Source organism: Agelaius phoeniceus, chromosome Z (assembly GCF_051311805.1).
Source record: "Agelaius phoeniceus isolate bAgePho1 chromosome Z, bAgePho1.hap1, whole genome shotgun sequence".
NCBI lineage: Eukaryota > Metazoa > Chordata > Aves > Passeriformes > Icteridae > Agelaius > Agelaius phoeniceus.
This window is the reverse complement of record NC_135303.1, coordinates 42,096,139-42,168,227: the sequence shown is the minus strand read 5'-3', so window position 1 is coordinate 42,168,227 and position 72,089 is coordinate 42,096,139. Positions and strand designations below refer to the sequence as shown.

At 38.7% G+C, this 72,089-nt stretch overlaps 1 protein-coding gene and 1 long non-coding RNA gene across 9 annotated transcripts; one reads left to right on the top strand and one right to left on the bottom strand.

The window, feature by feature from the left end:
- Window positions 1–20,534: 20,534 nt before the first annotated feature.
- SUSD1 (sushi domain containing 1) lies at window positions 20,535–64,007 on the bottom strand. Of its 8 annotated transcripts, XR_013179845.1 has the most exons (17): window positions 63,503–63,692; window positions 61,784–61,915; window positions 60,102–60,257; window positions 59,314–59,466; window positions 57,799–57,975; window positions 55,725–55,904; window positions 53,571–53,750; window positions 48,137–48,231; window positions 46,369–46,558; window positions 45,283–45,377; window positions 44,020–44,206; window positions 33,139–33,232; window positions 31,866–32,121; window positions 28,269–28,308; window positions 27,364–27,422; window positions 26,114–26,207; window positions 23,261–23,398 (listed from the first exon to the last, which is right to left on the bottom strand). XR_013179845.1 is itself a non-coding variant. In XM_054652929.2 (16 exons), exons 1-16 carry the CDS (start codon window positions 63,808–63,810, stop codon window positions 23,260–23,262), a joined length of 2,250 nt encoding a protein of 749 aa, XP_054508904.2. In that variant the 5' UTR covers window positions 63,811–64,006; the 3' UTR covers window positions 20,535–23,259. The 8 variants fall into 8 exon arrangements, 7 of the variants coding, with proteins under 7 accessions (XP_054508904.2, XP_054508905.2, XP_054508907.2 ...); XM_054652929.2 differs by lacking the exons at window positions 27,364–27,422; window positions 63,503–63,692 and adding an exon at window positions 63,729–64,006 and having other exon boundaries at window positions 20,535–23,398; XM_054652930.2 differs by lacking the exon at window positions 27,364–27,422 and having other exon boundaries at window positions 20,535–23,398.
- A 170-nt stretch (window positions 64,008–64,177) lies between these two features.
- Window positions 64,178–66,710, top strand: LOC129132695 (uncharacterized). The gene is made up of 2 exons (XR_013180070.1): window positions 64,178–64,444; window positions 65,902–66,710. It is a non-coding gene; the product is annotated as an uncharacterized LOC129132695 (long non-coding RNA).
- Window positions 66,711–72,089: the final 5,379 nt, after the last annotated feature.

Below are 72,089 nucleotides of genomic sequence, written 5' to 3'. Positions count from 1 at the left end.
GTTCAATGAAATCAGACACCATGGACATTTTCCAGCTATTTACAGACCTAAAGCCTTCAGAGGTGCTCCACAAGGTAAATTAGATACTTCACACCTTCATACTAATGCTTGGTCTGCTGACAGCTATCAGGTGGTAATTTGTTAGCCTTTTTATAGAAACAACACTAAAAAACCATCATGTCGAATGTTATAGCTGAATCAGTGAATATTTTTGCTTTAAACTTCCATTATTTCTGCAAAGGAGACGTATTTGTTTTACTCTCATTACTCAGTGGGTACTTAAAGGTTTTCCTGATCCCCCTATTAATCTTGATTCTTGTAAGAGAGGATGTAGATTTTTAGTTTCTAAATCTAACAGAGGGAGAGCAGCTCTGAGAATTGGAATAGGCTCTTTGATTTTTATTGGGAGTTTTGATTCTCTACATGAGACAGCATGAGCTTGGTTATCTGGTTTGAGATGAATTTTTTAATGGGGCTCTTAACAGCACAGTGTAAGGAGTTACTTTCTGGTTAGCAGCCACACACTGCAGACTGACCTGAACATAAGAGGTTTTTGTTTTTCCTGGGCATATTTCTCTCCTTATCCTCACAAGACATGTGGTTGAATCAGTTGACTGTTTGGAGACAGAAAAAGCTGTCCAAAATACAGTGTGATGAATTGCAAGGATGTCCCTCGAGGGAACAAACTGCTGACCCACAGACCAATCTGTGCTGGATGCTGTTTGGAAACCTGCTAGCAAAGGCAGGCTAGTAGTGGGACTGAAAGAAACAAATCCAGTTTGACATTCTTACAGTAAGGAAAAAAATATCCATGATCTGGTAAATATTAATTTAGAATCACAGAAAAATTTTAACTTCAGCTATTAAACTCTAGAAAAATAAAATATGGTGTTTTTGTTGGAAATGCTTATTTCCAGGATTAGTTGTCATATGTCTTCATTTGGTAACTCTTTTATTTAATTTGAGCCTTTAAAAAAATGGAAGTAGGATTTGATGCAAGTTTCACTTATCTCTGTAATTAATAATCAAAAATAATAAAATTATAATAAACACTATCAAATGTATAAGAGAGATTTTTTATTATGACAGAATTGTTCTAAGAAATAAAATTACTTAAATGAACACTTTTTTCATATGAGTTTTGTATATTTCTATTAACAGAATAACATTAATTTTTTGCTACTTTGTAATATAATGTTTTAATAATTAATATATCATTTCAGTAAGAAACAATACAAAATAATGTTTTCTACTACCCCTCCAGGAACTAATAAATTTTATGTTTGTGCTCCATTTATTTCCTTAAGGTTAAGCCTTTCCACTCTAAACAAGAATAGGTCTAACAAAAAATGTAGGTAAATTACAATGCTGATCCTAAAAGAAACAGTAATTCACTATTACCATTTGCCTGAAGAATTATTAGAATTATTTCTGGTTTAAAGTCTTTGGTAAATATTGCTTATAAATTTATCTGGAAAGAGCAGTAACCATAGAACTAGACTAGCTGATAACTGATGTTCCACCTGTAGACTTTCTACCTTTCTGCTTGTATTAGTTCATCATGATGTTGAAATACAGCTGGAATATTTAATCCTGTTCATGACAAACATTCTCAAGGAATTTTTATGTTCAAAATTTTTGAAGTCATCACAGGAATGTGGAACACTAGTGAAACCACATTTAGCACAGATTTGAACACTACAAACTGTCTCATGTTGTATAAGAAAATGTAAAAGATGATTTCCAGGGATCAAAGCTCTTTCAGATGTTCCTCTCACTAGTACAGACAGCTGTTACAGCACCCTGTTAAATAAAAGCATTTTTTTGGGTATCGCTGGGAACAATTTGTGCAATAAACCTTATTTCTCTTCCTTCACAGAATATTCCAAGTTGGAAGCAACCCACAAGGATCACCAAGTCCCACACTTAAGTGAATGGCAGTACAGGCTCATATCCATCTATTTGATAAGTAAGACAGTGGTTTTATGATGCACTCATTAATGAATTAATGGGGGGAAAATACTAAATAAAAACCATACCCCGCCTCTCCCTTCAGAAAAAAACAAAACCCAAGAATTTAATACTTAACATGGGTTTCCTTTTAAAACCAGTCCAGCAAAATGCCACTAAGTAGAAATAAAACCATGTCTTTCTGAGAGGTCCTTTACTGCAAAAGAGTAGGCAAGTAGACATATAAAATTTTTTGACAGAATTACACAGTTCATCCACAGTATTATAGAGGAAGGCAACCTGGACTGGGAAGTGGCTTTATCAGGTAAACATTTTTAAAGTCTTTTTTCTTTCAATACTTTTCAAATAATGATTTTGCTTTGTGAATGCCTCTCTTTGGTCTTTCCACTACCAGATTTCTAAGAGATGGATAATTACCATAGAAAGATATTAACCCTTTTGATTTCACTGCTGGTTAAAATACTCTAGTCCTGAATAAACAGCACAATCCAGAAGTAGCAGCTGAGGTTCAGTAAGGACCTAAAATGCAATTTATCCTAGGACTCAGTCTGCTAACAAGACATCCCAATTCTCACTACAGTTTTCTAAAATCTTTTTTAAGGATAAAATTTGTTATTTTTATTTTTGAAGTTATTGTTATTTTTGAAGTCAGTAAAGAAAAGCTTTATTTTAGTGTCCAGCAGTTGTTCATGAGCTTCACAGGAAACTTACGATCTTTCATTAAGAATAATTTTAAGGTAAAGGGCAATTTTGCTTTAGGATAACTCTAGCAATGACTTCTGAAGAAGTATTTTTTAAGACTGAAAGTTTCATCAATATTTCAAAACTGTTGTGGAAGCTACTAGTACTGCAACTAGGATAAGAACAACTGGTTCCCTCAGGTGGTTGTGGAAGTGACCCCAGAGGTTTGATCTGGCCTTCAGCAGGAAACTGGAAAATGCTTCAGACAGTATTTTACACTTAATTTTGTAATAGGTAACTATTACAAAATTTTCAGTAGCAGTTAAATTTGGAATTCACATGCTTGGTGCATTTCTGCAGCTTACTGCCTACTAGAAGTCCTTCTATGACCTTTTTGCTTCTTTTTATCTGAAATTCTTTTTAAGTGTCACCTTCTCCCCAAGGGTTTTCAAGTTTCCTTTCTGTGGCTATAAGGCACATGATGTCTATCACAGGAATTAACTGTAAAGCACTGCTTACTTCCTGTCTAGACACAAAATGTTTTCAGGAATTGAGATAGTGGGAGAATTCATCCAGGAATTTATTTTGCCTGATTTAACTGGAACTGAAGAAAGCAGAAATGGGGGTTTTGTTTTGTTTTCTTTTTTAATAGTATTTCTTCTTTTGATTTGAAAATATGACCTGCATATTTAATGAACTTCTGTCATGTTGGATCTCCAGTGGTCTAGCCAGCTGCCTCTGCAGCAGCAGGAACAACATAAATCCTTGCAGATATGAGCTGGCTGGCACCTCCTGCATGGTGGTCTCTGACCCATGATCCTTGCCACCCTCCAGGGCAATACAGTGGGTCAGAACTATTTGCATATACCCCTCTCTGCACTGTTTGAGACCTGTGCAGATCTGAACTGGAGAGCAACTAATCAGGAACAGCCTCACAGGGATCTGATCCACCTCATCTACCAGAGACAAAAGAAGGATACTTTCTTTTTTCTGTTGATTCTAAGTAATAGAATTTAAGGAATTAAACCAATTCCTGTCCTTTTAAAACACATAATTGGTTTGTTGTTATCTTTCATTTAACATTTTTATTTCTATCAGAATCAAAAGCCTTGATACAGCTGGAGCCTGTTCATTCTGTTCACCTGAATACCTTCAGGACAAAGGAAGCCTTCCACTGCAGCAGGGTACTCCTGTTTCTCTGTATGCTCTCCTATAAATGAGGACAGAATCATGGTCATCAACTAAACATAACACAGTGTTATAGGATGGAATTTGCTCAATCTCTCCAAGGCATTTCCAGATTATAGTATTAACCTTTCTAAAGCACTCAATGGATTGATACTCAAAAGTGTTTAGACATTTTAAAATACACCATGTTTCAAAAGTTTACAGTTTTCTGTTTTTCTTTTCAGCATATTTTCCCAAAACAATGCAAAATAAAACTAAAAAGTTCATGACTCTGCATCTTTTTAGTCCTTCATCAAATTTAAAAAACAATTGTTGACAAACCTTTGGACTGTAAAATTTTTTCTGCAGGTATTATCTTGGTTTCCTTAACTGAAACACCCTGAGCCAACAGCACCGAGCTCCCATTCTGCTGCCAGACCCTGAACGCCTCCCCCTGCGTCTGCAGAACAGCAGATGTCAGCACTCAACACACCTCGGTTTGTTCCTAGAGATCACAGGGGAAAGGTGCCACAGGAAGAACTGCAGCAGAAGACAAACCATAGAAACGTGCAGGCAGGGATGAGCCAGGAGATGGGGATCAGCCTGGCTCACACATACATGGCAGCAGAGTCAGGCAATCCGATCCATACAAGAAGCAGAGAGATGTGGTTGAATTTACTTGTAAAGGTGCAGTTCCTGGCCCAGGGGTGCTCTGCAGCTGGAATCGGGGCCCAGCTGGAATCGGCCCTGCTCCGACACAGGAGTCACCCGACGGGGCACGGCGGGCTCTGTGGTTGTGTGGCCGTGAGCTGTCACTCGCAGCTGAGGGCAGGTGGCAGGTCACGGCTGCATGAGAGGTGCCAGCCGCGGTCCCCTGGAGCACGTCTCCCTGCTTTCCCCCCTTTTCCTCGCCCAGGACCGTTTAACTTTGAGGGTGTGCTGGCCCCGGGCGCTGCTGTCGCCCAGAGGAAGAAAGGCCCCTTTGTGCAGCAGAGCTCAGGCCCAGCGCGGAGCCGGGCCCGGGCGCGCGGCTGCAGCAGGGCCGTGCTGGCCAGGCCGCGCCCCGGCTCCCGCTGCACGGCTGCTCGCTGCGCTCGTACCTTCCTCATCATCAACAGCCTGGCGTGACATTCACCGCACAGCAGGGGAACGAACAAAGCCACAGTCAGCAAAGGGAATCACATGAGTGGCATTTCCAGAAATGACCAGTTCTGTTGCCAGACACTAGTGAATGTGGGTTGAGTTCCAAGGAAATGAAACAGAAGGCCCAAAAAACTCCAAACCCATACTGCAGTTTGTTTTCAGATTACTTAAAAAGAGTTAACAGTATCTATTTGATGCTGGATGAACTGATGGAGATAGAATGTGCTTTCAGTCTTGATGCTGTAGGAAGCTTAGTAGCAAAGATTAGTTTGAAGAAGACAAAGCCTACTCCTCTCCTGATCACTTTAGAAGAAACAGGATTAAGTAGTATGTCAAATCAAGAGAATCCATTCTTTGGATCGTCTTGATTTGTTCACCCAGTGATATTTGCTGAACTAAATTAAAACAGATTTATAATAACAATAAAAAACAAAACAAAACAAAACAAAAAAACCAAAAACCAGAAGGCAGGATAGACTCAAATAATAGACATCTTAAATACAAGGATTTAAAGTTTAGGAAGTATTTCATAGTGGTGGGATAAAAGTAATGGAACCCTAAGGAAGAATGGGAATTCCACTGTTCCACTCAATATGGCTTCAAAACTGATTGGAACATGTTTGTTGGAGAACTGCTGCTGTTAGACCAAACCACAAAATTTTGCCTGGTCAGGAGGAGCAGATGCAGGGGGAAGGAGAGGAGAACCCACAGAGGAGAAACAGAGACAGAGAGGGCATAACACTCACCCCAGGGAGGTGAAAGCTGGAGACGTGTAGAGCAGCTCTATAGTGACTTTTCTGCTGGCACTGTACTCACATGCATGAGGTGTAAGGGTTATGTGGAAGAACTTGCCCTCTTACAGTAGAGCTACTTTGCTGGTGGGGGTGATCTGGCTCTACTGGCCTACACTAGTTTTTCCAGGCATTCTTACCATGTGAAGAAAATATAAGGCTTTCCTATGAGACAGCAGGCATGCATTTTTTGGACATGAGCTTTCACGGGACAGTGCCTCTGAAGGGAAAAAAAAAATATTTTTGGCCAAGGGGCTGGCCAAAGGTCTGTCTTAGAAGAATTGTTTCAGGAGTATTAATGTCTGCACAAGATAGCTTGTGGCTACAAATGGGCTTTTCCTAAAAAATTTGTCTTTTCTGGATGCAGGAAACTCAGTGATCTCTCTGTGTTTCTAAATGCCTGAACATGTATCTATGTAATGAACCTGCATATCCTAAATGAGAAGGTCAGCAGTGATGTTTTTGACCACATACCCTACCTCAAGTTTGCTTCCCCTTTTAGAGCTTGTCCACTGCAGCCAGGGGGCTCACCCGCTGCTTATTGTTGCCAGACCCCCAGCACCGAAAAAATAAAGATGATGCTAGCATCCCCAGGCTGGTATTTGCACTGTGAAAAAACTGTATAGAAGGGAATGCCTTGCCCTTGCCAAGGTCTCAGTGGAAGAATAGTCATTACCACCCACAGAGGAGAAACAGAGACAGAGAGGGCATAACACTCACCCCAGGGAGTTGAAAGCTGGAGACATATAGTGCAGCTCTATAGTGACTTTTCTGCTGGCACTGTACTCACAAATTCCTCCTTCTACCGTGTGCTTTAACAGTACCTGGCCAATTCACATCTTTCAAAGGAGACTTGTAATCTCCCTCTAGCAAAAGAACTTTATTAAGTGAACTTCCACATCCTATAGAGATGCTGCAGTGAAAAATATAGTGTAATACTGTGTGGTCAAACGCATGGCAATGGAAGCTGCATAAATATTGCATGCAGAGCTAGAGCAGGACACAGACCTGTGATTGTATCCACCATGCAACCCCTCTACATGTATCAAAGGGATGCTGGAGAGCTAATAATAAAGAAATAAATTTTTAAAATCACTACTAAGCAAACATTACTATGCTTAGGCATTATCCACCCTATTGGGCATTGCTCTTTTTATGGATGTGAGTTGGCTTACACATGTTGGACTGCTCTTTGAACCTTTCCTGCTGGAGAGTAAGTAAAAAGTCATTCTTCACTTTTAATGTCAGAGCTCTAGGCCTTCCGTTTTCTGTGGGGTGGATTAGCTGTACCTGTTACTTTGTTTTCAGTTCTGTAAAAGTTACTCACAGTAAACAAGACCTGCTGCCCTTGACTCTCCTGTCCATCCAAAACATCTTCAGTCACCTCTGTCCTCAGGAAACCTAGTTTGTAAATGTGTAGGTACCCAGATGTTTCTGGTTGTTTGCTTACCCCCAGAAGAACTACTTGCACTTAAATGCCTTAGAGAACATCTATTAAAATCCCAATGGAACAGACCAGGCAGAGGGCCTGCCTTTGGATGTGGAGTTAATGCTCAGAGGCAGTGCTATGAGATTATAAAGCAATACCTTCCTATTTCTCCAGCTCTTCCCTTACATGGGGGAACTGTGAAAAAAAAAAAGGTGGCTTAAATCACTGGACTTTCATAGTTTGTACCTGAAAAAAATGACTATTTATGTACGTTTCAGCAATCCTTTTGTAAAATTTTGTTCCTCAATAGCAAAAGGAGTGGTTTTGTTACAAAATTATCATTGTTCTTGTCAAAAAATTCCAAAGCTAGTAGGAGTCCTTAGATATATAAATAGCAACAATTATTTATCATCTGTGGAAAATAGTATGAGGCTTTGAAACCCAGCTGTACCAGATTTTAACAATCAAATTTCATACTTCTCCAAGTCACAGTCTCACAGAGACCTTGTGTGTAGGGAACAAGGCTGCTAACAGGTCAGCAGGGCCAAAGCAGGAGCTGGTTTTTTGGTTCACATATATCTCCCAAACAAAACAAAATAAGAAAAGAGGAGGCACTTTATTTCAACTTACCAATTTTTAAAGCCCTTTTTTTACTAAAAGAAATGCGAGTTGTCAAAGCAGAGGACAGACTTCTGTGCCAGACAAAGAAATGGGTGAGGTGTGGTGGAATTCTACATGGCAAGATAGCAAGACAGCAGTCCCATGAGCATCAGAGACTGCAGCTGGTCTTCCCATGCTGTGCAGCCCAGACACAACCCAGCAGCTGGCGGGTGTGCAGCTCCTGCTCAAGCTCACATCATGGCTCTGGCTACACCTGCACTCTGCTGGAGCACATGCACTGCCTTTGTGCTTAAGTATAAAAATGGTGCAAACACCCTGCTTGTCGGAAAAAATAAATAAAAAAGAAGAGGAGCAAAACCAGCAGAAAGCTTTTCTTTCCTTAAGCAGATCACAGGGAGCTTAGCATTATTAACATTTGAGTATGATTGGCTGGGTGGATGGGGATGTGCTTTCTATAGTTACTAAGAAAGTGTCTACGATTGCAGATCAGGGTGTTCTGCATGAGGAGAGATTCAAATTGAAGCTCCTGCTTTCAGTCACAAAGAGAAAATCTGCCTTTTGAAAGATGCTGAACAACCAGGTTAGAAAGGTGTGCACAAATGCCTTCTTCCTCCTCAGCTTTGCCAAATTTAAGTCAGGGGCAATTTTTTTTTTTTTAATTTTCTTTTTTTTTTTTTTTTATTTCTGGAAGAGGAAAAAAACCCAGTTATATTTACAGGGAAAATTATGGTCTCAGCTTTAACTTCAGGCTGCTTCAGCTATCCCCACTTTTCCCTGCACCATTTTTTCTCTGTCGGTAAATATTTTTCTGGAGAAATACAATTTCTCCTGCTCCCCACATGAGCGCATCTAGAGTGACCATGACACTGCAGTCACTACACCTGTGTTGCTGACCTGCAAATGACCTGTCTGGCTGGACTCTCAAACTGACAGCTAAACATGGCTGGCTATGAGGAACTGCAACAAAGAAGACATAGGAAAAAAACAGCATGAAAAGCAGAAGTGGTGCATTCATCTCTTTCCAAATTCTGTCTGCTTGCTTTTGCTTTATCTCTTGAGCAACTCATTCCCCTCCTTAATCATGTTCTTGTGACAGAGTTTCTTATCAGTAGTCTCTCTCCAAAGTGATAATGGCCCTTTCCCCTCAAGAATGTCTGTATTTTCCGCAAGTCACTTGACTGTGGACTAAAAATATGATTGTCAGCCACAGTTTAGCACTGTTTTCCAGTTGTCAATGAGGTGTTTCCCACAAAGCAGAAGAAATAAAAAAACATAATTTCACTAAACATGGTTGCTTTTTATTTTCCTGACTGCTCCTCAGGCCCAAAGGAATTTCAGATGTTTGCCATGCCATAGCCACAGTATTCAGATCACAACTGTATGCTAGAGTTTCTGATATTTCTAGTCCCCTCATCTGTTTCCTTGTATCACACACTTGCAGATAGAGATTATCAGAGGAAGCAGATAGCTCCACTGAAATCCCACAGGAAGTGCTCTCCTGCTCTGCCTCCCAATACTGTTTTGGAGTTGTGGAAAACAGGCCACTGCTGGTGGCCAGTTTAAAGCAATAAAAAATGCAAAGCTTACACCAAGATTGAGGGGAGCTGTGCAGGTAACTGCCTGCTGCAATGACACCACATGTACAGGATGCAGACAGGGTGCTCTACTCATAGTTTCTTCAGATGAGTAGCTAAGAGATATAGTAGAGACCTATAACCTCTTCCTCTTGCTGAGAACCAGTGTCAGGCATGCAGCTACAGAGTATATATAGATATAATATCCTTCAAATAACATTCACATTGATAATTTTCAATGTGTTAAAAAATAAAAACACATTAATTCCTACAATGGAATATTTCTATTTTCTACCTACTCTCAAAATGTATCACTCTAATCACACGCACAGTGGTGGATAAAAATACATGGGAAACAAGCACTTTATGTAACCTTCTCATTCAGCAATGTAATGTAAAATCAGCCTGTAGTATGAAAACCAGGCCTTGATCACAGACAGGTATGTGTAGTAGAAGCAGCTTTTAAAACATAAAAAATAGTTATCAGAAAAGAAAGGAATAGCAATGTCGCTGTTGAGCCAGACACACGACATACACACATTCTCGTGTAGACACAACAATGGCTTTTTCTTTATTACAAGTTGTTCTCAAGTTTTATACTCTTAACAAAGTGTGATCTTACATCATTAGTTAAAACAGTTTATTATATTCATTGGATAAAGCAATAGCTTATTGTATTTTATTGGTATAAAGCAATTAATGTCAATAATTAATTGGTAAGAGTTTATAACAAATCATTACTAAGGCACGTACGCTGCTCACTAAGGCACGTATCCTCTAAATGTAAATATCTTTTGTGTCTATCCATTTTTATGCTAACGGCCTTATTTTTTCCTTGCTACGGATAAACTTGTATTTTATCAATTTCTTCTGCTGAGTCAGTCATGTGGCCTGTAGACCAGCTGCTAAGCTGGTCCATACTTCTGTACTTCCCCCTTTTTGTATTTGAGCTACAAACACAGTTGTTAAGGATTTTTGTAGGGCTCTTTGTAAAAATCTAAGTAGGTAAGGGAAACCAGTAATTGCAATCACTAACAAAATTAACAACCTAGTCTTCAACAATGACCTAAGCCATCTAGTGATGGTCTAATGACTATGTGTTAATAACAAAAAAATTAATAGTTGTTTTATTTTGTAAAGTGGTATGTCTAATGATGTCTATATCTAATAGTAACCTATTTTAAGTTACAGATGTGTTATTGCTTTGTTTGTTTAGTTAACAACTAAATTTATTAAATGTGGTTAAAGTGTGAGCTGTAGCTACTCTAGGTGTTAAAACAGATGTAGAAATAATAGAACTAGGTATTTAAAAGGTTACATCATCATGACACTGAGAAGTAAATTTGGGTCAGAGTGATCATGTATTTCTTTTTATTTTTTGATGTATTATTGTTATGTTGGGGGCTAGCAGAGTTAATCACTCTAAACTTTAGGGACCTGCTGTTATTTTACTTCAAATAGTAACTTAAGTACAATCACTACAGGTCAAAGCACACCTTTTGGCAGCTGTAAAGGTATATTAAAAAAGAAGAAGTTTTTTGCCTATAAAATACAAAATTTAACACACAAACTACTTTATCTAATCCTACTTAATCTTGCTGTCTAAATCAGTACTCACGATACAAAATTGACAGTCAATGATAACAGCTTCAGTTTAATGTTTTTTACCAATTCTGTGGCAGTCAGGACAACACCTAATCTCTCTGTCTCTCATACTTTCTTGTGGCAAAGTGTTTTGGGTTCTCTGGGAAAGAAGATAAGCATATCTATATATGATATAAAGAAATCATAAGGACTGACAGGCATGGGTGTAAGATGATTCTATATTCAGAACCAGACACAAGGTTTTTCATCCCAGTGAGGGGGAATTGAAGATAAAAAACTCCAGATAAGCAGCAGAGGAAACATTATAGGAATTTTGTTGTGCAAAGGGAAGAAAGCGCATTGGGCACTGACATGGTTTTCCCAAAGTACAAAGGCGAAGCAGCAGTTCAAAACAAATAAAGAAGTGAATACAGGAATGCCTAAAAATGCAATTTGTCCATAAAAATCCACATTTATTTTTCTGAAAAGCAAAATCAGTTTTACTAATGTTTTTTTTAAACAAAGCTTTATATTTGTTTTTTAAAACCTCTGATGGTGTTTATCAATATTTTACAAAAAGTAAAGGAAAAAGGAATCTATAAATGATTCAAAGGGGTACCAGTGTCTCTGTTGCACAAAGGCAAGCATGCATACCCTGACCACCAACATGTATACGAGTCCCATATCCAGTACACTCTTTTCCTTCCCTAAAGGCACATACCCCAGATCAACCTTCCAGGAAAAATGTACCAGCATTGCCTTGGTGCAAATCCTTATGTACTTCCACAACATCTTGAGATCTATTTACCTATACTTTTCCTTCTTAATCAGATTTTATGGTTTTGGTTTTGCTGCATTTTTTTTCCCAAGGGAAGCGTACACTTCCAAAAAGAAATCTAAAGGATTTAGGGACACTGTCTCTCCCTGAACCTGACACATCATTTTTAGAAACTGCAACTTCAAAATAACAGCGGGCATTCAGCCTTCCCTCAGAAGGAGACCTATTTGCATGGAAATGGTCAGTCGTGACATCATCAGTCTTTTTTTTTAAAAGCTTAGCAATTACACAAAAGGATGCCTCTAATCAGTCTCAAGTCACTTCCTCATTATCCAGTTGCGTTTTTAATTGGAACTGTGGTAATGCTTCCCTACTGACACATATAAAAATTGCAGACTTTTAGAGCCTGAAGTTGCAGAGGTTCTGTCACTTGCTTTCAGTTGCTGACCCCTTGATTGAAAATCTATTGGTGAAGATCATCTCACAAACAAGTATTGAATGACTCTTCCTGTCAGACCCACTAGAAAGACTGACTGCCATGAGTGCTGGTCTTGAGTCACAGGCAGTCTGTTAAAAATGCTGTGGATAAATGTGAAGGCTAGACAAGCAATGAATTCTGTGATTCCAAAATACATGTTCTTACATGTGATGTCAAGTGTTTTAAGAGCCTGTAGGGAACCATGACAAAAGGCAGATTTAATGACTAGCAGCAGAAGAAGCAGTTACCTCTCAAAATTCTGATAGCAAAAGAGCCAGTCACATTTGGGATGATGTTCTGAAGCAGTTTGGGAAAATATGACTCCTCACCGCATTTTTTAGAATATGAACTCTCACTAGAATTTTTTTAGATCAATAATTTATTGTGAAGAATCAGCAAAGTTTTGTTGTTGTCAGATTGCAAGACAGGGATTGAAGTTGCATTAAGAGGCACTTCTTTATCTCTCTCTGATTTTCCTCCTGCTGAAGAAAATTCCAAATTTAAAATATATCCATGCACTTTTCCTGTTTTGATTTGAAATGTAAGTGGAACAGTGCGAAAGAGCAAATGTCTCAGCAAGCACATTTGACATCGTCAGGCTGGAAGACCTTCTAATTGGAATATATTTCCTAAGGGTCTAACTGATTTTATTTTTTCTCCCACAAAAGAAAGAGTAATTACTCTCCCTCCTTACTCCAAAGAGGAAAAAACAGGCAATCCTATATTCCCACAGGATGTTGACTCCATTGGGAAAAAGACAAAAGGAAATTAATATAACTTACAATGGAGCAGAAAATTAGTACAAGATAAAAAAGGTAACAAAGCAAAAGTCAAAAAATTGTAGGCTTGCTCAGGGGTGTCAAAGGTAGGAATGAGAACCATTTCTATTGGTTTTGAGAGCTCCTTTTATACTTTGAAAAACAAGGACTGATTATAGTGATTTGCATTTGGGGATGGCAGGAAAGGAAAGTGCTGCTTCTGCAGTTTCAAGACCTATATCTGTTGTCTGTGATTTTCCAACAGCTGGTAGCCAGGTTTCTACAGCTGTGAGAAGGCTAAGGTTGAAGTGAAGACTTCCCCTAGATAATTAAAAATCAGCACATTTTTGCTAAAGACAGGCAACAGCAAATTTAGCATATAACATACAAGCTGCAAAAAACAGTAATAGATTCCTGCTAACACACACAAGGACCTTTAATCTGCAGCCTCTTATACAGAGCGTTACAGACATAGGTTCAGACATTCATTCTCAACACAGTTTCTTGAAAGAACAAGAATGGGTAAGAGCATGAATGGGGTGTGAAGAGAATGGTTTTAGTGGACATCTTGGAAAGCCCACTGTAAATAAATATCTGAGACTCAAAGGCTTTTTTATCTGAAAGAATCTAAATGCCTTCTTGATTCACTCTTAAAAATCTCCTGTCCAGTTATGTAGAGCTCATAAACCTGTTTCCTCTATTCATATGGACACCAGGATTTAGATTCTCCATGCATTACATATTCCCTAGATATTGTTTGTGCTGTGTCCATGTTTCCCAGAAGACCAGAGTTGTGGAAAACCACATTCCTCACGGAAGCCTGAGTCCTTTTGTTTATGTGTCATCATTCTGGACCAGCAACTATCAGAGATGACCTGTTTATAGAAAGATTGCACTTAATATTATTTTTTTTCTCTTAAATATGGATAGATGAGTTCAGAGAATTTCACTGTTCTTATCTAGTAAGAAACACTCCTTTGATTCTCTATGGCAGCCACCTCCAGCTCCACTGATTTTCTGATTCTCATAACAGGTTTTAAGAATTAACAGACTGCAAATGAATAATGAAAAAAAACATTGCTCTGTAATACTTTAAATCTGTCTGCAGAGAACAGTCTGCAGGCATGCTGAAAGAGTTTAGATAACAAGCAGATCTATGAACACTGGGTTCAATCAAGCTTAGTTTTCTTTGGATTTGTATCTTGTTACTGACCTGAATTCTTAACATAACTTGAGTAGTGTTATTAAATGAACTCAGCTCTTAGGAGGCACGGGAGACTAATCACATACTAAGCAGCAAAAGTTTTTCATTACTGTTTGCATGCAGGAGACAGAGAGAATTGACTGTGCAATGGATTCTACTGTATTCCACACTTTATAAGGCTTGGGCAGAACATCAGTTACTAGTGCAGTAGATTCTCTGGGGTCTGACAAGTAGAGGCTGGATTCTTGCCCTTCTCAATTGCATGCTTTCACCAAACTCAAAACACAACTCTCTTAATATTCCTGTTGCTCATGAATGTGCCTTAACACAGACAGGAGGCAAAGATATTATTGTGGGGAGACAGAGTTCGTAGCATGGTCATTTCTTTAGAAAACCTAAAACTGTGAGACAGCTACTTACAATGAGTAGTGCAAAAGCCACATTTGGACACACCAATCCCAAGCTTATGAATGAGAGCAGTGGGGGTCAGCAGAGGGAGATATGCTGACCTTTCTCTCTGATGACCAGCAATGGAAATGGATAAAGAAATGAAATGAAGATGCATCGGGGGAAGTTTCAGCTGAACATTAGGCAAAAGGTTCTTCAGTGAGACAACAGTAGGCACTGGAATAGGCCCCTGGAGGAGTGGTCACAGCACTGAACCTGTCCAAGAAGCTCTTAAACATTGTAATATGAATTAGTTTTAGGTAGTCCTGTGAAAAGCAAGGAGTTGGACTTAACAGTCTGTATGGGTCTCTTCCAAGTCTTCTAAGTCTTGACTCATATGCCACTCACAAGAATATATACCTTAAAAATGGAAAGGGATATAGAAGTGAAGTACATTGTAAGAGTTTCAGGTTCTTAATGGCTGCTGAGGTAAGATTTTTAAGAGGAAGTCTTAAAAAATTTAAAATCAGCACCTGATATTTAGAGTGTTGAGAAATAGTATCTCTTTTAAATATTGTAGTATCCAGACACTGTATCAAAGTATTTGAAACCATTTTCACCATGCCTTTACTCCTATACTGAAGCATATCCTGACTGCAGCAGTTTTACCCATACAGAGAAAGCTTATAACTAAAAGAAAAAGATATGACTAAACACAGAAAGCAATTAGTCAATACTTAAAGCAGACTTGCAAGGAAAATATCTGGGAAGGGAAAGTCCAAGGACCACATAAAATGCCTGGAGGCAAAAGTATTTTACTATCATACTGCTTTACTCTTGTCTGCTGTGACACGTTTGCACAAAACCAAGTGGCATCTAAATGGCATTAAACTGGATTCCTTCTCGTATTAGCTTACTATTCTGACTTGCTGATATTCTACTAAGTGTTTTAGGTTCATCACTCCTGTGATTATAAAATCATTGTAATTTAAGTCTTACTCTGTCACCTTAAATGCAGTCCCTTTTCAATGCATGAACTCTGCTTTTTGCTTTGGAGGATGAAGCTGGGCAAAGGTAGAGCTGCTGCTTGCAATAAGTCAAATAACTGATGAAGGAATACTTGTTGCACCTTGTCAAAGATGGCATGGCTTTTCATTGCTAAATGCCCAAAGCCAATACATGAAAAATGTGTTTAAAAATTTTGGTTTATTTGAAAAATATTAAACATCCTTGTGGTAAGGTTGTGCAATGAAAAAAACCCCAGGAGTCCCAGCAGAAAGCAGAGCAGATCAACAGGATCCTAAACTACCTCCTGCAATCTTATTTCATCTCATATGTTGTTGATGAACAAATTAAAAAAAGAAATCTTTCAAGAAGGAACACACACACATAAAGTATGGAATTGTATCTTCGAACAATAGAAGGAATTGCACAAAGACAATGTGCAGCTGGAAATTCCTATCCACCTTGCTTCACATTGACCTCCTGTGTAGACAACAATGGATAAATAATAGTACTGCTGAAGATTCTGTGGATACTGCTGTGGCTATACCAGGAAACATTCTTACATCTATTGTTTCAATCTTCTTGAAAAAATACACAATACATTCACCTCTCTGGTCTCCTTTCTGCCTTGAGTTAAAGCATAACAGTAGATTCTTTACTAATGTAAATATATGTCTCATTGTGCTAAATTTAGAAATAACAATGTTATTTGGCACAGGGTGAGAATGTGGGTGATTCCATAAATTCAAAGGAATTTAATGAAAATCTGGGGGAGAAAAATGAATTCCTCAGCATACCTTGATCTAGGCCTGTTGTGGTTTGTTCTATGTTTGTTCAGTTCTCCCCCCGTTGTTGTTTTAAATGGTTCTTCCCGAAGTTTCTAGTAAGTGTCAATCCCTGTACCCCTCCCACGTTGTCCTGGTTACCCCAATGCATCTCGTTTGTTCCCCTCCCCTGGCCGCCTGCCAGTCATCCAGCACCCCTGCCTCTTTTTCCAGAAGCTTCTGGCTGGGGTGTTGGGTGATTGGTTCAGGGGCCAGGGCCCCACCCGCAACTGTCCCCTGTTGGTTGTTTGCTGTTATCAATCTTCCATGTATCTTTGTAGCCCTCTCCCGATTTGTTGTTCCCAACCCCGCCTATTCCCTATAAAACCTGAGGCTTTTGGTTGCCTCAGGGCTCAGACTTCAGCTCCTCGACCCACCGCCACAGCTTCCAATAAAACCTCCTATCCCCAGAAGATCTGAGTCGCCCTTTCTTCCGCACCCTGCGGCTTTGGAGTTACTACCCGCGGCCATCTGCCCCGAAGCCTACCATCGCTTGAGCACAGGGCCTGGGTTTCGCGCCTGGGCAGTGCTCAATCGGCTGGAGGCTGGCTGGACACTTGCTTCCCTAGCCTGGGCACCTTTATCATCCGGCCACTGCTCCGTAGGCCCAGTTTTGAATCTGTTTTATTATAATAAAAATGAACATCTGGCAGATTGAAGCCATGAAGAGTAACATGATTAAGGTAGTATTTAGCTGCACTGGAAGGAGCCAGAAATCATTAAGCCATAAACCACTCAAATCATCATACTGAAACATGGTGTATAATCTAATAATAATAATAATAATAATAATAATGATAATATTTATTTGCCAGTTGGAGATTGGCACACTGTAAAAATGCAGAACTGCTGTTGATGCACTCTTTCACAGAATCACAGAATATGCTGAGTGGAAGGGACCTTCAAGGATTACCGAGTCCAATTCCCAGCCCCACACAACATTGTCCCCAAGAATCACACCATTATCCCAAGATTATTTTCCAAATTACTCTTGAACTCTGTCAGGCTTAGTGCTGTGACCATTCTCCTGGGAAGCCTGTTCAGTGCCCATCCTCCCCTCTGGGTGAAGAGCCTTTTTCTAATACCCAACCTAAACCCTCTGATACAGCTTCAGGCCGTTCCTTCATGTCCTGTCACTGGTTACCACAGAGAAGAGACCAGTTTCTGTCCAAATCCTTCACGAAGCTGTTGAGCACAGGGCTGAGCATGGAGCCCTGTGGAACTCCCCAGTGACAGGTCACCAGTCTGGTGTTGCCCCATTCACTGTGACCCTTTGTGCCTGTCCCTGAGTCAGTTGATCACCCATCACATAATTTGTTTATCCAGCTGTGAGCTGGACATTTTCTCTAGAAGGACTTCTCAAGACTGGAGGGCCAATACTGAAAGCTTTACTGAAATCCAGAGAGATTGCATCAACTGGCTTCCCTTGATCACCTAGGTGGGTTATCTTGTCATGAAAGGACATCAGGTTTGATAAGCAGGATTCCCCCTCATGAAGCTGCGCCATCTGAGACTAGCAACTGTGTTGCTCTTCAGGTGTTTTTCATTATTTCCCAAAATAATCCTTCTGTAATTTTACTGTACATTGAAGTGAAACTGACAGGCCTGTCGTTTCCACAGTCCTCTTTCCTGCCCCTTTTTGAAATCTGGAACAATGTTCATCAGCTCCAATCACCTGGGACATCTCTGGATTACCAAGATAGCTCAAAAATCAAAATAGGATTTGCCATGACATCATCAAGTTCTTTGAGGAAGCCCATCAGGCCCCACAGATTTGTAGATGTTCAACTGGAGCAGCAGATCCTGCACTACTTCAGGGTCAACTGGGAGTTGATCATTCTCACAGTCAGGGGGAGACTCTCCAGCTCAGGGTACTGAAACCCCCTTGGTTCATTATCCACGTTGAAGACAGAGGCAAAGAATGTGTTAAACACTCCTGCCTTGTCCCTGTGCCTCTCAGCAGGTATTTCTAATTGCCACTAATTTGGCATTCACAGTGATCTGATTCTGTTTTTCTGTGCATGAAGGAATACTCCAGGTTAGAAGAAAGGACTGGATAAGTGAATGCATGAAAATAAAACACCCAGAATGGGTCAGAATTCACAGGAATACAAAATAAAATGAAACTTCACTTTAAGTTTCATCAGCTAAGAGAAATATTAAGGCAGCCATTCTACACAGTTGAAAGGGATGGCTGAGAGCTGGCTTTCACCAACCCTACCCTTTGTTTTCATTATATTAGTCTTTATTCAATGTATTGGCACAGCTGATTTGTGATCATTAGCTTGGAACATCACCAGACTTTTCACTCCTCCCAAGATGGCTGCAGGAGTGACTTTTATATGAACTGTTACCAAATCAGGCTAAAATATTCCATGCTAAAAGCTGCTCAAGAAAATCTGGGCCTTTGGAAACTATTTTCTGTTAAGAATTTGCTTTATTTCTATAATTCTTTCTCTGTTGCTTCTCATTCTACTAGTATTTTTTATAGTCTTGAGGTGGAAACCAAGGTTCTCCACTCTTGCTGGGAAATTTTGACTGTATCTTCAGTTAGTTACGTGCAATGGAACAAACAGAAAAAAAATACACACACACACATGTATATACATATCATGCATGTATAGTGTACAACATGGTAATCCAACAAGGACTCCAGGGAACATAAAAAATGCACTGCAACTGAACTGCATAAATTTTGCTGCCTCAAGGCTGGGAAAACCCTAATAAATTGTTATTGGTATTTCCATTATTCCCAATTATTCCACTGTGATATTGCAGGAACAAAGGCACTATTTCTGGAAAAAATACACAAAAAATTTGAGGAAAGAGGGGGAGGAGGAAAAAGAGGACTCCAGAGCAAGTCTCCCCTTTTTCTTCTGTGACTGTAATTGTGCCTTTTTGTCAACTTCAAAATGGAAGTAGCTTCATAATAGCAATACCAGAAATTAAATCAGTGTACTCTGACTCCTCAGACTCAGACCTCATCACTGTCAGAAATGAAAGGACAGTGCCTGTGCTGTCCAAAGAGTCATTCTGCTGCTGCTGCTGCTAGGAACTGCAGTACTTCTGCAACCCTGACACTTAATCCCTTACATTAGAGCTCAGCACTGAGATCACCAACTAATTTCACAGAATCTACTCAGTATATGATTCAAGGACACCAGTTCCCTCCTTGAAAGGATTGCAACAGTTAGATTTTTCACAGACTTTCATAACTTCCTAGCAGTTCTATCACTAGGAGTACATATCTTCTCATCTGAGCTAGAGACCTGTGAGCCCATGCTGGATTCTAGCTGAACCATGCTGAACATGAAATGGCCTCACAAAATAGTGCAAGACCTTGGAAACAGGAGTGGAAATTGAGAGTAGTTAAATCTGAGAACATACACAAACACAAGGAGCAGACTGGCTGTCCTGGTTACAGCTGAGGTAGAATTTATTTCTTTTCAGTAGCTGTTACACTGCTGTGTTTTGGATTTAGAATAAGAATGGTGTTGATAACACACTGATGTTTTGGGTTTTGCTAAATAGTGTTTATCCTTAATCAAGGGCTCTCTTTTTTCCCTTGTCTCATGCTCTACCACTGAGGAGGTATGCAAAAAACCCAACAACTGGGAGGGAGCATAGCTGGACAGGTGACCTGAACTGGCCAAAGGGATATTCCACGCCACAGAATGTCACGCCCAGTCCATAAACTGGGGGGAGTCACCCAGAAGCTCGTCCAGTCTGGGTCCAGGAGTGGTGTCTGGCATCTGTCAGTGGGCAATGAGCAATTGCATTGTGCATCACTTGTTTTTTTCCCTTTTCACTATTCTTCTTCTTCTTCTTCTTCTTCACCTCTATTATTGTATTTTGCTTTATTTTCAATTATTAAATTGTTCTTAGCTCAACATGAAAATGTTACTTTGATTTTCCTCCCCTTTTCACTGGATTGCAGGGAGAAGGGAGGGAGGGAGGGAGTGGCTGTAAGGTGTTTCATTTCCATGGACCTGTGGGCTTAAAACCATGACACCACCTCACATATCTGACCCTGTTTGTACAATTGATTGACAATATAAATACTGAAACAAACAAGCCTGTCTGACTTCTGTGTTTATCATGCGCAAAACAAAGAAATTTCACCAAAAGGTTTAAAGGACTCATCAGACATACATAGCAGAAACTGTATTTTACAATAAAACCCTTTTCATTTGATATACCATCACAACTACTTGCATAAGTGCTGGATTTTACCAGTATCCTGTGTTACTTCACAATTATAAAATAAAATAGAAAAAATAGTTTCACTTAAGCTTACAAGACTTACTTATCCAGGACTAACCATTTCCCATTTCCTGTAAAGAGGATTAAAACAATCCGCATATAGTGCAGCTATTGGTATGGATCTAAACCAACGAGTTTCTCAATACAGCACATTTCAACATAGCACCATGAAGTGGTACAGATCAGCATTAGAAGTAGAGTAAGTTAAGTTCAATTAATCTTACTTGGCCTGGGTGTGGAAAACCTATCCAAGGAAGCAGAGAAAAAAATTGGAAAAAAAGGACAAATTTCAGTGTTAACTGAAGGTACTAGAAATGTCTCTAGAATCACTAGAAATGTCTCCAGAATTTCTGGAAACATGAGAATGTGGTTATGACATTGCAATTAGTTCAGCAGAAAAGCTTGGGAGCAATAGAGCAAGGGTCTAAGAAGAAAAACTGTTAACATTCGCACATCTATCTGAGGATGGCAAGGTTAAATTAGTTCTGTATTCTTTCTATATTTAACTGAAACATATATAGGTGGAAGAAAGATAAGTAAACATGAAATAATAAGTAATAAGATAAACACAGATGAAAATATGCTCACAGCCAGAGGTCTGCCAAGAGTGACAAGGGAGGCAGAAGGAATGAGAGAAACTTGCAGAACTGTAACTGTTGTGGAAAATTGAAGACGACAGAGAGTCTTGCCTCATCTCTTCTCCCTTATCGGTCCATTCCTGGGTATCAAGAAGCTACACTGAGTGGAGATGTCCAAATCAGTCATTAAGTATGTTATCTAACTACCAGCAGAACCATGGATGTTTTGTAAGGAAAAAAACCTTCCTCTGAAAACTTTATGAAAAAGCAACTTAGGCAAATAAGAGGCACACAGAAAAGAAATAACCTGCTGAAGATTACACAAAGACCTCCAGTTTTCCAATCATACCCATTGACAAGATGGACTTTATAGTCCTGATCAAGTAGCATACTGAAACACTGGTGGTCTCAGTAAAGCGTAAAAAGAAGTTTGGTTTTTTCACAGAGGATAGCACATCTGCCTCTCCAGCCTTTCCAGCTCTCCTTAGGCAGGACCAGCTGCTCATGAACTCTCTCTAAGGACCAGAGCGGCAGGAGACTGAATCAGAATGGAGTCATGCAGCTCATACTCTATACCAAACCTTGCAATTTATTCCATTGAGGCAGGGAATGTGTGATAATGAATTCCACACAAGAAACTGAAAAATTAAGGCATGGTTTCCCAGTATGAACAGTTTAGTTTTCTTTCTCAATTAGCAACAGAAAATGCTATCGATTTTTAATCCTTAATGTAGACAACGGTGTTACTTAACTATTAACTTGAAGGACACCTCTGGAAATGCTGGATAACAGAAATGGTATCTGCTCAGACCTCGAAAAAGCACTCTCAGATGAATGCAGCAACTGAAAACTCTTTTTGGCTGTAACTCTTCTTTGCTTCTAACTATGAAATCTGCTGTTGTACTTTAAACTTCAATTACATGTTATAGAGAGACAGAACATCTAAAATTGTAAGAGTAGTAGCATCAGAATCTTAGCAATTCAGAAACTTAACAATTCCAAAAATGTGCAGCATATATTTAAAGTGGTAAAACACAAAACATAACTTAGGAAAAAAATATCACAAAACCAAAACTCCTGCTTTTTTAATTTCACCAGTTAACACCTTTTTTGCTAACATATAACAAAGCAACTTGTGAAGAGGAGTGGAAATAATCAAAGCCACTTGATTCTTTCTTACAGAAGAAAAAAACATGTATTAACTGGGAGTATGCCATAGGAAATTGGTTAATTGTACTTTCTTAAGTGACTCTAACCAGATGTTACACACTGGACAATTAACTAGACAATTACTTAAGGGCTTTACTCAGCTGTAATTATAGAACAGAGATTAACAAAACTACACTTAACACAGGAAGGTCCTTCCTTAAATTAGTTTCACATGCCATTAAAGCAAGCAGCTTTTGAGCAAACTGCAGTTTTATAGATTGGTATATTATTTGCAATTACTGCTAATTGCTATGAGCAATGATTGCAATATCTCTGGAACACATTAGTTGCTGACTACTTGAATGTGGCAACTTCATGGCTAACAAGTGTACGTGTCACTGATGTATCATTACTTGTAAGTGACTGACAGAAGACTGACCTTTATTATTGGAATTACAATAGGCACTTTATCTCGCATAAGGGTAGGTCTGTACTTTTGTTCATAATAGGCCAGTTTATGTGTGCAAAGGTATCTAAAGTAGCAGTTAATCCTCAAACAGTCTCAGCTGGATCAGGGGATTATTCATGTAATCAAGTACAATACAAGTACTCATTATCAGGCACTCATGAAGCTGGAATAGTTGAAAGACTGTGACCAACACATGGGATGCACGATAACCTGCTTGTGAAGGAAGGTTCTCCTTCACACACCACACCATCTGGAATAAGGCAAGATAATAAACATCCCACTCCAGTGACAAACACATTTAAACTGTCCATGCTGTAGTACATATGTGACATGCAGATACCAGACACATGCTTGCTTTGAAAGAAGAGCACATTTTTTTCTAAGCTGACTTCAAGGAATAAACCATCAGAGAAGAGAGACACTTTCAGTCTCTAGGAATGATGATGCAATGCCTGCTTGTGCCACGTCTCCTGTAGTAGATAAACGTACAGCCTCACAGGCTACAGGAGCAGGTGGGGGATGCACTGAGCTGTGGAGACAAGACCTGGGGAGAAAAAAAATTCCAGTTAAAAAAATCTTACAAGTTATTTGAGACTCAAGCATAGACCTGACAAAGAACTTGTATCACTCATATTGATTAGATACATGACAATGCTTCTGAAGTTTTTTGAAGACGCATGATGGTGCTAAAAATCCTGATCACTACAGCCAGTGTGAGATGGGTAGGAAGCATTCCCATAGGTTACCAGATGATTACCTGACCAAGGTTAACCTTGGCATCAACAAAACTGATGCCCAGTGCAGATCCTCAGAAATCTGGAGTTATGGCACTGTCCTTATGCATATGAATGGGCATCACATACAAAAGAAAGGAAAGAACTAAGAGGAATGGAGCAAGGTATATGAATGACAAACCACTTTAATAACAACTATGGGCTAATGCATTTTTTAAAATGAAAAATATAATATCTAAGGACATCAAAAGTCAGACTTCACCTAGTGAATCCAGTTCCAGACTTTTCCTTATTGAGGAACAGTTGGAACTGCTGTCAGCAACCACTCTAGCAGGAATTCACACCCTGAATTCCACCCATTGTGGAAACATAATTCCTGAGACAGCAGACATGTGGCAAGCTGGTGAGCACTTGAATACAGTGGCTCTTTGTGACAGAAGCTTACAGGGACCCCAAGAAATAATCCAAGACCATTCACCTGACACCATGGCAAGATCAGCCATAGCTATGTCATTACTGACAAGTTTGTTTAACCTCCTCTTGCAGACCACCCAGAAGCTGCATTCAAGCAACTGATTCCCATGCCTCCTCTCCTACAGTTCAGAAGCACATGGGCATGCCATACATGTACCATTGGCACTACCAACAGGAGAAAGTTGATCTTTATATAGTGGCATTTTGTATATTTGCATATTATGCTTCTGGGCAGAATCTTCTCTGACAGGCTAAGTAACCCACCACTAGAATGCCCTGTTTGTAGTTAGATTAAATAGATCCCAGGTCTCTCTTATCAAATTCCACGCTCTTTCGCTCCTACTAGGCCACATCTCTCTTGGAGTACAGTGTCTAAAACAGGACCATGGTTTTACAACTGGATAGGGCAGAAGGCTGACTTCACGTGGGTTTTTTTCAAATCACATTCTTACTCAGAAAGGCTTTAAACTGATGGTTAATTATAACTAAAATCACATTTGTTATTTAAAATATTCCAGATACTTTGTAAGCATTGTGAAGGGTCTTATCACAACTGACATCTGGGGTTTCCCTTCTCTGCCTACTGCTAGGATGCGGCAGTTTTAATTGCTGTCAATGATTCTGTCTGGTATTCCTTAGAACTGGAGAATGGATTCAAAAATTTCTCTGTACATAGGATCAAGGGCCTAAAAGATACTTGCTGACTTATTAAAGCCTTGTCCCCTACAATATACCACTGTCAAATTTACTCAATGTAATCAGCTTCCTAAGGATTTCATTTTCTCTCACTCCTTTTGAAAGAAGGCTGAAGTGGCAGTTCAGGGTCTCTCACAAGTGGCTCACACTCATGCATGATTCTTCCAGTACTGTGTCATACCTCAAATCACTCTCCTATCACTATGAACCTAATTGATTTGACATAGTTTTGAAAAGTACTTATATCCTTCTGCCTCAATTTAGCCAGGGAAACTGAAATAACTGAGAAGCCATGATAGCCCAGGGAATCCCTTCCTCCTGCAATAAATCCTCTGTCAGGAGTCAGCTACTTTAGAAATCAAGACAGTAAAAGCCCCTTCTTTCTCAAATATCAAAGCTGACTCTGAAAACATTTTCAAAATCCCCCATAACAACCAAGACTGCAAACTCAAGTTTACCACTGCATTCTAATACTAAGGGAAGCCTAAAATCTGTTTATTTAGTAACTTAAAGAAAAATATGAGACCATGGAACCTTTAATTCAGAATTTTGATTGCAAGAACTGATTTGAAATTTAGACAACCACTAACAATCCAAATAAATCTACTTTCTTCAGCCCTATATATGACTAATTCCTTCTGTTTCGGAGCACCAAACAAGCAGCTTAACCAATCAATGCTTTATTACATTGTCTTCAAGCTGGAGGCTCCTGACCTTTCAAGGGAAATATATCAGAAGCCTATTCTTGTAGACATGCATACTGAAACAACAACAAAGTCATAGATTTTAGTGAAGAGGTATGTAGGCATTTCCAATTACATAACTTGCATATTTCTTTTAACTTTGAAAGGACGACAGTTATGAAATTACTGACTCTGCTTGAAGGATCATGAAATATAAATTAATAAATCTCCTAAAAATTTTAAACATGTTTTTATCATGGCCTTTAGGTAAAACAATTCTTTTCAGGCCTTTTGAATAAATTTGGGAAGACAAAAAATTAGCTCTGTACATAAGCAAAGTGCATCAACATTTTGACAGCATATAAATTTCACGTACTTAATTCCCATTAAATCAGAACACTTCTGTACTAAAGTCCAGGTTCTACTCACGGTCTTAAACCCTTCCTTTATTAAGATATGCCCTACATATTTCTAATGCTTTGCCAGAAATTGCAAAGATACAGAGGACATCAGCCCAAGCAACGGACAGCATTAGTGGCCACTGAAAGCACCCTTGATTACAGTTTCTAACCACCCATGATGTCTAAACCAAGCATGTTGGCAAGAAAATCTAACTGAAAAGAAAAAAACATGAAGAAGGACTGCAAAATTGGAGGCAGCAACATCACATACCGTGACACAGAGAATGACAGGAACAATATAAGGCAGACAGCAGCCACTGACCCTAATCCAACAGCAGTCATGTATTGTAGAGTGGGTGATAAATCTGAAAGAAAGCATCAAACAATTCAAACAAACCAATCAAATAGTGCAGCATCAGTCTGCTCATAGCTGAAGTATAGCAAAAAAATCCAGATACTGGATGTACAGCTCAGTTAATGAGAGTAATGGAGCTGACTACCTAGTAGTTACCATCCAGCTGAGGAATAAAGATTAATTAGAGTATTAAAAAAATTATTGGTAAAAAATATACCTGCCCTTATAGCACTATAACACCAGTTTCCATCAGCAAATTACACATCTCTAGAGAAGATGCCAGCCCTGCATAAAGGTTACAGAATTGTCTTCCCTCCATATTGTAGACTGAATATCATGAAAAACCCTAAAACTTCATTTAACTTCTTTGTGGCAAAAGAAAGTGTGCTTTTAATACAGTTTTCTACCATTTTTTATGACAATGATCTATCACACAATATCTAGCTAGATGGCACCTGAAACAGGGCCATTTGGATTAGATTTAATTTGCAGATTTGCCTTCCACAAGTTGAATTAAGAAATATTTCTCAAAGGATTCAGGAAGCCAAAAATACTGTCAGCCTCTCCAGCTGCAGAAGTACATTAGGGTAAAGGACACTTTGACTATAAGTCCATTGGATATAAAGGCAAATAGATTTACATCAAAGGCCTGACCAGTCCTTCTCTCTTCTTTCTGTGCTCATTCTTTTAAAATCCACCTATTTGTAAGACAGCCTCTGTTGATGTGCTGCATGTTGATAAATGACAAATTCAGAACAGAACAGTTCTCTGCCTTTCCATAGTTATTCTACAGCTATGCCTAAACAGTCCTAGCAATGGAACCGTTGAACTTAAGGAGTCTTTGATCTTAGCACAGTCTCCACAACAAAGAGCTGCCTGGATTACATTCTAAGTGTGGTGATAAATGAGCTAGGTCCTAAGAGTAATTAAAGAAAGAGTAGCTAAACAAAACCTAGAAATAAACAGAGTTGTCACCACAAGATCAGTTTTAGTAATAATTTGATATGGAGGAGGTGCACCTCAAACACTCCATGCGTCACATGATTTGACATCATTCCAAAGTACTGCCTCATTTTCCAGCATTACTGCCTTTCCTAACTCAAATTTGCAAGACTTTCAATTCAAAAGCAGATTTTAGGGCTCATAGGAGACTCCATTGGTGTTACCTTCTTTGTCAGCAGAGTTTGCTTTTTGCTGAGACATGAGGTGTGAAGAGGAGTTTCAGCTATGGTGGAAAGGAAGGAAACAAGTGGATCCCAAACTGCTCTGACCAAAACTCATTAATTGGAAATATTTTAAAGTCAAAAAGTAAATCAAAATAAAACCACACTGAGAAATTTACAGGGTTTTAAAGTTATGCTACTTTTATACTTAAGAAACTGTACTTACCAGTATTCAAATTAGCCATATTTTTCATTTTTGCACAGTATCTTCTGGTTTTTTTAAGACTGTAAAATTCTTGATGGGCCATCTATCTGAACATTCTAAAATAAAAAATATCGCCTCTAAAAGCTAAAGCATATTGTGGCGATGTGTTTCCAGTTTTTGTTGTTGTTGGGGTTCTTGTATTTTGTTGTTGGTTTTGGTGGGGGGTTTTTTGTTTGGATTTTTTTGTTTGGTTTTTTTTCATGGTTTTGTGGGGGTTTTTTTTGTTTTTTTGGTTTTTTTCTTATATTTTTAGTTTTAGTTATTGCTTTTGTTCTTTAACTGATTTTTTAAATCTTTAGACCAATATAAAACTATCTTAAAATACACTTCCAAAATTTCACATTTTCTGTGCTTCAAATCCTTTGCGCACAAATATTGCTGTAAAGATTTGGATGTGATGCAAAGAAAAAACAACAGTGAAAACCAGGGAAAAACAGGAGAGTCCATTTTAGAATGGACTGCTGCATCCATTGGAGTAGAATAGTGAAGAGCAAGGAAATTTTTCTCTCTCTAATCTTTTCAATCCTTGAAGTCAACAGATCATGAATGGCAAAAGAAGAAACAGCCACCACAATTATTAGTTTATGCTTCCAAGCAAAGCCATGACAACTTAGATTTTTTACTGAAGGAAAAATTTACTTACTTTTAATTTGTGCCCAAACAGCACAGGACTGTGTTCTTACCTAAAAAAGAAAACATAAAAAATCACTGTTTCTCATGAGAAAAATTTATTGTTATTAACACCCTCTGAAAGATCAGCCATCAAAAAAAAATTACTATTGGGAATGGAGCTTGTTATTCCCCTGGTATCAGCCTCTATATTGTCTTAAGAGATTATAAATTATAAAAATAAGATTAGACATAGAACTTTGCTGAAAGGCTGGCTCTAGCTTTTAGCTAGAGCTTTTCTTTCTTTTTACAGCCTTCCATCCATGGAAGGCTCTTTGACATTGCTTTGATCAGGGTTCAGAATTTATGAAATGTGAAGATAAGGATAAATATGCTGTGTTAACTCTTTCCCAAGAAGAACATGTATGTTAAAGTCAGGTATCTGATGGCATGTTTTACAAATACTAGATGTAGCATTTTCTTCAGTTATAACATGCTTGGTAATTTTTAATAGCTGTATAGAATACTGACAATTAAAGAAATATTTATCATGGGTCTGCTTTTGCAGACTTGTTAAGCAAGTTCGATTTTTTTACAGTAAGCTTTGGTCTCTGTAGAGCATTTTTCCCCAGCTCTTCATAGTCATAAATACACAAAAACTTCTATTCTATGTTCTATTATCTATTGTGTAATTACTGTGAAGTGTATTTTTGTAGTGCTTCCTGCTAAATGACTTTCACAGACTTTCACATAATACATACATGATACATGCATTTTTCATATTGTAGCAAAGTGTGTGTTATGATGTTCTGAATAACAGTATGTTTGAGAAAGGCTACAGCTTGAAGCTTTTGGATTAAAGGATGAAGGCACATTTGTGTGATTAATCTCACTTCTGTGTGTCTGCATGCTGAATTGTCGAATCTCAATGATTCTTAAACCCATTATTTATCAGGACTTTTCCAGTTAATTAAAAAGACAAAAGACTGACAAGAAAAATCTTCTCAGAAGTGGGAAGATAAAGGGATGGGTTTAGAAACCCAGTCAAATGCCAGATTCTGGGGCAGAGGTGTGAGTGCCATCATTTTGAAATAGCTACCTTCATGACACACTCTAGTGTGCAGAAAATCAGACATCTCCTGCCTATCAGAGAAGTTACAGAGGTCTCATGGATCTCAGAGAAACAAAAAATAAATGGAAAGTAAAAGCCTCACAGCAGACACCCTTTTCAAGACCTCCAAATCTGAACAACGGAAAGATGAACATGACAATATGTTAGGGATATTCAGTAATAATGTTAATAAAAATCAAAACCAAGCAATGATTTTGCAGCATGATGATACAAATTGTACCATTTTTAGTACGAAAGGAGACAGAAGGGACCCTTAAGGATGCCAGAATATGAAAGGGAATAATGAGAACATTAGTGAGGAGCCTATTACATCTATTTCTAATTTGTCTGTATTCAAATGGAAATGTGCTAACAAGTAAAAGACACTTCAGAAATGCTGATTTCACAGGTATTAAGAATTGAGGGCCAAGCAATTTTTTTAAAAAGAAGACTGAGCTCTTGAATCCAAATGCAGTTACTTAAGTAATCAAATTTTTAAAAATGTGACAAAACCCAACAAACCCAACAACCTGCAATTCATATTTCCGATTTTTTTTCAGCTAATACCAGCAATTGCACAAAATAAAAGGGCATGACAACTGAAGATAAACCAATACTTTTGAAGCAGTCCAACAGTCCAACTTCCATTTTGAAGAAGCACAGCTGAAAACCAAAGTAGTTTGGTATTTGCAACCCCAATAATGATTCATAACTGTTGCGTATAACTTTGTGTATTTCATCAACCAACAAAAACCATACAGGGAAGTGTACCTGAGGGAGATGATGCATTTTTAATGGTAGGAAGCAAGACTGACCTCTACAAATAACTGTAATATTAATCCATCAAATCAGTGGCCTAGAAAACACATCTGCAAATATCAGCAGTGAAAGATCAGGAAATAATCCATAAGAAATAATATGTAATTTAGAAGCATCTTCACAAACGGCTGCTAAAGATGTATAAGAATCTACTTTGTTCTGTGCAGCAAAAACCTCCGCAAAATAAAAGAAGTTAAAATACTCCAGTATTAGAAAACACTGAGGGGTAAAGAGCTAGGGAAGCCAATGTATAAACCCCCAGGATAAATAAACTAAGCTCAAAGATATATTTAGTAGTGCTTGAAGAGGCCAAACTTGTATACATTTGACTGATTAACAATCCTGCTCCACAGAGCACATTTTTCTATGAAATACAGTTCATTGTCTAAATTCCAAGATATTTTGGATATCAATGTTAATAACATAACACTACTTAAGAAATGAAATGCCTTCTACTGTAAATTTTCCTACCTTTCCCCTCACACAATTAATTAAAAAATTATGACAACAGACTTGTATCAGGATCCAAAACCATTTCATCTCTGCTATAAAAATTTCTTAGACTATTGTTAAATAGTACTGCACGGATTAGTAGATACAAGAATCCTCTTATTACATGCACTTGTTTTATTTCATTGACTTTGAACTGAAGCAGTTACAGGTAAAAGGTAAATCCTTTTACTCTAGAAATACATTTTGATAGTAATACACTACTAGGAAAACAGTACTTTAGAATATGCATAAATGAGGATGTTACTCACTATTTCTTAACAGAAGCTGTTTTAACTTACTGAGATTTGTGTGTAGGCTTCCAAAATTGCAGAGAATCATTTTTAAGTGACTCATGGATCAGTTTTTGCATGCCTCCTTGTTTGTGCTGTACGCACAAAGTCCTAAAAACTCTATTTTGATGGCAAGGTAAGGTGCTGTTTAGGTGTTTCTTTCTTTATTAGAGGTTGCCTAGTTCAATTTTTGTATTTGACATTCAGGAATTGTATTGCACACAAGGAGGTATCCCTTTCCCATACAAGAAAAACTTTCTACTGCTGAGACTTATATTATAAAAAATTTAAAACTGTTGACTCCTGAGATAGATACAACTGGAAAACTAGATGATATGTACATTTTAGAAACTTTTTGTTTCTAATTAAAAATACATATTTACTGTAAAATGATAAAAATTAATGATAAAAATATACTTTTTTTTTACAAGGCTTTCTCAGTGGAGTTGGAGCTTACATTCACTGTCTTTTGGAAGGTAACAACACATAATAAAATATATTTTTCCATGTAATTTGGAGAATTGGGATATTTTATAATAAAATATTTAATTAAAAATTAAAATGGGTGACTTCATCATTGCTAAGGAGTGATTTTCAAATTATCATACTAATCTGTTCTAGTAAATTCTGGCCCAATACAGGTATCTTCAATTACTGTGGGCAGGGATGGCCATTCATTTTTAATTATTTTCCATTGCTTGACTTTTGGCATTCAGAGTGGCTTCAACATTACAATGACCTAAGTACCATTAAGGAATTTTAAGAGATATTTAAAGAGCTTCAGATTTAATCTAATTCTGTCAACTAGGAGATCCTCGGAGTGTCATAAAAATTTAATACCCAGATAACATTTTCATCTTTTCCCCCAGCAACATTTCATTCAAGAGGTGTAAAGAAGAGGTTTTAAAACATCCATTACCTTATTCCACTCACTTATTATTTTCAAAAAAACACAATACTCTTCTCCCAGCTTTAAAGGAGCATTATAAAACTTCCCATAATAATGTCTGTCTCCAAGAGCAATTGACATATTATCAGCAACATCCTTTGCCTGAAATTCAGCTGCCACATATCCGTTAATGTCAGCGGTGTTATTAAAGAAAGATGTAGCAGCAAAGGAGTCACAAATAAAAGTGCTTTGCAAATCCAGAGGAAGCACAATCACTTGATAAAGACTAGAGTGAAACAAAAGAGAAAAGTAAATATTAGCCCTCATTTCAATGAAATAGGCATCAGACATTAATTAATCCATACTGGGTTTTTTTCTATTTGTAGCCTCTTAACTGTTTTTTATTAAAAATGTCCAATACAAACACTTCTTATACTAAAATATTTCTCTGCATGTGTGTTCCACTTCAATTTTAACCAAATGCATTGCATGGACAGCTTAGAGCTGGGTCTTCTCATTACATTCATGTTATTGCTACATGCTTATTGATGTTCAGAAGAACATAAAACTGACATCAGACTATCTCCTCCTCCTCCTCCTTCTCACACTGAAGCTCACCTATGAAATAATATACAATTTTCTCAAAAAATTACTTGTAAGTTCAAAGAAACAAGACCTCTTCTGTTGAAAGGAGGAGTGGGCAGGTACCATTAAAAAATTTAATCAAAGCTGTCTTCATACCTCTCAAAACAACGTTTAGTCTATTGTATTCAACCATAGGAAGACTATTCATTAAGGTTGTTACACCAGCCATTCCATGAGACCTTCCTAGCTTTCAATTTTCTACTTCAGTGTAATATTGAGCAACCTTTCATTTCTGTCTCAGTAAGGGATAAATCCTTTTACTCCAGAAATACAATTCGATAGTAATACACTACTATGAAAACAGCACTTCAGAATATGCAAAAATGAGGACATTATTCACTATTTCCTCTGGCTCTGGGGGGAAAAATGTACCGTTTGCATGAGTTCATTGGAAAAGAAAAATGACATCAGTAGAGGTATGTTTGTATCCATCAATAAAGATCTACTGTAATCTCACTGTAGATAAAGGGAAAAGAAAAACAAAATCAAACCCTGAAGCTAAATATTACTCTGCTAAGGGGAGAGAAACTGGGAGGTTCAGTTCAAGTTTTTTTCTCATTGCTAAAAAAATAATCTTGTCACCCAAAACAGTTCTAAACTGTATGTAACATGAATCTGCAGAATGTTTTTTGAAAGGGTGAACAGCACAAAGACAAACCTGATTGGTCCATTTTCATCTTCTGCTTTCCGGAGTCTGAGCAAAGGTGCAGAACCTTTTATCGCAACAAATTCTACTTCTGGGAAAGGAGGATCTGAAAAGTGAATAAACACCTGTGGTTCAGAAAGGTTTTAGGAATATTTCAGGCATCAGTTCCTAGCAACTTTTCAGTTCTTTTTTCAACTGCTAGCTAGCTTTTCTGCCAAAACATCCTCAATTGAGCCTTGAACCCCAAACAGCTAAAGGTGGCCAAGAAAAACACAGAGCAAATATGATCATGATGGTCTGGCAGCCCCTGTACTTCTGCTAGCTGGAAAAAGAGAGATGCCCAAAAATGGTGGTTGACTACAGAGAAATGAGCCTTTCTGACTACAGAAAAAATGAAGGCTTTGTTGGAGGAAGCAGTATTACTTACTAGACTAATTGAAATGGTCAGGGAGAAGAAAAGTATCAAGCTGTGCACAGAGCCCATTGCAAGAAATACAATGGTATGAATAGAAGAGAATTTAGTAGTGCCAAAAGTACTTTCAAGAAGGCAACTTCCTTAGATACTGCTTGTAGTCAGGTACCAATCTCCAGGCCCTTAAATTGGATTTCAACATGGATACAGAACTCTAATCTGTTTTGGTGGGAATTTGCATCAAGGCCAAGGCTGAACAAATAGTTCTTCCTCTAATGTCAATGGTAATGATGACAGCTGCACATTGATAAGGAAATTACCACTACCAGCCTGGAAGCAAAACTGAAAATAGATTCAGTGTGTACAGCCAAGGAGGCAGAGTGGGAAGCATAGACATCATCTACCCCAGAAGTCTAAAAGAACTTGCACAGGTAAATACAGGTATAGCTAGGGTTTTTGAACACCAGTGTATCAGGCTCCTGATGTGATATCTGACTGAAGAGTAAAAAATGCTGTGCTTATGCACAGAACACCAAGGCTTCAGAGCTAGAAAGAATAATCAATATCATGAAGAGAAACAGAAGAAAATCAATGCAGATTTCCCACTTAAGTGACATCAGGCAGGATATTGCTGAGACGCATGGATTTTTCAAAGATCTGGAATACAAACAGCTGCACATATCTTTTGAAGTGTAGAAAATCATTAGTTTTGCAGGAGAAAATGAGGCTTGTTAGAAAAACTGTCAAGAGGGTAAGTAACTGCTAAAAAAGGGAGCTAGAAAATCATGTTGAAAGCAGAAGTACTGGGGTGCAGGAAGGTTATTAGAGGTTAGTGCTACTAGCATTTTGGTAACAATCATGGTGCAAAATCCCAGTATGTACAGATGAATTTTGTTGCTCAATGTTAGAAACACAGATTTTACTAAAGGAGAATTGAACTACCGTAACAGCTGTTGTTGTTCAAAACTGGGATTAAATTCACGAGTACAAAATACAAGGTGATACACCTGGGCTTCTAAGAAGAATTTATGCTAAATATTCTAATTGCCTTTGTGTAGTAGAAATGGCGTATTAGTGTATCTCAGAATGAGTGCTAGGCCCCAAAATGACAGCAAAAAGCAAAAATCTAGAAGGCTGCTATAAAAGGCATCTGAATCAGGCTAACATAACACTAGAATAGTAGCACCCAAAATATACAAGGCCCATGTGTGACCATTTCATATGACCTCTGCTTTAAACACAGATGAAATTTATAAGGGGACACAACTTTGGCACGGTGTGCCCAAAATAAAGCTAACAGGCCATACAAGCATCCCTAGCAAGAAAAACCTCTACCCCTTGAAAAAATCATCCTCAGAAGAACCTCCTGAAAGCCTACCTACCCAAATAAATTGCTTTGGTAGTTCCCTTTACCAGGTTATCTTTAAAACCACGGTATAGGTGAACGACCAGTAAAGAAACCAGCTATGAATGTTTAGGATTGAAATGAGAGTAAGATTTATACAGTGGTCTACAGCTTCCTCCCCTGGGAAGGCAGAGGGCATGCACTGATCTCTCCTCTCTGATGACCAATGACAGGACCTGAGGGAATGGTCTGGATTTGTGTCAGGGGAGGTTTAGTTTGGCTATCAGGAGAAGGTTCTTCACCCAGAGGGTGGCTGGGCACTGGAACAGGCTTCCCAGGGAAGGGGGCACAGGACCAGCCTGACAGAGCTCAAGAAGGATTTAGACAATACTTAGGAGGATTTTGACAATACTCTCAGAAGGCACAGTGTGTGACTCTTGAGGTGTCCTGTGCAGGGCCAGGAGTTGGACTTTCACAATTCACATGTGTCTCTTCTCAGCATATTCTATAATTCTCTGAAAGCAATTGCTCTACAATGACTTGCTTCCCTCTAGTAGAGTCAGGGCAGAGAACCCTTTCTGAGAGTTTTCTGAGTTAACAAAATATACTGCATGGCTTCCTGCAGGAACAAGAAACAGTCTTTGCTCCTGTTCTTTTCAATACATCTGCAGCCACAGATACTGTAAAAGGTACAGGCAGAATTTCTATCTGAACAAAACAAATTAACAACTAGTATTTGACAGCCAATCTTTAGGCCCTTTGCACTTTGCAAACTTAAGCAAATATTAATTAAGAGACAAAAATTATCTCTTAATTTCAGTGGTTCCTTAGCACAGACACTGTCAATAGAGAGAGTGACAGGAAAATATATCTCTCAGGGTGGTTTTATCTAGTATACTCCTTCTATCTTCCTTTCCTTTGACATTTAGTATCACCACAAGACATTATTATTAATTCCCCTAAAGAATTTTTTAATTTCCAAGAAAAACTTGGGAATTTCTTCTCTAATGCCAGCCAGAATGACCATTGCATGCAATGGTTTTGCATTGTTTTTACAGAAAACAGCACAAGAGGAAATAGATGTGGACTCAGATGACAAGAAGATGGATGATGACTAATGTCATAACAATTTCTATTTTCTTTAATTTGACAGGAAAATGAAAATAATGAAAATAAGTAGCCATCCAGAACTGACAGCCCTAGTAAGTAAGTAAAAGAGAGAAAGATCTGAAGAAACACATAGTACATAGTTAAAGGATGGAGTCTTTTGCTATGTTTAGTTTCTGGTAAAAAATACTAGTTATTAAAAACATCAAGCACACAGAAGACAATCTACCTGTTTTAATAAAAAGAGTGAACAGTTTGTAGCAATGTGAAGGAGTAATAATACTAATATAATTGAAAGGAGTAGTTTAATTTTTGCTTCGGTGATCAGAAAACAAACTCCGAAGAAGTTGTTCCATATGCAGTATTTGCCCACTCTGACTTTTTTAATAAAATAAGAACTTTGCCAAAATTAAACACTGAAAAATATAATTTAAAAGAAGTCTGCTGGGAGGTCAATATTATTAGTGACCTAAAAATTCTCTTCTTAAAGACACTGACTTAAAACCACAGAGAACAGCTGGAGGGGAAAGGGGAATACTACAGAGAAGAAAGGACTTGCACTAGGTGAAGAAAACAAGATCCTCCGGTCTGTTCAGGTTCTATTACCACCTTGCCTTTCTTTAAGAAATAATTTTTTTAAGTCTTCACAAGCAGAACAGACTAGCATATACAGGAAAACAGAGAAGGGCACAGTAAGAAATCAAAGTATATGCATAGATTTATGCATATATTGTCCCACTCTAAGCACTTCCTTGTCATATCAGTCTTATGGTTAGCAACACTTGAACATTTTATACAAAAGCTAATTTTTTATAGTGAGAATCCATCTTCTGATTTTCTCTCTGAACTTGAAGGCAAGCTACAAGGAAGAAAGTACATGCCAGGAACTGCTTCCTGCTGCAGCAACACTGAGAATCATCCCAGGCCTCAAAGCTGAAGCCAAAGCCTGCTTGGTGTTACACTGTAAGGGCAATAGCAAAGCTTTAAAGATAATAATGTAATTGAACAACAAAGTTCAAATTCACATGGCAATTCTTCACCAAACTTGACATTCCAAAGAATCCAAATCAAAGACTCTTCGTAAGGCTGGGTTTTAAATAAAACAAGTTGTTAGTGAAATAAGACCATTGTCATGATCTTAATTCCCTGCACACAAGGGATTTCTTTCATCCAACACCTATATAACTTAGGTCAAAATTACAAGGTGCTTCTATAGCTTGAGTTATAAGACATCAATATAACCTGATTATTCTATATAACCTGATATCAGTACAACCTGAATCATAACTTTCTATATGTAAGTAACCTGAATCATAGCCTTTTATACCTATATAACCTGAATCATAACTTTTTATACCTCTAAAACCTGGTAAAAAATAACTTTCTGTACAACGTAAAGGCTAGTATATGGTTAACTAGCTGCTTAATGCTGAATAGACAAAAAAGAAGATAAAAACACGCCAGGTGGATAGCTTTAGAGACAGATAAGTATAGTACTAATGAGAAATTGGCAAATGTAAAGCCACTTAGCCAGAAAACAAAGAATTTAGGCCAGCCAGGACCAGACAGACCAAGGAACACCATAACTATGCATGCTCCAAAGACAAAAAGTCTGAACTGCTGAAAAGTTCAGATGTGAAGAAGACCTTGGAAGCCTTCATCAAAGATCCCTGATGACCCCCAAACTGGGGAGGCACAAGCACGGTGCAGAAGAGTTTTTAATAACCATGAGATCATACCATGTAAATTAGTTCTGGCATGTATGTGATGATGTTGAAGTGATAAAGTGACACGAGGCAATACTTACTGTATAAATATACCACAGCACAAGGGTGTGAGCTAGGTGGAGATCTCTCCTCAACACCAGCGCTAAAATAAACAAATACCTGCTTTACAGACACAGTTCTATGGGGTTTTATTCACAGCCATTTTTGGGCATCACATGGTTATTTGAGGGCTTTATGTCCAAAAAGTTTTTGCTGAATTTTAAAACAAGGAAATAAAAAATACTGCTGTAAAAGTAAAACTAAAATAAGGTAGAGATATTAATACAATAGAAATACATTGTTTACTGTTTTTATTACTGTTTGAAGAGTAATTCTAAAGTGATCAGGAGTAGGCTTTGTCTTCTTCAAACTAATCTTTGCTACTAAGCTTCCTACAGCATTAAGATTGAAAGCACATTCTATCTCCATCAGTTCATCCAGCATCACATAGATACTGTTAACTCTTTTTAAGTAATCTGAAAACAAACTGCAGTATGGGTTTGGAGTTTTTTGGGCCTTCTTGTTTCATTTCCTTGGAACTCAACCCACATTCAGTAGTGTCTGGCAACAGAACTGGTCATTTCTGGAAATGCCACTCATGTGATTCCCTTTGCTGACTGTGGCTTTGTTCGTTCCCCTGCTGTGCGGTGAATGTCACGCCAGGCTGTTGATGATGAGGAAGGTACGAGCGCAGCGAGCAGCCGTGCAGCGGGAGCCGGGGCGCGGCCTGGCCAGCACGGCCCTGCTGCAGCCGCGCGCCCGGGCCCGGCTCCGCGCTGGGCCTGAGCTCTGCTGCACAAAGGGGCCTTTCTTCCTCTCGGCGACAGCAGCGCCCGGGGCCAGCACACCCTCAAAGTTAAACGGTCCTGGGCGAGGAAAAAGGGGGAAAGCAGGGAGACGTGCTCCAGGAGACCGTGGCTGGCACCTCTCATGCAGCAGTGACCTGCCACCTGCCCTCAGCTGCGAGTGACAGCTCACGGCCACACAACCACAGAGCCCGCCGTGCCCCGTCGGGTGACTCCTGTGTCGGAGCAGGGCCGATTCCAGCTGGGCCCCGATTCCAGCTGCAGAGCACCCCTGGGCCAGGAACTGCACCTTTACAAGTAAATTCAACCACATCTCTCTGCTTCTTGTATGGATCGGATTGCCTGACTCTGCTGCCATGTATGTGTGAGCCAGGCTGATCCCCATCTCCTGGCTCATCCCTGCCTGCACGTTTCTATGGTTTGTCTTCTGCTGCAGTTCTTCCTGTGGCACCTTTCCCCTGTGATCTCTAGGAACAAACCGAGGTGTGTTGAGTGCTGACATCTGCTGTTCTGCAGACGCAGGGGGAGGCGTTCAGGGTCTGGCAGCAGAATGGGAGCTCGGTGCTGTTGGCTCAGGGTGTTTGGGTTAGGGTCCTTCCACAATGACAGCCTCCTAGCCCCAGTGAAAGAGGGCTGGTCTGAGACCCTGCAAACAGCAGTCACTGCTCTCACCCCAGTTCCTAAGCTGATGGCAGGACCTTGCCTGGATAAGCAGAGGGGTGCAGCACTGTGCTGGACACTCAGGGAGAGCACCCAGGCTTACACTGCCAGACACTTCCTATATCCCCTGCCTTTGCTCAGCACTCTGCAGCTCTCCCTTCCTCCTTGACCTTGACCAAGTGTCATGGTCCTGTGCACGACCTGGAACTGCTTTAATTGGATGTGTGGCACAGGAGACTGGTCACATACGCATATTTTCATATGCACCGAGATGAATGCACCTCCCTGGCCATGGGAGAGGATGAAAATTTGGTGAGGAAAAACTCAGCAAGGTGCTTTTGGTGCTTTCAACTGGAAAGCCTGACAGAAGACACCATGTTTACTTTTCATTATTTCTCTTCTGTGAGCAACCCACCCAAAGCAAACACTATGGAAATCAGAGTTCTATTTCTCTTTCAAAGCACTGGTTGTAAAGCATAGACTGTGTCACCGATATTAATTGCTTTGTAAACAGAATAAGAGAAATTATCTGAATGTTCATGAGCTCACAGGGACTCATGAAAAATTCTTACTATGGAGGAGTTCAGAAAAATTATAGCAAAGTGGTGTTCATATGAACTTAATTATCATGCATTTAAATAATCTCCGCACAAAAATACAAAGTGTATGCATATGTATGAAATTATTTACATGACTGGCAGCTAATTTCCCCCTACATTAAAAAAAAAGTAATCCTGCTCATGTTTTCATCACTTCTCTTCCCTCATTATATAAATCAGAAACTCCCTTCTTGGCAATTCTCATGCTCTGATGCTGCACACTTTACTGGATAGTTTCTCTGGAGGTACATGATGCTCTGGTACTCTCAGAATAAGAGCTATGAGATCACCACACCTCCAACAGTCTTTCACTTCCTCATTGGAAAGTAGATTTTGGGTTTTCCCTCCTTTTCCAGACGTTAAAGAACTCCCTTTATGAAAGAATGAGTATAAATGTTTTTCATCCTACATCAGATCAGAACAATAGTCAATCTTTTATGTGCGTGTGTACATTCAGAGACAGATGAACAAATCAGACATCACAATCTGATCTGTAATGTTGTACATTTTCCACACGCCAAGACAAAGGGTTCTACAAGATTATACTAAATATATGATGGAATACATTCTCCTTATTCAAGTAACTTTCTAAACTGTCTGCTTGTGAGTCTACTTTCTCATTCATGTTCACATATGAAGACAGAGAAGAGACACATGAGTACGTGGCTTGCAGGCAAATCTTGGGCTAAACCAAAAAAGAATAGCAGCAGAGAAATACAGGAAGTACTACAATTATCTGAGGTACACAGACTCCAGGTCAAGCCTATTCAAACCCCCTGGAAAGTACATGTACAAATATGTAAGGAATTGCAGCGTGTGTGAAAAGTATGCCTTGAGCAAACTCAAAATACAGCTCGATTCTAAGCAGAAAATCAAGATGAGGAAAAGCACTGAGAATTTAACCTAATAAGAATTATTTTACAAGAAGGAAATGTAATCAGTTACTCAGGGACAAAAGTTCTATTTCTAGTGTCCAGAAACACTTTTGGTCTTACTATGTCTTAAGTCATAGTGGTCTGTTCTAAAGCAAAAAACCAGCTAACCAGACTCTGTAAACATATATGCATGAATTCATGAACTCCCAAAACACCAGAGTTTTTGTAAAGAATCTACCCAAAGCAAAGCTCAAAAACAGATTGAAATATCAATAGAATTTTAATGTGGCTGAACTGAAAAAATGACTTATTCAGAAAATTAGCAATGAAAGTAAAATAGACCCAGCTCCTTATTTATTATTTTGTTTTTCAAACACTTAAAAAAATGGTTACAAAATGGTTCAATCATCTTCATTTCATATGTAAAAACAGGTAGTGAAATTAAGAACAATGCCTCCCCTGAGCATGCTTTATTAAAGGATATTCCAAAAGGAAAATTAACAGAGCCATGTGTAAGTAGTATAATCAAAGTATGCCCACTAGACACTCCTTTCCTTCTCTGGAAAGGGACACAAGATTCCTTGCTTAAAAGACAATCTTGCTACCATCTTTTTACAGCTACAATATAATCACTGCCTAATAATTTTTGATATTTGACTCAATTTCCTATTTCTAGTAGACAAGTGGTGAGAGCTTCTTTAAAATAATTTAAGACAACATAAAAGACTGTGCAAGATGCCTGTTACAATGGTACGTGAAGCATTTGCTAGACTGCATTTACCATCAACAAGCTGACAGGCAAAACCAACTTTGTTCTCAGCACCGAACTAATTTTTTAGAGGATGCTACTTGACAGGGAGAAAAACAGGCTTTTAGGTCCAAGTTCTTGGCTTTTTTTTCTTTAGAAATAATACAGATATAACGTATCCTCATTCAGGATGAATATGGGCATAGATATAGATATTCAGGATGTAGAAATAACTCTCATTACAGGCATTCACAAATCTTGTTTTTTTGAAAAAATACCCAAACTTATTGCTAGGATTTACATACATATTGTGTTCTGCAACAGTCTAAAAATTTACATAATCACTGTCCTTGTCAGGAAATTAGGTCTGTAAGGCAGTGATCATCCAATTGTCTGGGACATGTCTCTTCACACTATTCATAACTCCACAGTTAAGATTTTCCAAACTCTCAAAATATAGAAGGTTTGTAAAAGTCAAGGAGACACAACATCTGGATTTGCTCCCAGCTGTGGCTACAGACCAAGTAATCATGTACCTCTTCAAGGATGGCATATGAAACCTCAAACAACCTATGAGAACATAATCAGTAAAACACTTTTGTAAAAGTCTCAGTTTCCCTAGAGCTTCCCTAGAGCTTATGCTTAAGGCATATCTTGCATTTCTACCATACCATTTAGCTGGAAAAGCATCAGAGCTAATAAAGCCTCTTTTCAGAATTAATTTGGCAGATAAATTGAGATCATTCCATCCACCATGGAAAACGCATACATGATTACAAAATAACTGAACAAATTAAGGTGAAAATAATAGTTAAAATAGTTTAAATAATAGCTTAAATTATAGTTTTTACATAAATTAAGCTGCTCGCATAGGTAATGAAATTCCAAGACATAAGACACAGAAGTCAAAACAGCACTGCCAGAAGAATTATTTCAGCTGGATCCTTTTCATCTTAGATAACAACACAACTAATCCTATTTAAATTCCATTATTTGGCAAGTTTTTCCACAAGATCATTATTGGCTTTTTAATTTTCTGCAATTTCTGCAAAAACTTAAAAAAATATAAACTTTTATGTTTTTTCAGTGGAAGTCAGAAAATAAGAAATGTTTTCACACCAAGTTTTTGATAAAGACTCCTAATATGATAGAGCAACACCCATCTTTTATTGCCTATTGAGTAAGATAACTACCAGGTATAAACGGGCTTGTGTAGTAAAATCTCCTTTCAAAATGGAAATAATCGAACTTTTATGCAAAGACCTTTCCTGGGGCTATGCATATGCATTTGTTAAGCACTAACTCAGCAGAGAGGAAAATATGCCAGCTGCCAAGACACAAATACCACACAGCACCTGCTGCAAAGTATTCTCTAGAGCTCTGCTGAGTAAGTGACCTGATGCAATTCTGCAGAATTCAGGAAATACCACAGGACGACAGAGTAAAAAGCTTTTCCTTTTCTCTGAGTATGTATTCAAAAATTACCACTATCAATAAAATTCTGAGATAACTTACTAGCTTTTTAAACAAACACACATGTACTCATGAACTCATGGGCACTACTTTTGAGTGGCAATTAGGGAACTAGTGAAAAGGAATTACCAAATAATTTCTGTCATTTCATTAAAAAAAAAAAAAGAAGCAAACAGGTCATTGTATATCTTAAACAGTAGCTTTAAGAAACAAGAGTTTTCAATAGTAAACCTGAAGCTTAAAACCATCAGGTTTACTATTGAAAATACATCAAAACTATCCATTTCAAAATGCAAATCTCCAGCTCTTCCTAAGCAGTCAGAAGAGAATTGATTCCATCTAGTGGCTGAACAGTTACACGCACTCAGAGAGCTTTCATGTTCCTTACCTATTATAATTTGTGTCCCTGACAGGAAGAGAGATACCATCATCAAACACTGCACTGCACTTCACCTAATACAGAGATTCTGACAGTACAGGGATGGTGAAAACTGTTCTAAACAAATCAAGACCCATAAGATGTTTCTCATCACAGCATTTGACATACATCTTGCTAAATTGTGAACCCGAGGCTCTTCCTTCAGAAGCTAATTTGCTCAAATGTCTTTTATGTTTTGTACTCTGCCAATTAGAGGTGAAAGTATCTACATGAGGTACTTGCAGATTCCTGTACTCTACTTTGGATTCTTGCAGACTTCAGTGGTATCTGTTTCTGTTGTCACAAATACCAACACGAAGTGCATCTGAGATATTAACTCCACTGTGGGGAGAAGTTTTTCTTAAAAAAAAGCCTTAGCCTCTAAAAGGGTGAGGAATTTAACTCAGCTGTCCTAGATACTAGTCTTGTGTCCAACCCACCAAACTATCTTTTCCCTGATGTCTCAAAATGACACATTAACACTCTGTACCTCAATTTTTCTCCCCCTTCTGACTCTGAACTCTAAAAAACCCATGAAAACAAACAATGGACAGTTTTGAGCATGGAAAGAATATTTTGGCAACCCACCATACAACACTGAGATCAACAATGTAGATTCACTTGAGTCTCTTACGCCCACTAGGTGCTTTTGTAAATATATAAAAAATAAATGGCAAGACCTACCTGTAATTTGTGTTGTCATAGAAACAAGCAGTGAAAAATTCAAAGCAACCATGGAAATATTAATAGAGTAATTGGTGCCTGGTTGCAAGTCTAAACAAACTTCAGGAGCTTGCTTGTGTGTGGAAAATTCGAAGGTCATTTCATGAAAGAAGTTCTTCTGATACCAACGCTGGCCTTGCACATGAAACTGTAACCAAACAATCACAGCATGAAAATTGAAATGTTATAATACAATACTTGCAATCAGCCATCTCATGCTCTTAATTAGAGGAAACAGCAGAAGAGAGCACTGCTTATGATGTGTCAAAACCGTAGGCATTGACAGTTACTCAAATTCCAATCCTTCCAAAAGTTGATTCGTCTTGATCAGATCTGATGTTTTCCTGGTTCTTTCACTTCTCCTCCTAGTCTATCCTTTTTTTTATTAATTTCCCCTAGACCATATTTCCTGCTAACATATAGGCTTCCACTAACGGCTCACTTTTATTGAAGTATACCCTCCTGGTGAATTAAAAAAGTAAGCTCATGAGAGCACCTCTCCAGTTACACCCTGAGGATCAATACAAAATCAAGTTATTTTGACCCATGTCAAAATGCCAGCTACACTCTGGGATCTGTCTACAGACACCTATATTTCCAGTGAAATTTACAGGCTCATGGGTTCTTTTTTTTGTTTCAGTAGGATTTCCTGTTTTATTGTTGATGACTGAAATGATCATGAAGTCAGTAACTTAAGGCCTCTCCTGATCAAATGATTTTTCTGAAATGAAAACAAAAATGCTTGCTGGATAGGAATTGTGCATTAATTTTCCTTTAAATAGATCCTATGCCTTCAGATAATCTCTTACTGTCTCCTGGCACAGAGAAACTTGAGACAACAGCAGGTGGTCAGGAGTCCTGGCAGAAGTAGTTCATGTACAAATTCCCCGCTGGGATAAGGGCAGACTGAAGGCATACCACAAGGCAAAGAGAACTGACTCAGTGGAACCAGAATAGAGTCGTGTGAGTTGTTTGCCTGAACATGGCAAAATTACAAGTACAGATAAGGAGAGTAAATTAAGAGTTAAGTATGGGAAAAATAAGCAAGAAACAGGGGACTACAAGAGAGCATGGTCTTTCTTTGGCTGCTATGCAAGATTATTCTTTGGGGTTTTATGAGACATTATTATGATAAGGAACACTGCTAGCAGTGAGTGTTTGAAAAATTAGGTTTTTGATTGATAAAAATTGCTTTCTAGATTCAAAATACAAATTGTCACTTACTGAGTATTTGTCTTCCACATCAGTTCCCCTGACATTTCTCCTCCATTTCAAGCAGGTATCATTAAAAATTAATACATTATTGAAAGCTTCCTTTACTGTAGAGACAATTAAAAAAGAGATCAACTTAGAAAACTCTACCTCCTTCAGCTTAATTGAATATGAGCAGCTGAGAAGAAAAATTTTTTTAAAAGTTTGAAATTTCATTCTTTTCTGAGACAGAGAGGTAGGAAGCTATCATTTCTTTTTGAATAAACAAACAGGATAAGTAAAGCATGATCATTTTCTAGAGAAATCGGTTTTTGGGGAAACCCAAGCATGCTATTCAGGAAATCTAACACATGATCTATTTGTCCAGGCCTAGAAGGTTATAGTTACAGAAAGATCAAGGGTTCAGGCCTCCTGATTTAAATAAAATTATCACAGAACAATTTGTCATAGTTGATGCCCTTTGGGAAAAAGCATGTGAGCAAAAGCATTTTTGTGGATTTCAAAAGCAATTATTTCTCAAGGTCTGTCTCACCAGAATTAGTATATCAGAAGACAAGCCTAAAGTCTCCATGACTAAAATACTACAGAAATCCACTGTTAGAACATGACTTCTGTACAGTTACTGATAACTGCCAGAGCCCTGTTAATCACTGGTAAACACAGGAGCATTGTCTGTAATGCTCATACTGCTTAAATTAGTATCACACAGCCAAGCAACAGGGAACTCTACTACAGGGAGAGAATCATATTTCAAGGCAAAAAATAGAAACCAGTAGGCATTGTACCATGGACCAAAATTCTGTACCAATTCTGCCTCAGTCAGAAAGCAAGTCCTGAAAAAGCAAATTTGCCGAATCTTTCGGAAGGGCACTTTCTGCCCCTGCTCTCCTTGCTCATAGAGTCAATGGCCAAGTAAGCAGAAAGAAAAACATCTTGCAGAAAAAGAGGATGTAGACAGTGGCTACATGCATGTAGCCAGTATAAAGAATTATGAAGTCTAGGAAACAGCTCTTTTTCCTGTCTGTTAGACTCAAATCAGTGAACTCTGCAGCACAGTAAGTTCTTTTAGAAGCACATAGAATACAAAACACAACCTACCCTTTGTCTGAATTGCTACTGTAAATGAGACAGTGATGTTTGTAGAAGAAATGGTAGTTATATTCACCACGTAGTTACTTCCAGAGTCCAGATCTAAACACACCTTTGGATTATCTTCACTTGTACTGATGTTAAATATCACATCTTCTGAGAATATCTTCTCATCCAATCTTTGGCCCAGTATATGAAACTATTGAAACAAAGACAATAGTGCAATTTGTTGTGACTCTCCAAAATTCAGAATATGAGCTTATTTCATCCTATTGGTTCTTAAAGGGAACACAGGATTACATCTGGTTTAGAGAATCAGTTCAAGGAAAATATATACGGTTTTGACTAGCTATGGGATGTCTTAACAAACTAGATCTTTAGTTCTTCTGTCTGTTAAAATTATTATTTCATATATTTCTACAACAGATAGAAGGAATCTATTATGGAATCTAATCAAATCTATTAGGAACCTAATCTACTGTGGACCCTACAAAGATCTCCAACTGAAATAGTAACGTGTAAGCAAATATTGTTTCTTGTTTACAGCACACAGATAGAAAGTACATCTACTTTCCTTCCCTTTTGCTAGTTTTCCCCCTTGCCCCACAGAAGCAATAGTAAGACAAAACGCCAAACAACTGTAGACAAGCTTGCCTAAGATTGTCCCAGTGTAGTGAAAAAGAAATCTGTTGCTTGTATGACATGAAGGGACAGACAAAGCTCACCTTCTCTGGCTATTCTGAAGTGTCTTTCAGATGACAGAATTCAGGAAAAGCATGTGAAGAGAGCACATTATACCAGAGACCCACAGCTTGCCAGTTACCATTGGCTACATAAAAAACAGTTTTGACCTGTTAGGGGAACTGGGAAGCTGTGTTTTCCATCTCAGCAGTGCTCAATAAAAGTACACAAACTAAAAAATACTTTGCTTATAACATAGGAGGAGAAAGATGGGTTGTTTTCCAAAATTATTACCCAACCTTGAAATGCTTTCCACATTAATGTACTTACCCTGGACAGCCTAAATAATCCTTTTTATGTTTTTTCCTTGTTGTAGATACTAAAAAAAAGGAAAAAAACCAAAACCAAATAACACAAACAAAACCCCCTTTCTTGGGATGTTATTGTGAAATCATGGAAAGTCTTATCATGTTGTTTTGGCTTTCAATAATACTGACCGAATTTTTGTTTCTGGAAATTTATGCCTTAAGCTTTATTCTTATGCTCATGTAGATTAAAAAAAAGAAAAAAAAAGTCCTTACAAAAGTTGTTTTCAATTTCCAAGAAAAATTGTTCTAAAATGTTCAGATATACATTAGTTGAAACTTTTGAGCAAGGCACACTATTTTGATATACCTTGCATTTTTAAAACATGTTATATCCAGTATCTGCAAGTGAGACACAGTTCAGTTGAGATGCTTGTCAAAGACATGGACAGAGCCCAAATGCTGCACTGTTTTCTGTGGCAATGTGAGCTTGAGCTCTTCAACAGAACTTCACTAAAACATAAACTTATGCTGTAACTGCTTACAGATTCAAACAGGCATTTAGGTGATTTACTGGAATGAGACCCTGAATCCCGAGGTTTTTCACCTACCTTTAGGACAGGAATTTTCTTCTTTCTTAACATAGCTAGTTACCCCCAGGAGCTCCTCTGGGAGGATTGAGACAAACTGCCACACCAACAAAACCCACAACACAAATATCCAATGCTGAATCAGCAGATATAACCACGACAAAGTTACTCCCAATCTCAAATACTTCCATTATTACTTACTGTGTATGTTTCCTGCACTCCCAGTCTTCCACTTTTCCTTTGCCACCTCACACATGTTTCATTGAAAATGGATAAATTACTAAATAATTCCTCTTCTGTGACCAAAAGCATGAACACAGAAAGAAAATAATCACTTGTCATGCATAGCTTATGTTTGGAGCAATTGCTTATTTCTTACTTTTTCTTTGGTCTTTTTTTGCTTTGTTTTTTTTTTTTTTTTGTTGAAACAGGAAAAAGCCAAAGAAGGTAAGCACATGTTAGGTAGAAGGCTTTGTCTTAACTGTGTTGGCTCCTAAACTTAAAATAACAGGCTAACTGAAGAAGCATGTCCTGAGCTAAACACTGTGAACTCTTTAAACATACAGCCAGCATTACATAAACTGACGCAAGGAACTTTTAAGAAAGCTTCTGTGTTAGACTGGAAAAAGAGTTTATTTGTAGCTGAATCAAAGTTTTGGTTCATTATTGACTCGAGTTGCTTTTTAAAAGGTGTTGGCATTTTTTTCTTGTTGTAGAATAAATAAAATTAAATAACAAAGCAGAAAACTTTTCCAAACACACACTAGATTAAATCAATGGAGCCCACAGAACTAAGCATATAGGAAATACAGCTCTAGCTACCAGAGATACATCCCTCAACACACAGCTGTTAATTTATACACTTTATAGAAGAGAAGGCTTTCTCAGAGACAAAGCACAGCTAGGAAGGTCAGCTCATCCACATTTTTACAGCAGCTCACTCACTGCTGTCATTAGACACAGTGCAGTTGCTCTTACATGATGAGATAACATTTTCACATAGCTAAGGGCTATGCTCCTTCTGGTCACAACTCAGATTGACAGCGAGTATACCTCCTCCTTTCCTTCATCAGCCTTCAAATTTTCATTCCTTTCTCCCACCACCATATTTTCTTATTACATTCACTATATGACCTAGGTCATACAAACCCAACCTCATATAGAATCTAAGCCGAAAAACACTTACTAGCTGCTGAAAAATTGAAAGGTATTTATAGGACAGCATTGGTAGATACTTCATGGAATATTCACAAAATAGTTAGTGAATTGTTCTGATGTTAAAGCAGGCACAGGTCAGGGCACTCTTCCCCTGCATATAAACTTCATTACCATCTCACAGGGGACCTCTTGTAGCAGTGGATGTCAAGCTGGCACTAAAATAAATCAGTACATTAAGAGTTTCTAGCATTTCTAGCATTCCATACTTAGGCAGATATTTAGAACTACAATGTAATTGTTAATGTATTTTGCAGTACTTTTTTTTTTTTAATTATTAGAACTGCCATAAAACCATTTTCTAACATTATCTCCCTCTCTATATATTCCACAAATACCTCACTCACTAGACCAGTTCATCTCCCAACTATTTTTAACTCCCCCACTCCACATTCATTGTATTTGGAAATGCTGTTGAAAGTTTTCATGTTTCCAGGACAGAAGAAAGAGATTAATCTGTGTGTCCTCTAAAACGAATTTCTTATAAATAGCTGTGTCATTGACTATATTTAAGGGCTGCTTATTGTTATTGTTATCTGTTTTGCAGTACTGCCCCAAACTCCACAGTCTAAGGCTTCTGTACCAAAACAAAGCAAAAGATTATGTTCAGTTGTTGCATTTTTTAAATAAGACACAGTTTTATTAAAAGAGTGGATAGCAAGAAGGACACACAGACAGAGGGAAAATGTTTCCATATCCATGAGATCTGAATTAAAATGCATAACAAGGAGGCAGGAGGGAACAAGAGAGGGAGTAATCTACAAGACTTATTGGCAAGAAAATCTGCAACTTGACTTATGAGTTTATATAATACAGCTAAAAAAAAAAAAAAAAAACCAAAAAACAAAGAAAACAACAAAAGGGATTGCACTGGATATTTAGACAAGGAAAGAAATTTTTACAGTGGCCTCCTTGGAAGGAAGAAGGCAGAACTAGTAGCATTTTTTTTTTTCTGTAAATACATCAACTTTTTTGTTATGCTTTCTGAACTTTGAGGACAAGTCCATGGGGCAATGACCATAAATTCATAGAATAGCTAGCAGATCTTTCCTCAAAAGTTTCCACTTTAAACGGATGTGAATGAAAGAGCATGAAAACCTCTGCAGAGCAATTACCACAACAAAGCCTACAGCTTTCTGAGGAGACTGATTTTTCTCCTTTACTCTTACTGATAACACAATCTTTGTTTGGACGACCAAATATAAAGAAAGGGCCTGGTTTAACATTAATCCCAGCAGCATAAACGGAGTCTTCAATAAACAAAGATTTCTCTGAAAAAAACATTCTGCAACTAGAGGGAGGCAAGTTTCTTGAAACATTCATTCTACTCTGAAATCTAACAGTGGCAGTGACTTACAGAGATTGGGAACTCACTTTGTGAAACACACAGTAGCAGACAGTAGCATCCAGATCTTAAATGTATCTGATTTTGATCAACAGTTTATACTTAAACTTACAAATAAACTGGGAGAGCAAAGACCCTGCATTTGCCTATATCTCAGCACTATAAATTTAAACTTATGATTACCCAAGGCAAGTGAAGTTCACTGCTACCCCACTCATCTTCAGGTTACCTTCACAACCTTTTCCCATCCCAAAAGAAAGTGTCCTAGAAACAACATGTGAATAAATACCTGGAGAACCAGAGGTGAAAGATGAAAAGAAATCCTTCAGGAGTCAAAGAGAGAAAGGCAGATTTAGGAGAGGATAGAGAGATGCAAATAGCACCTGGCTGTTGGCAGCCAGGAAAGACAGGTGTTAGTAAACGCAACACAAATGGTAGAATGCAGAAAAAAGCAAAGTATTTCACTAGCACCAGTGAGTGTTGGAGGGGGAGAAATTACATCAATAAATTCAAAGATACCAACTTTTTTACCAGAAAGCAGACAGAATCAGCTCCACTCTGACATTTATTTTCAAGTAGCTAAAAGAGAATCCACACATTCAAGTTCATTTCCGGAGTTCTTGCTACCTATCCCCATGCATAGAAGCAATTTAGTGGAAAGAAAAAACCCACGTATTAGATTTCTTTGTATATTTTTGCCTGTTCAATTCTGTAAGTGGTGAACAATGTTGCAAATGCCATCTGCTACTAACCAAACACATTTTTGCAATTAAATAAATGAAAATATCTCAAAGACAGGGGCCAAGAGGGTGGTGCCAAACTCTTTTCAGTGGTTCCCAGAGACAGAATGAGGAGCAATGGCCACAAACTAAAACACAAGAAGTTTCACCTGAACATAAGGGAAAACTTCTTTACACTGAGGGGGCAGAGCACTGGAAGAGGCTGCTCAGGGAAGCATGAAGACATTCCAAAGCCACTTGTACGTGTTCCTGTGTCAGCTGCTCTAGGTGACCCTGCCTTAGCAGGGAGATTGGACTGAATGATATCCAGAGGTCCTTCCAACAATAACGGTTCTGAGATTCTGGGAAACCAAGCACTTCTACTCCACAGGGAAAGAAGTTCTGTGAGGACCAGATACACAAGATGTCCAGGCTCACACGATGAGCACACTAGACAACAGGTATTTTAATTGCTGGTCTGTTCTCTGCACTTCAATCACCTCATTTCATGTGTATAAATGAGAGGTTGGTAAATATTGTAATCCAGCTTACTACTGCCTACCTTACTGATGGCTTAATCTAATCAGCATCACAAATAAAATAAACTTTGTAATTAAAAAGTTAAATTAATTAAATGTAAAATTAATATTTTTTAGCATTTAAACTAGCTACTTAGAAAAGTACTTGTATACACACACACACACATATATATATTTACCATGTATCCAAACAGACAATGCACCAAACAATGCAAATAAAAGGCATCCATAGCAATCACTTTTTAAGAAATGAAGAAATTAATTGTCAAAGAGAATTTCCTGCAGATGTTCTCTTAACTGCCTCATTTCTAATGGAATGGAACGTACTTTCTCTCATTTTAATGGGTGTTGCTGTTACATGCCATTAAGAGCATGTAAATGTTAAAGGCATCCCTGCACAAGCAGAAATTTTATTTAATTTTAAAGCAATTTGTTAACTCTAGTGAATATGAAAAATGTAGAAGTCAAGAAGATGCAAGATTTGTAACAATTTCCTGTTGATGATTAATTTTTTTTAAAGAAGTCTGGACTAGTTAGGCTATTTTTGTCACTCTTCTTCCTGGTCTATTTGACAATAACTGTCTTTTTTGGCTCTCTGATCCAGCAGCTAGGGCTGGAATCTGGCAAAGCTCTTGCTGAAATCCATGGTAATCCTGTGAGTGCAGTCTGCAGGTTCAGGCCCTTCAAAACTTCACAGCGCTCAAGACAACTCTTGGCACTTCAAAGACTGACAGACCTGACTAACTTAGTCACTTTACACAATGCTGGCTTCAAAATCAATTCACAAAATACAGTCATGTTAGTTTCCTGAATGAAATATGAATCATGACTTCTAACAACAGCAGTTCCATTTTCACTTGGACACTTTACCAGCTGAGAGAACTGCTTTTCTGCATACTCATTTTACTTGATGTCACATGTTTTACATTCACCATAGATGCTCAAGAGGTCAAGTGAGGGAACAGAGGCCTCATGCAGTAACTCTGTATGAAGTTAAGTGGCAGCAGGCAAGGACACATTTCTAGTCATTTTGGAAACCATGAAGATGTTTCAAAGCTAAATGAACACTATCTTCTGCAAAAGACACCACTGCTAGAGATAGAAAGTGATAGACTACTCCTTTTTAGGACACAGAAGAACATTAATGAGCACAACAGTAACAGTCCAAAACATCTGCTTCTTATTGCTGTTAATAAAATGTCAGTACATCCTGTTTCCAAGCACACAGTATGACAACACCTTTATTACAAATTTCCCTTGTCAGAACTCATTATTTAATAAGAAAATAATTCTGGAATGAAATTCAGAAAACTAGATGTAGGCTGGAAAGGCAACCATGAACAAATTCTGCTTTGGTCATTACGAAAAAACAAAAAACAAAACAAACAATAAGGGGGAGAGAGAGAGATAAAGGGCTTCAAATTAAATTGCCAGTATTTTCACTGGAGTGCACTTTACAGTATTAGAGTAACAAGAAAATATTGTTAAATGCCTTCTGCCCCTCTGGTGACGCTCCATGGGCTTCTGAAGCTGAAGGCAATGTGTGAGGCAATAAAACTCCAGTAGCATTAGTCTCTTTCTGTTTGAGAAAAAAAGCAAGACGGCTACAGAAGATCTGTGGCATCCAGTAGAAGTTGCTGTATTGTAAACACTCTCTTCTGTGATCTCTCCATCCAAAAGTACTACCACATTCCCTACATTATAAATTAGAAAGGGGTTTCTTGCCCTCATTCTTCCTCCAGCTCCTAACATCAGAACAGGAGTGACAAACTAATTGCATTGCAATTTAAATAACAACTTTGTATGTTAACACTTACCTTTGCACACATATGTAATATTCTCCCATGACTGATCTATTGTGCATTCTGAAAAATTCCTGTCTCCATTGAAGTAATATCCTTCTTTGCAGTGGTAGTACACTCTGCTCCACAGAGTGGTAGAGTTGTCCCAGGTCATTGTCGTGTGTGGAATCAGCAAAGGTTTGCCACAGTCTATTTCTAGAACAGAGAAAAGCAGGAAAGCAAAACATTGAAATGAAAACAGGCAAGACATATCGAAGTCCTAAAGATGGAGGGATGAACTGTCCCAGCAGGTTACGCTTTGTTTTTTCCACTTCTTAGAGATTCCTAGAAGTCAGGGAGGTCATCAGAACCCAAAATTTTGTGGCTGGAGACCTTCTAGCAGGCTGAGATATTTATCCTACAAGATGGCCCGTAAAATAAAAGAAAGTGTCCTGATTAGAAATGGAGAGCAAGGATCTTTAAGCAAATTTTTCTGAACAATTCTATCTTCCCACAACACTCTCTTAACCTCCACAAGCTATTCATTCCTTTATTTTACCTACCATTAGTAACAGTAGATATTAAAAAAGACACTTGGTTGAAGGAGTGTTGTGAAAGAACAGCATCAAGAAGGTTATGTTCCTTTGTCAGTGGATTTAATTCAAATTTTGAAAAGAGAGGCTGCTACAGACAAGATGAATGAGCAATTCTGGAGGAAAAATTGATAGATTATGCAAACCACTTGACAGATAATTAGAAAGCTGGGATAATGAACTAATAATTTAATTCATTTGCTCAGGTTTTGGGGGCTGAATAATAGAACAGGGAATAAAAAGAATAAAAAGTGAAGATCAAATAGATGGAACAGTATTATTTAGGGTAAAATCTGCTTTTCAATTCACAATGAACGTTATACCTCAATAAAAGATTCTACGCCACTTCAGTTATAAGAAGCAAACACTGTAAGAATTAAAATCTTACCCTCATTAAAGCTCATATGGTGCAAAAAAGTTCTTTTAAAACCATTCAATAATTTTAAGTGATTCTGAAATTCTATTTAAAAAAAGGAAAGCAAAGAAGTAAAAACCAAAGCTTATAGAAACATGATCTGTACAACATTTAAAGGAAAATTTAAACTTATGTATTTCAATGGATAATACATCCACCATCATGACTATCTTCCTTTTCATACACCAATGAGTATGAATCTATCTACTATAAATCATGAGAATAAGCCTTGGAATAACTAATGCTCATGGAAGCATGTGATTAACTCATGGAAAGGCAGTATGTGACGAGACAGAAAAATTCCTCCTGTTCCAGCTACCTGCCCACAGCCATTCTGTAAGCAGACTGAAATGCAGAAGCACATTCTTGTGTAACATTGCAAACCTTCTCCTCAGACTCATGACACAGAATAAGAATATTAAAGGTCATTCTAAAAGTGGAGAGTGGTTATAACATACACATGGAGCATTCAAAAAAATTACTACATTTGATTGCAATAAGCTGAAAGCTTGATCCTGGATCAAGCTGAAAATATATTGCTTAACCAACAAGTGGAAAAGTGAAGCTGTGAAAACTGACTAAAGAGTGTAATTATTCTAAGGTCTCCTAATGAAGAATATGAGCCCAGATTAATAAAAAACAAACCTGAAGAGTTTTTTTAAAAATGTGTCGTTGTGTTCCATCTTAATGAGGAACTCTTTAGACTACATTCCTCCAAATTATGGCACTGTAAGAGACTTGATTCATCTCAAATAGCGACAGCATATATGAGCAGTCATAATTTGCAACTGGAAACTGTCCAAATACAGGAATTTTGAAGGTATGTTAATAACTAATAGCAGTTTGATTTCTGATAGTGGCTTCAACTGCTATCAGAAAAGTAGAGTGGATATTGAACTGGAAAAAACGTAAGCAATTTAGGCTGCATTTTCATCTCATGGTAATTTCAAGGCCTGACATGCATTGGGATTATGTCCTTGGAATGTTAACTTTTAACAATTTATTGGAACTTCCATTAGCAACACAAAAGAAACCACCCTGTTCAATATATGGTTTTTGTTTTGCGACAACTTTCTGTGCCAGAAGACTGTAAACTGAATGCCCAGAGAGGATGACTAATATTTATTACAGTGACTTAAACAGTATCTATGCTTAACAAACCAGAAGGCAGGCTTTATTTACCTTTGCACACCAAATCAGGGCCATCCCACTGTCCTTTGGCATTGCAGACTGCAGTGCCACTGCCACCCGCCATCAGGTACCCATGATCACAATAGTAAGTAACTTCACTTCTGTATGTGGTCCCACTCACAGATGTTGGACGTGCATTCAAAACAAAAGGTGGAGCCCCACAGTCCACACCTGAGGAGATGAAGGAAGAGGAAGACAGACCTGTTAGTCAATCAGCAGGAGCAATGACAGCTGCACTCACATAACTATTTCTTCATCTTTACCAGCTAACCCTCTTCTCCTGTAGTAATGCAATATTTCCTCAGGTCCTCTGCAATATTCCCACTATGACTGACAGTGCTGTAGCTACTCCAAACTTCTACTTCCAAATAAAAGGACACTTTTCTTTCTTTCTCTCAGAATAGCATGCTAAATCTGTGACTCACTCCTCAGTCTAGCTAATAGTATACAGAAAAGTCCTGGTTTTCTTCTGAATCTTTAGACTCTCCTGCTTTTACAAACCTGATTACATTGGGTAAGGTGGTTCTATACCATTCACAATGAGCAACACTCAAAGGAAGGCCAAGGAGCAGAAACTGCCTTGAGAAGGCAAAACTTTTAAAAGTATACAAAAACTGTAAAAATGCAAAACCACAGAAAAGGTTACAACATACTATATAAAAGTTTCCTATTAAGGCAAGAATCTCTTAAACAAAGAAGTCAAGTAGCACACAGACACACACACACACACACAGAGACACACACAAAGAACTTGTTAAAGGTACATTTACTATATTAAAAAAAAATCAGACTTGCCGATTTTAGAAAGAGAAGCCCTAATTGAAAAGGGCTTGCAATACAAGGAGGAAATAAGTTTGAAATTTCAGACTTTTGGCTGTTTCTTGGTGTATCATGCATGTTATTTCAATTAATCATAAAAGAGATGCTGAGAAAGTCTGGCCTGACCTACTCTTTGATTGTAGAAATTAAAAAAAAACACATGAAAAAGCAACTTCTGAAAAACGTTAAAAAAAAAAATCAAAAACTCGCAAAAATTACATTCCACAATCTTTCTCTAGGAACCACTTGAGACTCTGGGCACTCCCTTCTTGTTTTCAAATTAATTGTCCTTTATTTTTTGAGGGTGTGAAAGTGTTACTTGCATTGTTTTAAAATTGTTTTATCTTTTCTTTCTTATGAATTTCTAGTGATAGTTAATATTTTGCTTTTCCCAGCCACACTGTTTTAGCACCCTTATTTTAATTTACTTCCCATAAATGTTACATTTCTATCCTTGGAGAAAAAAAAAAAAAAAGAGCCACAGAAAGGGAAAGAATTGGAAGTAAGGACTGTTTCAGAGAAAGAATGAACTCTCCTCACTAAGTGATGATTTCCAGGATGACAATTCTCCCCTACAGAATTGCTATCGCAGTGTGTCTTCTGTTAGCTAGAACTTCAAGTATCATGTAAGTAACACAGAGGCTTTCTAACTACTCATGGGAACACAAAAAGAATCCTGCACCGATAAGCAGTAATATTGCCAGAGAATGGATGATTAGAACTCCAAAGCAAGTACATGTTTTAAAGACAGTCATAGGAAACTTAACTCTTCAGAGATGTGGAAGTGTTTGCTCATGCACGTATGTTCTTAAAATTATGAAGACTACCCAGAGATGAGCAGTGCTATGATGTCCTCTTTTGCACCTACAGCAAACCTTCAGACAAAAGTTCACAAGGTGTCAGGAAAATTGATGTTTTCATAAGAGGTGAGTGACACCTTTCAACTCTGGAGCCTTTCCCATGAAATGCTAAAGTAATCTAGTTGTTTTCTAGGCCTCAGCTCACAGGCAGGAGGACACACTGCAGTGTCTGTAAAAATGGAGGGACTAGCATAAAAAATGTCACTACACTAAAGAAAAAGTAAACAATAACATGTCCTTTAATTTTCTTCTTTTTCTGCAAATAACCAGATCTTGAAAAAACATTTCCTTCAGATTGTGAAAATAGTCTACTATCTTCACAAACACACTCCCCATGCATGAACCCCTTAATGAAGAATTTAAGAAAGATGTAAGACTCTTTTCACCTTTACAGCTTAAAGTGGCAGGTTCCCAAGTTTCATTTGCAGTGCAGTATGAGAACTTTCCTTCATTGCTGTAAAACCCTTCTTGACACTCATAATGAACTGCACTTCCTGGTAGCAAGCTGTAGTTCCCCACAATGTAGCCATGCTTCATTTCAGGAGGGGAACCACATCCGATTTCTGCAAAGAGACTGGGTTGAAAGATCTCACAGTACATAAATCACAACACTGACTGCTTTAAAATCAGCTAAACTAGATGGTCACATCCCAAAATACACCTGATCTGATGAATCTGAGGGCTTACCAAAGAGGTAGAATAATAGATTTGAAGAATTGTCGTGGCCACAACTGGAGGAACACAGGAAAGCAGTTACTGAGCTACATTTTTACTAACATACAGCTGGAGCCACTCACAACACCAAAGATGAGACACTGCAATGTGATGGTGCTTTGTGTGGGCCAGTCTCATTACAGCCATGGCTGAATGATACTTCAACATCAACAGGAAAATTTCAGGCCCCAAAGCACAGCTTTATTTCCCTGTGCATGGGAAAAGTGAAGCACTCTGCAGCAGATAAATTGAAATTAAATGTTCTGCCCCTCAAATCATTCATCTCATTGAAACAGCCTGCATACAAAAGCTCCACTCCTCCAGCACATCTGCTTGGACAGGGCTCCCTTGTGCAACTCTGCAAGAAACACAATCGGTACAGACACTCTACTTCACCACAGAACATGGAGAGGCCAGTCAGTGAGATAAGAAACAGGATTATCAGCAATTCTGGCAAACAAAGCGGAGCATTCCAGTCAGAAAAAGTGAGCAATTACAGGCTGTGAGCTGTGCTGATGGTTCTGGCAATAATTCAGAAATAAAAGCTGAGTATAATCCAGGCAGCTCCTTCCACCTGGGATGCCTGTGTTCACTATATACTCAAATATCCACAGCTTACACTGCTAGCAGTTTGCATCTGTAAAAACTGACACTAAAGACAGACTTTCAAATTGGAAACTTGATTCTGTTTTTGGTTTTTTTTTGTTATGGCAACATAAACTGAACTGTTTATTTATGCAGGAGGCACAGTATGTAATAAATAGCTAAATTGTTATTTTGTTATTCCTGTCCCCTAGGCTTTTTTCATTTATCCAACCTCTCTTATCAGCTATTCAGTCTCTCTTCTCTTCCCCTTTATGGGGTGTGATTACATAAACAACTGGATTACAACACACTTCCTTTCTACTCAGAAACGAACTACATTACTTTCATAACATCATCAAGCTTCTCTGACCCTGCACATCTGAAGCACTGCTGAGAACCTGTAGGAATATCTGGGGTTTACTCTGGGATCCTGACATCACGGGAACAAACTGAATACAAGAAGAAAAAAAAAAAAAAACATATGGCAAGCAAAGTCCAGAGAAAGGGTTTCTGCCCTGGAGAAGCACAGGTCAGAACAGGCACTACACTATGGTGTAATGTGATTTTATCTGCTAGCAAAAACAGCATCCAAAGACTCTCACCTTTGCATGAAACTATGTTTCCATCTTGACGAAAAGAACGTTCTCCAGTTTCTAATTTATAACCATCATTGCAGTAACACATATAGCTTCCTTCAGTATTCACACATCTTGCATTGTGACCACACAGCTCAGCCTCCTCACATTCATCAATATCTAAAAATTCAGAGAAACGTAAATGCACTTCATAATAGGGGGTTTTGTTCTAATTAATTAATAAAGGGCCCAAGCCTTGAAGAGTTCTACATAAATTCTCACAGCTCTTCTAGGAAAACAAAGGAGCTTATCATTGTCTCATCTTCAAGCATCTGGAAAGAGGACTGTTGCAATTTTGTCACTAGCTATCATTAGAATTACTGCTGGTCTACTTGACAAATAGTTTCCAATGTTATATGCTGTTCAAACAATTCCAGAAAAATCCTGTATCTGGACACCTCTTAGTTGGTTACAACAGTTCATCACTAACAAGAAACTGGCTAATATTCTACACTAAACACAAAAGTTACAATCTGGGAAATTTTAAGTATCATCCTATTTCGTTATTCAAGCTGCTGCTGCTTCTTCTGAAAATATCATTGTTTGAATGAGATTGCAAAGTAATGATTTGTAACACAGCAGAGTTCAAAACAGAACTAAAACATAGCTGTTAGGAACCTAGATGTCAAACAAGCACATTAACAACAGTGGTTCTCTGATATAGTGTCAGAAAATAAGTTCTACAGTAATAGGAAAAAAAAAACAATTTATGCAGTTCTGGATTTGTCAAGCTCAGGATTCTTTGTGATGTCTACCTGTACAGTTCGTGCCATCATTGGGAATAAATGTCTTGTTGTTGTTGGAGGCTCGGTATCCATCAAGACAAACACAGTAAAAACTTCCATGTGTATTATGGCACAGGGTATGATTTCCACAGATCTTGCTGGCTCCAATCTGGCATTCATCTTTATCTGTCAGTACATTCAAAAAGCATCAGAAAGAGATTAAGAAAAATGGGGTGACCTCCCCTCCTCACTCATGCTCAAGTAACCAGACTTCTCCTTACTGATTTCCTTTATAAATTATTTGGGATGTAATAACTGCTAGTAAGCTGGAGAACAACAGAAACTTTTGTCCCTGGATGAAAATGTGAATATAGTTTTGTGACACAGCTTAAATTATCCAAGAGTCTAAGAGCTGCTGAAACCAGAGGGTGCTACTCTATCCTTCCACTCTTCCTTATGGTGTACATTCCATATAGCACCTCATGGAACACCTGGGTGGGGGCAATCCCAATCCCCCAACAGTCTGGGTAGAGAATGGATCAGGAGCAACCTTGCTGAGAAGGACTTGGGGCTGCTGGTGGGTGAGAGACTGGACATGACCCAGCCATGGGCACTCCCAGCCCAGAGAGCCAAACGTGTCCTGGGCTGCATCCAGAGCAGCGTGGGCAGCAGGGGAGGGAGGGGATTCTGCCCCTCTGCTCTGCTCTGCTGAGAGCCCACCTGGAACCCTGCATCCAGCTCTGAGGTGCCCATTGCCCAGCTGGAGCAAGTCCAATGGAGGCCATGAAGATAATCATGGGCTGGGGTACCTCTTCCACAAGAAAATGCTGAAGGGGTTGAGAGTTGCTCAGTCTAGAACAGAGAAGGTCTGAGGAGCCCTTATTATGGCCTTCCAGTACCTAAAGACTACTTTCAAGAAAGCTCGAGGGGCACTTTGGACAACATCCTGTAGTTCTAGGACAAAGGAGAACTGCTTTAAACTGAAAGAGGATGGATTTAGATTTGGCACTTTGAAGAAATCCGTCATTGTAAGGGTAGTGAGGCACTGGAACAGTTTGCCAGAGAAGTTGTGGATGCCCCAATGCCCCATCCCCAAAAGTGTTCAAGACCAGCTTGAACAGAGCTCTGAGCAACTTGGGTCTTGTGGAAGCTGTCCCTGGTCACAGCAAAGGGGTTGGAACTGTGTAATTTTTAAGATCCCTTCCAACTTGAAGCATTCTATAGCTCTATGGTTTTCCTACAACGAGATACCTGAATTCTCTGCAGGATCCAGCAGCTGTCAGTGCTTTGTGAAAGAAGGGTAAGAGACAGGGAGAAGGAGATCATTGGTGAAGGGCCATCCCCTTTAAGCACTGGTAAGCTATTACAGACACTAAGACACAGTGTTTGACATTATCCTTTGATTCACATATTGATATGAGATAGTCTTACAAGGACATTATCAGCCTGGTAGGTTGTTCATTAAAATGTTGCTAATGTTGCCATGAGTAAAATTAGTTACACTAAATTACAATAACAAAATGCTAAACAGCACTTCTGAATATGTACAAGCCTTCTGGTGAGGAAAAACAATCCAAATATATTCCATGGGAGATTCTTCCAGGAACTGACAAAGTTTTTAGCACACTTCGAAGAATTCATTAAAATTACTTAAGAAGGAGCATTTTACGAAGTTACAAGGTTTCTTTCCATTTTAGAAGCAGGCAGCTTACCTTGACAATGGGTTCTTCCATTGCCTACAAATCCATAATTGCAGATACAAACACTTTTTCCTCCACTTTGCTGACATGTTGCATGAATGTGGCAAGTTGCACAGACATCGGGAATGGATCTGTTCACAATTACTTTAAGGACAAAAAGCCACAATTACCTTTCTTGAAATTATCAACAAGTGGCATGGTAGGATAACCAGCACAGAATGGAAAGTGAAGATAAAATCCAGACTAAAACACATAGAATACACCATAAAACACACATACTACCTCCTCCCACCTCATTTTGGAACTTGGAGGGAAACCACAGCTATTGTATTAAAAGACTTAAGATTAAAAATAAACAGAAAGGATTAAACGAATAACTACACTGAACATTTTTGTCCATCCTTCTCTTCTCTGACAACAAAGAAAAGAGTTTTTCAGGTTTCAGAAATGTTTAAAAGGTATATAGTAAGTAGCTCTATCCAATATTATTAATCTTTCCTCCATGTGCATTTGTTTATCTTTTGTCTTTATTTCTGTTTCCTGTTTTGTTGTGCTTTTTTCTATTATTTATGCATAGACATTTGGGATAGTTAGCAATCTGTTTGTATTATGTGTCAATATGGTAAAAATGTTATTAATAAAAATATTGCTAATGTTGCCAGGAGTAAAATTACTCACACTAAAGTAATTTTAGAAATTAATTTATATTAAAAGTTGTTGAGAAGCATACAACTTAATTTACTACAATTTGACATGGCTGTAAATATACATGAAATTAGAATAAAATAATTTTTTTTTCTTTGCATTCATACTTCCAGGGCATTATGTTAATTTTCCTCCATTTTTTAATTAGCTCTTTTTGTTATCACACATACCCTCACCTTCCAAATGACCTATGTCAGAAAAGATGGCTTTAATGTAGACAAAGCATGTGTATGCTGATGCCTTTTTACATTTTAAAATAATGAACTAATACTGCACAAGCTGATGTCTGATGTTGCTCGACATAGAAGTATGGAATTTTTTACTTTTCTAAGATAGCTGAAATTGATAAGAATACTAACATCACTGTATATTTAGCATCTCTGACAATTTTTGACTACTCTACAATGTCTAAATACATAACCAGAACTGGAAGGAGAAGGAAGATGAACACTCTAATATTTTTTTATGCATTAAATTTATCACTGTGATAAAACTGCCTTTCCATATCCACAGGGTTTCAGGTTTTTATGGGTGTCTCAAGGCTGTTGGAAGCGTCATAGATTCCTATTCCTAATTATACATGCTTTTATATACTTGAGTATGTGTGTGTTTCTGATAAGAGCAGAAAAGAAAAACTGTCAGCATGCAATGGCAGCCTACATAGATCAGAAAATTAAAACATACAAACAGCCACAGAGAGAACTTTCTTGTGATACCTCAATCTTCTGATAAGACATGGGAGTATCCTCCTCAGATTGCTGGTTCAGGAGATAGAAAAACGTGTTTCCACCCCCCGCCTCCCCTTACTACTACAGCTGAAATTTTATTACTTATTTGTCCTTCACAACACACAATTTATCATGCCAGCACTACACTCCCCTCACTGTTTTGGTCCTGCCCATGCGCTCTCTCAGGCTCCCGCCGTGGCAAGGCCCTCTCAGCCCGGCAGGACACGAGGTCGCTGCCACCACCGCGGTCAGCAGGTGTCGAGGAGACACCCCAGCCAGCGCACAGCACAGCACCCACCACGGCCACCTCCGCCACCAATGCCACGGGTACCATCACCACCACCAAGGGATGCTCCGCCACCATCAGTCACCATGGGATACCCGGACATGCATACCAGCATGGGCTGCGCCCAAGGAATGCTCCGCCACCACCACCAAGGGCGCCCGTCAAGCCGGGCACCTGACGTGGCGGCAGGGCTGGCGCCCCGCTCCAGCCGACAGTGTTCCCGCCCGGCCGCACTCACCCCGCGCCGCGCACCGCGGCAGCGCCGGCAGCAGCAGCAGCAGCAGCAACGGCCCCGGGGCCCGGCCGCCCCCCGCGCCCATGTCCCCGCCGCCGCCGCCGCGCCCCTCGGTGCTGCACGGCCCCGGTGCCTCCGCATCGCCCCTGGGGGCGGAGGGGGGAGGGCAGGGCAGAGCCGAGGGCAGGGCAGAGCCGAGGGCAGGGCCCGCGGCCCCGGGCGGAGGGCGGCTGGCGCTGCCTCCCGGCGGGCGGGACGCCCTTATCGGCGCCGCCGGGCCCTCGGCACCCCCGGCGCTTTCACCCTCAGCGAGGCCCCTTTCCTCCCCCGTCTCTGCCCGCAAAACCCTCTCTTTTTCTTCCCTTTTTCTCTTATTTTCCTTTTTTTTTTGGTTTTTCCTCGCTTCCCTGGCACAACCCCTTTCCTTCCCCGGGACACCGCCTCTGCCCGGCCAGGCAGGTGGCAAGGCTGATAAGGGCTGCTGCTCTCCATAGCCCGCCGGCGGGGGGAGAAACGGATGGTAGGATTATTTATGATCCCCGGGAGAGGCGGCTGGATAGACACACCTGTTTGTACGTGGGAGCTGTGCCGCCTCCCGCCCGCGAACGGGACCGAGCCGCAGCTCGGGAGGGGCGCCGGGCCAGGGGCGCTCGGGTGTCCCCCAGGGGAGGCCGTCGCAGCCGCCTCCGGGCACGGAGCTGGCACATCAGTTCTACGAGGTACGGAGCTGGTGCAGCCGTACACGGGCAGCCCTTACTGCTTGAAATAAAGTAAAGCTTTCCCACAGCAGGCCTTAGACGCCGCTGAGGTTAATCCCCGAACCTCGTGTTCAGGCAGGACCAGGAGTGCTGCCTGAAGAGTTTTCTACTGTAGAAAAGTAGAGTCGTCATTCATGTCCGTAAGCCTGCACTTTAGAACGCTGCATAAACTTAATCTACAAATGCAGTTGCCCAGTTACCACAATAGAGGAAGGTGAGGAATCAGGGAAGCCTAACACAAAAGTAGAATTTGGCATATTTGATAACTCCAATGAGATTCCTGAAATTTTGCTCATGTGCAATGGTGGCTTTTCATTAATGCCTTTGAAGGCTAATTCAGCCCAGTCCTCCATCACCATTGCATTTAAGTGACATAACCTGATATTTTCCTGCTTTATTATAACAAACACCAAATTATCTCTGTCTGAATTCAAGGGACGCAAAACCCAGTTTCATTGAATCATCAGCTTTATTGATTTATTTATGTAAGCTGCTCTCTTCCAGTTTTAGGGGTTTTGGGTTTTGGTGGGCTTTGTTTGTTTGTGGGTTTTTGTTTGTTTTGGCATTTTGCTTGTTTGCTGTTTTGTGGTTTTTAAATTACTGTTCTGCCTACTTAAGCATGTATACACTTTAAATCAGCTTCTGTTATGCTTATACATCTTGACGAGATTCTTCAGCAGCAGCCAGTTACATACAAGTATCTTGCTTTTGGAAGAACACACTACAGATGTCATTACTGCATATTTCTCCCTTAAACTTACTGAAATTGGAAGCATGCATTCTCAGTGGTCGTAAGTAGCTTATCATTATAAGGAATGGTTCAGAGAGCAATTGTTCTGCACAACATATTAAAATGGTTTGGAAATTACAATTTTCCACTTCCTTGGCAGCCCACTGTGTAGCAGACCTACTAATCACTGCAATTTCTACTATTCCTTTCATAAAAAGTAGTGGAAGCAACTTTTTATAATTTTAAACACCTCATGCAGCAAACAGGAAAATATTTTTGGCACAAAGCCTGAAGAAATACATCATATTTATAAAGAGAACAAATTAAAAATTTTAATAGAAATATTCTTTAAAGAAAGTACCAAAGATGTGTATCAGCTGAAAAAAGTACAGTAGCTAGACTGGAACTGATCTCCTTTTTATATCCCTGTCTATTGTATCTCAAACACACAATTAATTGCTGTTTAAGACATACTTCAGAACCAAATAATTAAACTACATACAAAAGGTACTTTAAATTCAATGCATGGTAATAGGAAATAAGTGTCAAAAGATGTTTAGAGGTCATTTGTTCTGTTTTCTGCTCTACAAGGTCAATTATATGGTTTCTGACTTGTCTAACTTGCTCTTTATGCTGACAGTGATGTAGAATTCACAGCATTCCCAAACAATCTCTTCCATTACTTCAGGTTTGAATCCACCGGTGAGACTCATCACAGATCACTTCTGCCCTGAGGTCACCTGCCCAAACCCTAGCTAATTGGTACAAAAAGATAATTAAAGACTCGGGAGAGTAAGACTAGTGTCCCAACATGCTCATCCTTAACATCTTCAGCAAATTTTGCTTCTTTCACATAAAAATCTCTTGAAAACACAGACTAATATCTACCTATATTTTCTGTTTTGGATAGGATAAAAATGTTAATCTTTTCCTTGTCAAAACTAAAGAAAGCCTAGTTTTTAATTACACTGTTTTCTTCATCCCTAATGTTAAATTCCCCAGAAGATGTATGTACCAGTATTTGCTTCAATTGTTCTTCTTTGTGAAAAGGGTTGTGATGGTCAAGGTAATTCAATTCATCCAGAGCTCCCTGGAAGATTGCTGTGCATTTTTAGCTTGCAAGTCTCTAAATGAGGATAATTGAAAATCAGAAGGGCAAGCTGGATTAAACATCTCCTCAGCCATATGTATTTGTTCTGTCTCCTTTGCAGACAATTCATATCACCATGTTATCTAAATCTCTTTATTTTTTCTCCTAAGGATTTTTGGCATAGACTACACTGCTTATTTTGACACATGAAGACAAAATATTTTATATTAATAGCTCTTTCCCCAAATGCATTTTTAGAAACTCCACAGCAAACATCTTCAGCTAGAGTGAATAAATGTATTTCATCCTTGTTAACAGATCACTCAGCTATTCATTGTGCAGTTGAATTCTTGAACAGCTTTCTATCAAGTGCTTCTTTCCAAATTGCAATAAAAAGAGTAACTACAGCTTGATGGAAGATTCCTTCTATCTGAATTCTGTCTCTCTTGCTTATTTAAAATTAATCAAATTAATAACTGGTTTCTGGTTACTCACTTAGCTCCCAGAATAAGAAACACTAATTTTTGAAAATAACTCAAAATATTCAGAAATAACTGAAAAGATTGGCTGATCCTCTTCAGTTTTTATTGAAAATGCCTCAGTACATACTGTGCAGAAGTAAAGCAGTATCTTGTTTGATTTTTTTTTTTTAAGGAAATATTATCATTCAAGTTGTTTGCAGTATTTCTGTCTGTACTCTCAGGGTGCCTATGCCACTGTCTCAACTCCTAGCAGATGAAGTTCAAGATGAAAATGTAAATGAGATTTCTGAAAAAGCATTGGACACCTGAATTTGAACCTTAAATATTGAATGTTACAACTGAATGAACAATTTGCCTAGAGGATACGCCTTGGATGTGACATACATCAGAGCATGCCCTGTACATCTCATAACAAGGGCACAGCAGGTGATAAAGCCTGCTGACAGTTACTGCTAATCAGAAAAGCAGCTCTCCAGAGCAAAAGGCTGCTATCTGTGGGTTTTAGCACAGGAGACCAAACTAGGCTTTGCCACAAACCCACTGGGAGCTTTGATAAGAAAACCCCTCTCTCCCTCTCTTCACTTCTCCCTCCCACTTAGATGTGTAACTGGGATGGTATTCCTACGTAAGTGTGTATGGTGCAACATAACCTCTGGTAGAAGCTTTCATGCCACAGCACCCTGCCCCAGTTTTTAGAAGTTTTTAAGCCACAAGCACCTAGTGTATATTGCTTTATGGGGCCATGTCCTGGTGTTGTCAGATCTTGGAATATCATCCAAGAATACTGCTGATAGCCATTGTTTCTGATTGTTTCATGCTGTGTCATTATTTTGAGGGTTGTGCTGACTGAAGACCATGGTTAGGAGGAAAGAGGCAGAGAGGCACAAAGGACAAGTTCAGAAAGGAACAGTAACAGCACTTCCTTCATACATTTTTAAAAGTAATAACTAACTAAATAAAAAGTAATGTTGTGAGTTTTCCAGCTCCAAGTAGATGAACAGACATCTTTTGCTTTCAGATCCTAAAATATCTGCTAAAATCTGAAGAGAAATATCTTGGCAAAAAGATTCATGCTTTCTTCTCTACCAGGCTCCCCAAGCTCACCCACAGGGGTGTTGGCCTTTCTATTGAAGCTGCATAGAACTTAATGACAGCTTGTCAATAAGGCAAAAATTAATGACAGTATCTTTGATAGGTACAGGAAAAAACCCAGATCCCACTGACTACACGATTATCCTTGTATTGTCCTTCTCTCACCATCAGCTTTGCTGTATTTATGGGCAAGATGAGTCTTAAAGGGAGTCTAGAAACATTAGATGGGAAATACAGCAACACATCAAATTATATTATCTATGAAAATAAATTCCATATTTGTGTCTTGTGAGTTCCTGGCCATCCTGCCTGAACATGTTCCTGTGAACCTGCTTTCGCAGGGAAGTTGAACCCGGTGATCTCCAGAGGTCCCTCCAACCCCAACCATTCTGTGGTTCTGTGACCAGAGAAATTAAACCAAACCATTCTGAAGCTGCTCAGGCAGTTGGGGATTCTTTTGCCATGGCTTCCTTCTCCATGGACCAATTGTATTTTGTCACCAGGCAATCTCAGATTTGCATCAACACTGTGTAGTGGGAAAGAAAAGGGAAACTAGTAACCAAACCTTTCATAGTAAATACCTCAGCCTTACTCTCTGAGTTGTTCTGTAAGCAATTAAACTTTTACATGCTTATGTTCATCAAGTTCAAAGTAGCTGTTCTTATCTCAATTAGAAAATACCTTAAATTACTGTATATTTAGACCCTGGGAATACAAAGCTAGCAGAATGAGTTGGATTTTAGATTCATAAAATTAGGCATTCATTGGCATAAAAAAGGAGAATGCTTTTGTTTTGTTACAAAACCAGCACAAGCCCTGTTCTTTGATCTTGGAATATTAAATTAGGTGTAACTATGTTATTTCTACATTTACTGGCAATCAGAGGAGAAATACACCCTGGGTGATGGCATTTCTGTGTTGTTATAAATTGTAATAAAAACTTAAGATTAGCATTTCTGTGGCCACCTAGTCTTTTTATTTTCTTTTTCATTCAAATTGCAAAGCTGAAAGCCCTATTTATCTTCAAATAATACTTGCAAGAAATCAAGTTTGTCTTACAATCACAGAACCACAGAATGAGAAAGATTAGAAGGGAGCACTGGAGGTACCCTGGGCCAACCTTAGTGGTCATGCAGGGTTATCTGAGAGCACATGGCACAGGATTCCATCCAGATGGTTGTTGAATATCTCAATTGAGGGAAACTCCATGAACTCTCTGGGCAACCTATTCCAGTGCACTGTGACTCACACTGTAAAGAAATTTTCCTGATATTCAGGTGAACTTCTGTACATCAGTTTCTGCCTTTTGTTCTATTTCTTGGCATCACTGAGCAGAACCTTGCTCTTCCTCTCAACATCCTCCCTTCAGATACTCATAGACAGTGATGGAGTCCCCCCTCAGTTGTCGCTTCTCAAGGCTGAGGATGTCCAACTCTCTCAGCCCTTCCTTGTAAGAGAGATGCTCCAGTCCTTTAATTATCTTTGTCACCCTCCACTGGACCCACTCCAAGAGCTCCATGTCTCTCTTGTACTGAGGAGCCCAGAACTGGACACAGCATTCCAGGTGAGGCCTCGCCAGGGCTGAGCAGAGGGGCAGGATCACCTCTCTGGACTTGCTGGCACTGCTCTTTATGATGCAGCCCAGGATACCACAGGCCTGCTCAGCCATAAGGGCACCATTGGCCCATGAACTTTCCATATAGCAGAAAAACTTGACATCCAAATAATGTAAGCCTTGTGAGAACTAAATAATGACTGACCATTCGGGCCTGCATGAGGCTGAGAATTTTTTTCTTGCTATGTGCTACATGAATCCACTAATTACAATTACAGATTTTTTATTTTATAACCATTTGATGAACAACCATATGTATACCAGAGGGTGTTTTAAACTTTGCCTGAAGGTACAGCCCCATCTTTTGGAGAGTAAGAAGTTATGTGTATGTCAGTTTAGAGTGTGGGTGTTTAGACTGGATCCCAGTCTTTGAAAGGGACAGAATCAAGATTAGTCAGCAGGATTCCCAAAGTTACATTCAGCATCTTAATCAAGCCCAGTGTTTCTAGGCTTGATCGGCAAAGTTATCATCAATTTTCCTGTTAGATTTCTTGAGACAGTAAGTGACCAAGATATCCCAGGCAAGACAGGATGCTGCTGCTAACATCTTATGGTCAGGTCCTTCAAAAGTAACCTCTTCCTTATCTATTTTTCTGTTGATGAGTGGCAACAATGACCTAAATATTTTTGAAGGGCCTTGATTAAAATCATGTGCATTAAAAAAAAAAACAACTGAATGGAAAATGCAATCTTCCCATAATATAAAATTGGGAGAATCTAAGCCCTGCAGAATAAGCAGTTTGTGTAAAAGCTAGAGGTACACAGTGATTGAACAACTTCCTTAAAGAAAAACTGTTCACACAAGTAGCATAGTTCTGCACTAACTGGTGAGTAAAGAGCTCCACAAAGTGTTCCAGTAAGTTCTTTGGGAATCTAACAAGCACATATAGCATGCCTTGAAGGAGAAATTAACTCAGGCCATCTTGTGACAGGCAAGCTGTAACCAGCAGTGCCAAACCAGAGCAGAAAAAGAGAAAAAGACATTTCTAGCATAACAAGTCTTAGCATCAAGAAGTGTGGTGTTTATTAACCTTCACGTCTCTGTGGCTGAATCAACATTGAAAGAGCTAATGCGCAAAGAGCAGCTATTTATTGTTGCAACAAACACACTCAACAATGATGGAGCTGACTGGGAGAGGTCCGCTATCAAAAATCTTTAACCAGTTCAGTATCTGATAGACCACTGAAGGCTCTGAGAAAGAAGATAAACTTGTTGAAACACAAAGAGCAACAGTATAAACCCTGTATGCTTTTGAAAAGATAATTAAAGCCTCAGCAAGATAGAGTTTTAAGCTGTTGAGTCATAATGAGAACATACACACAAAAACGAAAAGAGCAGGTCACCAAATCAAACATCACATATGAAGAAGAGTATAGAAACCGCTTTCAGTTAATAGATGTGATAGAAGAGATTACTTGGGTAGCAAACTGTTTTTAGGAATTTATTGTGACCTTAAATAGAAAATCTACTTTCAAAGCTTTTCACAATGGGGAACCTTAGTTACACAATTCACAAGATACTTCAAATCTGATGACCAGATGACTTTGAATTCTGCATATACAGAAATGACATTTTGCTGCAGGTACTGTATTGCTGCTATTAAATCTCACACTGCTATTGGATAATTTGGCCATAGGAGAGAATTTGAAGAGGGAAGAAAAGGAAAGAAAGAGAGAAGGTTTGTAATGCTGAAAAGTCAGCCAATAACAGTGCCATGTTTTTTGGTAAGAACTAAACCTGACAACTTCAGGTTTTTGTTGGAAGTTTTCAATTAGAAAAGAACCCACAATCCTTCTTTCCAGCACCCACCCACATTGCACTGACTAAAATAGACCATTGGAGCTACAGACAGTTCTTCCTAGACCATCAACAAAATTCATAGTACTGAATAGCAGAGTTATCTTAAGCCTTTGTAATTTTTTTTGTGTTGAGATCATATTTGTTTTAAAAGGAGCTTCAATTTTATTTTCATAGGCAGTGATACTTACTGAATATATTCTCTAGGTATGTGCTAGGCAGCACCATGGCAGGGTAGAAATGGAACTTGTATCCAACCACAGAGCTGCAAGCCTGCAGCATTATGCAATATCCTTCAGCCCACTCACTCTCCTTTAAAAAAAGTTCCCAAGCATTGAGCAATGTGGCTTTGCAGACCAAGATGGGCTCTGGAGGAAAAAAAGAAACAGAGAAAACCTTAAATAAATATCCTTACAGACCCTGCATTGTACAAACAATATGCATGCACAAGAGAAACAGTTCATATAATCATAGTGTCTCACTTGGAAGCACCCTTAAAGATCATATAGTTTGACCTGCCTGCCATGGGCAATAACACCTTCTACCAGACCAGGTTGTTCAAAGCCACATCCAACCTGGCCTTGAACACTTCTAAGGATGTGAAGTCCACAACTTCTCTAAGCCAGCCTGTTCCAGTGTCTCACCACCCCCACAGTAAAGAAATTCTTCCTACTATCTAATCCAAACCTACTCTTGCTAATCTTGAGGCCATTTGCTTGTGTCTTACTGCTCTTTTGAAAAATCCCTCTCCAGCCTTCTTGTATCTCCCTAAACTGCACAGCTAGAAAAACACTTATAT

What these genes read in the sequence shown, in the direction of transcription:
- SUSD1 (XM_054652930.2), bottom strand. Translation starts at nt 63,605, where the DNA reads ATGCTGGTATGCATGTCCGGGTATCCCATGGTGACTGATGGTGGCGGA. An exon ending in TGGAAGAACCCATTGTCAAG is followed by an intron (nt 60,258 to 61,783) that starts GTAAGCTGCCTG and finishes ATGTACTGACAG; the next exon opens with ATAAAGATGAATGCCAGATT. An exon ending in TATTACATATGTGTGCAAAG is followed by an intron (nt 48,232 to 53,570) that starts GTAAGTGTTAAC and finishes TTTTGGTCACAG; the next exon opens with AAGAGGAATTATTTAGTAAT.